The following is a 72,089-nucleotide window of genomic DNA, read 5'->3' as shown; positions in this document are numbered from 1 at the left end:
AGTTTCCGTGTAAAATCGCGGACAAGACTTAGTTTTGTTATAAATACAGGCTACATACAAAAATTTAATTTATTTTACCATATCTAAAGTTGCCGCCTCCGCAACCGGGCTTGGGACCGGCAACTCCGCCGTTGCCGGTCCCAAGCCCGGATGTGAAAGGAGGAGGGTTCGTGAGAAGAACCACTCACTGGTAAAAACCAGCGGTTTAGGCTACCAGAAGCCTTAGGTCTCCCTAAAAAGACTGGCCCTGTGAGCACGGTTGCAAAGATGGCAGCCCCGTCACCGTGATCGGGATGCTGTGGGCTAATCACCTGCACATTCTTAAAGTAACAGATTGTGAAACCCTCAAAGAGAAAGAAAGACCGATCCCCCTTATTACCGATGACCTTTAGCGCGAAATTACGGACACGGATTGGATGTTGGAATGTCAGAACCATGACTCAACCTGAAAGGCTTCCGCAGGTAGCCAAAATCATGCGGGACTACAGCATTCATATCCTAGGATTAAGCGAAACGAGATGGAACGGATTTGGTGAAATAACATCTGATTTTGACTCGACCCTTCTGTACAGTGGAAAAGAGGATGAGAACGCAACTCGGGAGTACGGCGTGGGGCTGCTTCTAAGCCGTAGCGCGAAGAACAGCCTTCTGTCCTGGAATCCGATATCGGAACGAATCATCACAGCTCGGTTCTCATCTAGAGTCAGAAAAATCACTGTGATCCAATGTTACGCCCCAACTAACTCGGCATTGCCGGATGAAAAGGAGAGTTTTTACGAGCAGCTGGAGTCGACCTTGAAGAGCACAAAGAAGCAGGATATAGTAATCCTGATGCTCCCATCCCATCACCTGAATGCCAAGATGGGCTCAGACAACGAGGACCGAGAGCATTACATGGGACGCGAAGGGGCCGCCGGAGTAATAAACGAAAACGGAGAACTCTTCGGCGACCTGTGCTCTTCACACGATCTGGTGATCGGAGGAACCCTGTTCAAGCACAAGGAGTGCCACAAAATCACTTGGATTTCTCCTGATGGTGTTACCCGAAACCAGATCGATCATATTGCGATAAGCAGAGCATGGAGAACATCGCTACTCGATGTTAGGAACCGTCGCGGCGCGGATGCGGATAGCGATCACCATCTTATTGTTGCTGATGTACGTCTCAGGATGGCAGCAGCTCGACGTAAGGTTGAGAAGGCATCCAAAAAGTTCAATTTGCAGATCCTGAGGAGCGAAGAGGGAAGAAAGGAGTTTAGTATTTGCCTTCGCAACCAATTTGAACTTTTGAAAGACCTGGAAGACGAGGACATGGACGAAGCTTGGGAGCGTATGCGTACTGCCTTCACTAAAGCCGGCGAAAAAGCCCTAGGCTATAAACACTCCAAACAAGAACCTTGGATGTCCCAGGAGCTGTGGTCTGCAATAGAGAAAAGGCAGAGTATAAAGCTAGACCTGCTGACCGCTAATAACTTTACCACCAAAAAGACCCTCGATGAAGAATACGCAGCCATACGTCTCCAAATTCGTAAATTGGCTAGACGCGACATACGACGCGCCGCCGACGAGCTAGCCGACCGGGCCAACGCAGCAGCCAAGGTATCAAACATGAGGGAGTTGTACGACGTCACTAAGCGTTTGTGCAACAAGTCACGTCCCTCCAAAAAGCCGCTGAAGGACGCCACGGGACAGCTGCTTTGTACTACAGAGGAGCAACTTAAACGATGGACCGAGCACTTCTCCAAGCTATTGACCCAATGCCAAACTCAACCGACGACTGTTCCGAACAGCCCAGGACCACTCCTGAATCTGCCAACGACTCCACCTACATACGCAGAAGTAGTCGCTGCCATCAAACAGCTCAAGGCAGGAAAGGCGCCAGGAGTGGACAACATCAACGTGGAGCTCTTTAAGGCGGACCCGGCTAGGTCAGCCGAGATACTCTGTCCCCTCTTGCAGCGCGTTTGGGAGACGGAGCGTGTCCCCTGTGAATGGAAGCAAGGTTTGCTCGTGAAGGTACCGAAGAAAGGTGACTTGTCAGTCAGCGATAACTGGAGAGGCATAACGCTCTTACCAACTGCTACTAAAGTACTGGCAAAAGTACTTCTCAACCGTATGGCCCCAGAGATTATGAAAACACTTCGGGAGGAGCAGGCCGGGTTCCGTTCTGGGCGTTCATGCACTGACCACACGAACACCTTGCGCGTACTCATCGAGTCGTGCGTGGAGTGGCGAGCCGAACTTTTCCTGGCTTTCGTCGACTTCGAAAAAGCCTTCGACTCCGTGAAGTGGAGCGCACTGTGGTCCAGCCTCAGGCGAAGAGAAATACCGAGCAAGTATATAGGTATAATCCAGTCCCTATATAATAGCAGTACTTGCAGAGTAGTGCACGACCAAGCCCTAGGGGAACCAATTTCGATGACTGCAGGAGTCAAACAGGGCTGCCTCCTGTCGCCGCTGCTCTTCGTCATCCTGCTCGACGACGTCATGCGGAAGGTAACCGAGACACCTAGAGGCATCGCATGGAGCGATGGCTCGCACCTGGAGGACCTCGAGTACGCGGACGACATAGTGTTGATCTCGTCTTCACTGCCCGATCTACAAATGAAGCTGAACTCATTACGAGAGGTAGCTCAAGATAAGGGGCTACGAATCAATACTGGGAAGACCGTCGAAATGCGTGTTCAGTCATGCGACAATCGCTCCATCACACTCAACGGTGCACCACTGGAAACTGTCACGAAATTTGTATATCTCGGCAGCACCGTGACCAACAGCGGGGGCTCTGATGACGACGTCGACGCGCGAATCAAAAAAGCGAAAGCCACATTTGCCCAATTAAAACCGGTCTGGGATTCGAACGTGCTCACCCGGCGGATCAAGATTTCCCTTTTCGATTCCTTAGTGAAGTCTGTCTTGCTCTTCGGCTGCGAGACATGGAAAGAGACAAAGGGTCTGACGCACAAGCTACAAGTGTTCGTCAACAAATGCCTTAGGTTCATCCTGCGCAGATTCTGGCCGAACACTATCAGCAACGAGGATCTTTGGAATCGATGCCACCAAATCCCGATCAAGCAAGAAATTGCTCAGCGGAAGTGGAAGTGGATATGACACACCCTCCGAAGACCAGAGGACAGCGCCGCCAGGGTCGCGTTCACGTGGAGGCCGCGCGGGAGTAGGAGGCGGGGCCGGCCGGCGCACACGTGGCAGCGGACTATCGACGCCGAGCTGCGAGCGGCCGGGCTTAGTTGGAGGGACGTGGAGCGAGAGGCACAGGACAGGAGCGGATGGAGACGTCTCACGAGGGCCCTTTGTACCACTGAGGTACCTTAGGACAGCAACATATCTAAAGTTATTCTGGAAGAGATCGCCACTTAACAATAAGACCGCCAATGTGCCTCCATTACTGCCTCTGTGTTCAAATTAATGTTTGAAGTTAATACTTACTCAGTGATATGCAATAAAGTATATTATATCTATCTATCTTCGAAACGTACAAAAGCGAATTAATGAAGAATGCAACAATAACAAAACAATCAAATACTACCTATTTTTAGGATTAGCAATGCAATTATCTGCGTCAGTGCACCCCAAAGCGCCCTCAAACAGAACACCCGGACACCGCTGAAAGACTGCACTCTAATAAAATGCAATTTCGCCCCGAATCCCTCGGAGACAACATTCCTTTTGTTTGGAAAATGGCTTACGTTTTCATGATGATCCATATAACTATAACGTTACTTTCAATATCTGTTTTTACTGGAAAAGTTTTACGAAAAGATTCATGTGGATGGAGATTTGTTTTAATTGACTCAGTAAAACTAACTATAATAACCTTTGATATAAAATTGGGCTATTGGTAGATTTCAATGAAGAGAATATATTCTGTTATTATTATATATTCTGTTAAAAAAAAAACACGAATTGAGGCTATTTATGGTAGTGAAATACAACATAGACAACTTAGTTACATATTTAGATTTTCATTCTCTTCCAACGAAAGCTTGCTGAATTTCTCGATAAAACGTATTCTGTGTCCTAGCTCGTAGTATGAACTCGAATCATGCTCATTTTCACTCAACATATTTAGCGTGGTGCAAAGTTACGGAAAAACAAAAAAAAAAGGTTGTAATCACTGTCAGACTTGGACCTAATAGAATTGGACCTATGAAAGTTTTTATTGTAAGTATAGATTATAAATATAAAAAAAAATCACAGGTATTACCAACTAGAAATAATAAATTACCCGTTTTTGTCACTTCATTCACTAACAGATTAATGAAATCGCATTACAAAGTTGTGTTAAGTTATTAATTTTATTATTATTTGTTTATATTTGTTAATAATTGCGAATTTTCAAGCGTTCTCGAGCGCTGGTTTTTTTACAAATTTAAATTATAAACTAAATCAAGAGACAGTTAATGAGAATTTCAAATGAGACATTAACATTATCTATTTTATTAATTTGTGTCGCACACATAAAAATATTTGAAAGAGAAAAAAATCCCAACCTAAATACTTATCGAATCCTTTATTTGTTGAAAACATCTTGCTGTCTAAAAGTAAGCAAGGTGTCAGTTATCGCCCCGGGTCACTGTAAGGGGTAACTTTTTATCCTCAAAAATGAATCCTTTCCCAAGAGATTGCGAAAAAGAGAAAAGTTTACTGTCGTCGTCCCCGCGAATTGAGTCCTGTAGGTACGAGGTGACTTTTCTATCTACACCAACATGTAAAGAAGATTTTGTTCGTTACTTTCTTTTAATTAAAAATAATAATTTAGAAATTATTCGATTTTGAAAATTGGCCAGAAGTAAAAAAAGCTACGATATGTTTAATCTTGCATATTTATGATTATGACTGGTAATGACAAGGGGCATAAAAAAGCAATGCAAAGGGTAAGTTTCTATTTGATGACCATGCGTTTTTGATGCTCGGAAAGTGGCAGGCGTCCATGACGAACGGTATGCTAACCGTAGAGTGAATCGTACGCTTGTTTGATATTTTACTATATTATAAGAAGTCCACAAAATTGTTTAAATTCTATTAAACATTTAAAATATCTTCATATAAAGATGTAGGAAAATATCTTTATATCGTCGATCATAACACTAGCTCTTTGGGCGGCGTTTGGCAGGCTTTGTGAAGTCTTCACTTCGAAGATTCCACTGTGCCTGAAGACAAAAGTATTCGAGCATTGCGTCCTGCCTGTTTTAACATACGGTGCCGAGAAGTGTACACTGACGAAGGGACCAGTCCACAAGTTTCAAGTCACCCAACGTGCAATGGACGGGCTATGCTTGGGGTATCTCTCAAATATAGGATCAGAAATGAGACTATCCTCGAGAGAACGAACGTAACCGACATAACCCACAGAATTAACAAGTTGAAGTGGGAGTGTGCTGGTCATTTGTTTCGCAGGATCGATGGCGAGCGGACATATTCAGGAGTGGAAATCGCGTATTGGCAAACGCAATGTGGTCCTCCGGCCCGCTGGACCGACGTTTTACCTGAGATTGCTGGTGAAGGTTGGATGAGAAAAGCGAAAAACCGGGATGTTTGGCGCAAACTTAGAGAAGCCTACTTCCAACAGTGAACAGTGATTGGTTGATGTGATGTGCGAAATCAGGTTGTAAAAATCCCAATGCTGGACAGATACCTCATTTCTAAGGAGAAGAGTTGCAACTTAACGCATTACGCTGCTCCAATGCGAGTCAGCGTATGATTTCTATGAGTAATTACGCTATCAGGTGTCTATGATTAGAACCGTTAGGTTTACGTACTCTTCGAAGCACGATACTCACACAAACAAATATTTGTGTAAGTACAAGCCTGTGACTGCTTGCGTAAAATCGACTGCTCGCGCCATTGCACTAAAACGTTCGTTATACGGAATTTATTATTATTTAATATAAAATATAACTATGTATTAATATTTATTTTTAATAATCGTAACGACATATTTCGACACTTCAAGACTTGGCCTATTCAAGGTTATCAATATTATAACACTGATTAAGTTGCTTACTATAAATACATTAAAATGCTTTTGTATGTAACGAATGTACGTAATACGTATGTAGTGTTTTAATTATTCATTTTATACCTACATTTTATAGGCATATATTTTTTATTATTCATTTTATACTTTATTGTAGATCGCACACCTCGAGAGAGTACAAATATTTCGTATAAATTCTACATATTGGTCAAAAAATATTTGAATTTTCTGATGTCCGACCAACTTGCCTTTACAAGCCAATAACGTCACTACTGACATCTTCTTCTTCTGATCATCTCTGACTATATTAAAAAAATATTATAACGCGAGAATTAAAGATATTTACATCTATTTCGTATATATATTTTACAATTTCATTGCAACTTAATAGTTTAACGAACGTTATCTTTACCGCACACCGTGACTTTAAATCTTCTGTGCAATTTTCACTTTGGAAGCTAGTAAACCAAATCAATCAATGATAATTACATCTTAATCATATCTTTAAAATCATATGATGGTGACAAAAAAAAAACAACAAAGAATCAAGTAATAAAAATGTTTAGGTGAATACGACACTTCAATTTGTACTATAATCATTCAAATGATGGATTAGCGCTAAAATTGATTGACCATTTGTTCGATTGACTTCACCTTCAATATCCAATTGTGTAGCTAAATGACAATTATTCAGAGTAGCTTTTAATTGTCACATAAAAGCTGATCATTAAATAATTTGTAAAATTTAGTCTAACTTTCTACTTGAAAGTAGAATAATCAACGTAACGTAATCAACTTCAATCGTTTTAATATTGCGTTAATGATGAAGAAATTTAACTATTAATTATATTAATTATACAAATAGGCTGTTATCTAAAACATATGCATTAAGTTGCCTACCTTAGGCATATACGACCGTGGTGCGTATATTAAAACAAATTTATATATTTGTATTTTGTAATAAACTCAATGATACCTTAGCTCAATTGAAAACTGCGAAAGGTAAGTATTGGTGTTTAAAAAAATAATAATTAATTAACTATAGTTTTACATATTTAACATATTCGTCGTAAGAATAAAAATCTCTACATTTTATTAACATTGACTTAACCGAATTATATTATATCACGAAATATTTAATACATCGCACTAAAAACACTGTTCAATACGTATGTATCTACTAAAAATATCACTTCACTGAATTTAAATATGATCAAGTTATGTACGGACATGACCTTGCATAAATTGTTTAAAATGAGTATAAACTCAAGTAGTAAAGTTCAAGGAGTAATATCACGAAGCAGTTAACTTCCTATACTATAAACAAGACACAAACTTTATGTTTACACCGCCTCCAACTATAAAAATAAAATATAAAACAACAATGATTAATATTCATCACCTCAGCCTATCGCAGTCCACTGCTGAACATAGGCCTCCACAAGTTTGCACCAAAAATGGCGTGAACTCGTGTGTGTTGGCCATAGTCACCACGCTGGGTAGGTGGGTTGGTGACCGCAGGGCTGGCTTTGTCGCACCGAAGACGCCGCTGCCCGTCTTCGGCCTGTGTATTTCAAAGCCAGCCATTGGATGGTTATCCCGCCATCAGTCGATTTTATAAGTTCTAAGGTAGTAGTGGAACTGTGTTATCTCTTAGTCGCCTCTTACGACACCCACGGGAAGAGGGGGTGGCTATATTCTTTACTGCCGTAGCAACAGAGCTTTATTATGATTAATATTATAGTTCTTTAATTTTAAAAAGAGCTTGATAAATGATAATGAATAGTAGTGCTATTAAATTTCGAAGAGCGAAGATACGAAGGTCAAATAGCAATCAATCTGATGTGAAAAAAGCCTACAAAATACCTAGAAAACGGGTAACGATAGATAACAAAAGCTTTGTTTTCTGACGTATTTAATAATATTGAGAGACATTTTCAATTTGCGTAAAATTGCTTCCTTTTGTGTACAGATGTGTTCAGTGTGATACTAACGTCACCGGTTCAGTTCTAATTTGCTGTGACGTTTCGCCGAGTTTCGCAAGCAAAGTTATATGTTGTATCCCCTGTTGAGAACATTGTCACTTTGTTCCTAAGATTTATGTTAATTGATAACAACACTGTACTTTTCTAAAAAATTATGAGTTTATTTAACGAGAGTTATTATTTATACATTGAAAACCGGGATGTCTGGTGCGAACTTGGGTAGGCCTATGTCCAGCAGCAGACTACAATAGGCTGAAAACTGACTGACTGACTGACTATGTAAAAGAAAATGTTGATAGACAATAAAATCGAAGCTTAATATATTAGTATCGGTAAATTCTAGCCCAATTACAACTGACATAATATTGTTACACACATAGATATTACTAGCTGTGCCCGCAACTTCGTCCGCGTGGAATTTAACAAAATTGTTATTGTTCAGTTTGCAGAGTTAAATAGATTTCTAAAATTAAATTAGCCTAAGTTACTCCTTATTACATCAACTATCTGTCAGTAAAAGTCCCATCAAAATCAACCCAGCCGTTTCAGAAATTAGCCGGAAAAAACAGACAGACAGACAAAATTTGTTAACAATGTTATTTGGGTATATGTAACGCGTATACCTATTATATGCAATGTATATGCATTAAGCAAAAAGCGGTTATTTTAATAATTATTACAAAAACACACTTCAATTTTATTTATTTGTATAGATTACGAATATATTACTACTCTATTATTTTTTTAAATTATCATCTACATACTGAGTAGGTCTGTTTGATAATTTAAAATAACTTTACCCAGAATATATTTGTAATGCAAGATGTCATTATCATGCTCTTTCAAATAGTTATTATATCTAAACCCGCATACTCGAAAATTCAAGTAAATCCACATACGCCATGGGCATATTTACAACTTCAATGAATACCAAAAAATTTACTCGGAATGATAAAAATAAAAAAGTATTTTTAAGAACGTCTCATTCAGGTACTCGCTCCATAGAGAAAGCATGAAAGCGTGGTATATGTAAAACAGTGGCACACCGCAGAGCCCTGCAAATTAAACGTTTTTTTAAAGAAAAAAGTACAAAGAACCATCCGCGGCGCAGCACACCTGAAACAATATTTGCTTTAGTTAATGGGCTTTTACGCATACCAAGAATGAACAGACGGCTGCATTAAAGCTCTTTATTATATATAATCCGCGAAACGCTGATGTAAATGTAATGCTTAACGAAACACTAAAATTATTTTATGTTAAACGTATTTTGCAAAAGGTTAAACTTTTTTAAATTATTCCTCAGTCTTTCCGATGGGCTTTGAACATCAGATAATATTACTTCGGTTGCTCGTAGCCGCAAAATTTCATTTGGAAATAGAAAACTTAGCTACTTCTGGATCATGCTGTTGTAACGTGATTGCAATTTGTCCACTTTTATTGTTTACTGTTCTAGATTCCTTGACTGATATTAGCCTTATTTATTGAGGTGTCAATAAAAGGAACATTTTGCTCAAATCTGAAGCAGCCCGATTAGGGAAGTACCTCACCATAACATCACTTTTGAGAAGATCTCAGTTAAATAATACCATTCTCAAGTAGTGACTATGGGCAAAGCACATGAGTTCACGCCATTTTTGGCTCGAACTAGTGTAGGCCTATGTCCAGTGGTGGACTGGGATAGGTTGATGTGATTCTCAAGTAGTGTTATATTCCTGTAGTGAAACGAGGCCTCTCGGAGGGTTGGGTTTAGGGTCAGCAACGCGCGCGATGCTGCTATTACAGATGTTCATAAGCTGCCGTATCCGCTTGTGTTCTATAAAAACATATTATAATTTTAAAAAGTTCCCCAATTTAAAAATAATGTAGTTAAAACAAACAAACTTTTCGTAATTGTAATATTGATATGTAAATATGGAACAAGGAAAAAACTATCAAGCTTCTGAAACTCTCCATGTTTCGAGATACGTATTTACCCAGTAGATAATGAGAAAGTCAAAGGCTAACATAACATGCGATTGTATCTAATGACTGGAATTAAGAGATTAATTTATCTCGTATGCTATCTTATTGACCCAGAAGTTATTGACGGCGTATGTCAAAGTGAATGGAACGATCAGTTTGATGGACCTTGTTTGTAGACTATGCTCAATTTAGTAATCGAATTCTTAGAGGATAAAATTTTCGTACTGTGTGGCTACGGTACTAAAGAATATAGCCACCCCCTCTCTTTTCGTGGGTGTCGTAAGAGGCGACTAAGGGATAACACAGTTCCGCTACCACCTTGGAACTTAAAAAGCCAACCGGTGGTGGGGTAACCATCCAACTGCTGGCTTTGAAATACAAAGGCCGAAGACGGGCAGCAGCGTCTTCGGTGCGACAAAATCAGTACTGCGGTCACCAACCCGTCTGCCCAGCGTGGTGACTATGGACAAAACACATGAGTTCACGTTATTTTTGGCGTAAACTTGTGGAGGCCTATGTCCAGCAGTGGACTGTATAAGCTGTAATGATGATGATAAAAATTTTCGAATAAAGAAACGGTTGGCCACGAAGTTTCATTGTCGCGCATTATTTAATAATACTTTCTGCAAAAGATAAAAAGCATACCTGTAGCATACTATTGACGAATAAATCTAGTTTATAAGGTAGCAAAATCTATTTTTTTAAGGTTGAAGGTACGATATAAGGTTGACCTCATTATGACTTTATTACTCAAACAAATGTTGTTTACATTTAAATTTTACTTGAAACCAAACTTACTATTACATTCCTGTAAATATGAATAAATAATTTGCTTCATAATCGATGTTTTAGTAGTATTAGCATTGTAATCATTAAAAGATCTACGGTACATAATATATCCTATTGAATCAGGTAGCCATAGTTTTCTTTTGTAACTTCTATTATTGTCAGGAAAAATGTCTTATTTCCTACAGCTATCATTAATAATTGTGTTTACTTGCAAACGGAAAAAAACCGACTTGAATTACATCGACAAACGAAAAACACCTATACCTATGCCTACCTACAAAGTAGGTAGACGAAAAAATTTTCAAGCAAATACCCATTAATAACGATAACTTCAAAAATACTTGTTAAATCTCGATAACATTTAAATAGAGCCACATTACGAGCAGTTTTTACAACAGGTTTCGATTTAAAAAAAAGAATCATCAAAATCGGTATACCAGACAATTGAGAGCCTCCTCCTGTTTTGAAGTCGGCTTAAAATGTAACAATAACAACCCGCTCCCTCATAATAAAAACATTGTATAGGTTTTGATGAAAATTAATGAAACTGGTAATTGTTAAATAACCTCACCACTATACATTTTCTCGCTCGTTATGAGTTTTGTATGCCTTTGAAGGTCTTGTAATATTAAGTCACTGACGATGTCTCAGACGAATAACGTAAGGGTGCAAAAGATCAGTTTCAAAGTCATTAGTGAAGTTTGATCCCCAAGACGTACGTAATAATAGTTGTAGGAAGTCCGGGAAAAGTTCTTTTATTAAAATCGACGCCGAATATCATACAAAGTATGGAAAAACTTGTGCGTATATTAAAATAATAAAGCGAAAGTTTGTTTGTAGGCGCTAACGTTTGTGTAGGCTATAAAACAGTTTGCTATCACAAATAATGGGTCAAAGTAAACTGAAACTGCATGAATTTTCTTGTTTATTAATATAAAATGTATATTTTGTTTGCTGATGTTCATTATTACTATTAATATCAATAATACTTCAGTCGGGAACTGTCTGTCGGTCTCATTATATGATGTTACGTCGAGATTTTAAAGAAGTTTTTTTCTTATATAACTTATATAACTAGGTCGGCAAACAAGCGTACGGCTCACCTGATGGTAAGCGATTACCGTAGCCTATAGACGCCTGCAATACTACAAGCATCACAAGCGCGTTGCCGACCCTACCCCTAATTTTCCCCCCAGGTGCTCTGAACACTGCTTGAAAGCGTTATTATTTATAGCTGTGTCCTTTCGTGAGGTCGAGGTACTTGCTCAGTCGGTATGCTCCAGATTTTGAGCAGGATACATCCTACTGTGCCTAACTCATTTAAAGCTTAAAGTGTTTTTTGTAAAAAATTGTAAAATCTCTAATTAAAAAAATAATAAAAAATATTTATCTTTACGTTAAGACTAAACATTTATAACGTTACGTTTGACAAATTCGCTAAACACCGCAAAACATCAAGAAGTGTACGATTTATTACAAAATAAACCGCGGAGCTGAATGAAAGCCATTAAAGTAGACGGCGAGTTAAAAAAAAATAAATAAAAAAAATAAAGCGAGATTCTCGACGAAACTCGTCAAACAATAAAGGTAACAAAGAATTCGGGCAACGCTCGCAGGATACTAATGCAGTATTATGGTCGCCGTTGTGAATTGCGTGTTTCTTACGAAATCTCTCTTCTTTCTTTAAGAAGTAGGTATAATAATACTGATAATCAGCTATTCCATTATTTTCAAAACGGTCGTTATATCTTTTGAACGTCTGCAAATTTGAAACTTCTTAAAATCCTTTCCCTTTTTTTCAATGTAAATTGAATTAAATAATTGAAGGTTATATCATTTATTGCTTCTCATAAGCTGTGCCAAGCGGCTTCACCCCCGTTATTGTTTATAGCCTTATATGGAAAATGGACTATCCAATACAAAAATAACTTCTCAACTCGAACAAATAGTTCCTGAAATTTGCGCGTTCAAACAAACAAATAAACGAATTGTTCAGCTTTATAATATTAGTATAAATATAAGTTATGTATTCAAGTGAATTTTGACGATGATCAAGACAATTACGGTATAAACTAAAATCCTATTGAGGATTCTTGCAGTATTATCCATTAGCCTCTCGAGATCAATTGAACTTTATTAGAATATACGAGTACAGATAATTTATACATTTACAATTGAAATAATACTATGTTGTTATCTGTATTTAGTATCTAAAACATTACATTTAAATATCACCCGCAGCTAGTACATATATGTATATAAAAAACAAAATTCGGCAAGAAAAATATAATATGCTCCTCATGAAAATGTTGTATACGAGAATGTAACATTTCTATTTCATTGTGTATTTTTATGTTACTGTTATCACATGATCGTCGGGACGTAAACGAAAGGATACTGCCGAATTCCATCCACGTTTCTCGAACTTAACACCCTTCGAATTCATTTGCGGGAAATACCAAGGGATGTGGTGTCAGCCGAAAAACTTCTCATTTACACTGGTGGAATGGAGAAATATTAGTTATAGGTGAACTTTATTCGCTATTTTATTAAAAATATTTTTATGTAGTTCTAATTTTTATTACGAAATTATAGATGGTATTATTTAAAGTATGTAATAGTAGGTATACGGACTAATAAAAACTGCAGTCTCTCGTTGGTAACTCCTTTTTTTTCTACCGAATTCTTAAGCTATTTTTTTTATGTCACTATGTCGGCAAACAAGCGTACGGCTCACCTGATGGTAAGCGATTACCGTAGCTTATAGACACCTTCAACACCAGAAGCATCGCAAGCGCGTTGCCGACCCAATCCCCAATCCCCCCAAGAGCTCTGGTCACCTTACTCACCAACAGGAACACAATACTGCTTGAAAACAGTATTATTTTACTGTGATCTTCTGTAAGGTCGAGGTACTACCCTAGTCGGGCTGCTCCATAATTTGAGTAGGAAATTCCTGCTGTGCCCTACCTCAGTTTTATACAGGAGCAAAAGAACCTGCAGGTGTAAGCGTTACACGTGCAGGTTCGATTCCCGTTATTATTAAACTTCAATTTATTATGTCTTGTACACCTTACCCAAAGTTTTGACTAAAAATTTCTCATTTGTACTTTAGTTTCTGTTGAAAATACTGCTACCTTCCCATGACCAACATAAAGCCCGTCACTCATCCCTCCTTTAACTCACAAAAGTAGTGCAATTAAGAAAAGAATCCTCAAGGACGACGACACAAACACTTTGTCTACTAATGAGATGTGTGAGCGTGGTCTACCATTCACAGCTCACATGCATCTAGTGTCCTTAACGTCTTCTTAAAACGACTTTTGTTTTACTCTTTCTCTTTATCTCAATGTTAAATATATGTTATTGTTTGTAGTTATTTGAGTGTTTTGGTTTAAAATTCGATTTCTTGTCTTAATGTGCACATGTGAAGTATGTAATTATAAAGAAGATGTACATGTTTTGAAAGAATATGTCCGGTACAAAATTTGTACTGGACATTTAATGGAGTAGATGAGATTTGATGTCCAAGTTAGGTCGAATTTATTGGAAGTCGGCTTGTTTAATCAGATGTTTCTTAACCGATATCCCAGTATGCCAAAACTGTACTAGAATTTGTATTTAGTAGTATTAAGATATATTAATAATTTAGTATTATAATTTATTTTATTTAAAAAATGTTCCAATTTGTTAGTGCTATATAGATAAGTTTAGTATTGGACTGTTATGTACATATGTATAAAAGTCCCTAAATAATAGTACCTAGATAAGAAATGTGCACATGTATAAATATCTAGTGTATTGCTAAAAGATTAGCTCTCTAGACATTGTACTTTATTTAATGTAACAAAGTTGTAATACTGACCTTTTTACGCGAGTTAATCTCGAGAGTTATTTATGTAATTCGTAAACTATTTTTTTTGCTTTATACAGCTTACTTATCGAGCTAGAAAACAACTTGGCATCTCGACGGAATGGGGCGGTAATCTTAAATTTCCACAAATCTAAAAATTATTCAATCTCATCGCGATTGTAACCACAAAGGATGTCTTGTATTTAAAGAAATATTAGTAGATTCGGTAATTCAAGCCTCATTCTAATCTACAACATTTTACCATTTACAAACATTATCATTATACTAGCGAAGATGACCCTGTGTATACTAGGTGCATATACGAATCGATACAAAACGTTTGCAGTTTTCGGGTTGGAATTGATTAGTTTCAACTGCTAAATTGCATGCCTTTGTGATTAAATGCCTTTGCCTAAATTAATTGCCATTAGAGTTTGCTGCCAGCTCATTAGTAACATCTAAAAAATTGAAACAATTATATATTTATACGAAGTTTAGTAGTTGCGCAGTTGGTATTTAAACATAAATCCATTTACCTCCTACGAAATTCTAATCGTGGGAGGCCTATACCTATACTTAATATTAACGCTTAATTAACGCTTACAACTTATAATATAATTAGATTTATATTTCGCTACCTCTATATGTGTTGACAATGGTATTTATTTGTACAACAACATCCAATTAAATTATTTTTTCATAGCCTAAATCATTAATACGTGTAATGGTTGCCAAGGCTTATAACAAAGTAGTTGCTTTTTATTTCCTTCACAATAATTTGAAATAATAGTGATAAATTTCATTCCAAAATTTAGTCAGACACTAATATTATCAAAAAATGAAATCAACAAGACATAAAACAACAAATATATGCTCTAATTATTATTCGTGCGAAATAAAGTTAATATTTGTTGATTGAATTAAGTACTCAATTTAATTAATTCCAGCAATATCATTTAAAGCTTACACTTTATTGTTATGGAGATCATTTGTTTTTATTACGTTTATTCTACAAACAGCTGTACACAGCTATTCTCTTTATTATGTGATTATTTTTAAACATATGAGCGTTCATGACCCGATTAAAATCAACAAACAATTACAAAATTGTAAAAAACAGTAGATGTTCTTCTTTCTGTTGTTGAGAACATATTTTTGTCATGTTACGTTTGAACTTAACTTTACATATAAAGATGTCGAATACAGTTAATAAGAATTGAACCTCCAACTATAATGAAGTAGATGTCCCACAAACCCCACAAACAACTTTATGATTACCCATAAATAAGTTTAAAGTTTGTAATGAAAAATATTTATTAGCCTTATAATATTCGGTACAAGGTCATGTAAATCCGATATTTGTGGGTTCAGTAACGCTGAGTTTTATGTTGAACGTGTGACTGAAATTGTAATGGTTGAGTCGAAAATTTTATACCTATTCGTAAATACTTAAAAGAGTAACTGTTCAGGTTATTGTTTGTTTATCTCAGCAGAATATACATTTCGAATTCGTTTTAGTTTTACAATAACTATAATTAATTATAATTCATTCGCATGCACCCAAAAATGCGCTTGGAACGTCGAATAATTATACAATTTTTGACTGATTGATGAGTTTGAATTTTTTGTTAATTGTTTTTACGTTAACGTTAATTTCAATTATTTGTGTAAATAAATATATACAAATATTGTTTTCTAATGTTTACGCAAATTGCACACATTGTACAACTTTTTCATATTTTATCGCCGTTTAATCAATCCTTCCGTGACCGTGGTTGCTGTAAAGTATCCGAAACGACAGGCATCTAAAAAACTTAATAAATCTCTTAAAAAATTATTTCATTATAATGTATACAAAATCTTATTCTTGAACTAAAGACACCGTTAAAATTGCTTTTATTGTTTGTTAACAGTTGTTAACCATTACAAATAGCTTCGTATTGAGTTGATTTAACGTCTATTGTCTATGATTTGTTCCAAATTATTTGATTATTCAAATTAAATGTTCCATACATTATATAGTTCTGTTATAAGAATCGTTTTGAACATTCTGGAATATTGAGAAGCGTGGGTTGAGTAACGAATTTTTGATTGATCCAATTTTTTTACGTGTGTTATTTTTTTATTTTATTTATAAAAACATACGCACATTGTAATATGTTTGTTATTAAAAATCTTCTCAATTAATAATGTTTCGTTTTCGTTTTGTATTATGTTCATAGCCTTAGCAGTTCTAGTTATAATTACGATGAATAACACGTGCTTCAAATTAGGGCTAATGATACTATAACATTACACGTATAAGTGATTTAACGATACTTGTAACAGAAGAAAATAGTTCTATCTTTGCATGATACTATCTATTGATATTGACTATCCATATATATTCCAGATATTGTATCTCATTGGAAATAAATTAGACATTTCGACCATTATAATACAGTTTAATTTTCTTTAGCATGTTTAAATATGTAATACACTTTATATTCCATTCACACTAAGCATGAACCGATGTTGTAATAAAGATTTTATCAGAAATCGTGCTCCATCCTGCTTTATTGTAATGGGTTTCGATTTGAGTTCGTCGCTAACAATTATTTTCTATAGCTTCTATGGATGAAGTTACAACTCGATATTGTATATAAAATAAACAGTGGTTGTATAGCTTCGGGTAATAAACGATAGTTTACTTAGCTATTAATTTTAGCTGTTTGCTTCAAATATGTACATTGAGAATGATAAGTTTAGAAAACTTTGCTTTAGCCTGTAATATGCCACTGCTGGGCTTAGCCTTCTTTTCCCATTTAGGAGAAGGATCAGAGATTAATCTGCGTTAACGCTGTTTCAATACGGGTTGACGGATATATTCTCTACTGTAAGTAACGATCGCTATCAGGGGTACATGATAACAACTGGGACCGACGGCTTATCGTGCTCTCCGAGGCACGGTGGAGGTACCCACAAGGACTGCACAAACACCCAGACCACGGTAAACATCTATATGACCAATACAAATGTTTGTCATGTGCGGGGATTAAACCCGCAACCGCCAGCGCAACAGCCACAAACCAGTGATGTGACCGTTGTGCCAACGCGTCGTCACAATTAATATCAAGTGTATATTATTGTGTGGTATTGTATTAATGATTTCTAAATTTAAAAAAGTAATTTTATTAGTCACAAAGAGGTCTACGTTTTATGGGGTCATTTAAGTATTACGTAAACAGCAAAGGGTTGTAGGGGATCTTTGTTTTGCTTATTTTGATAACATGGGTGCCGGGGGTCTTGATAGTTGTAACGTCAGCAATATTTATTTATTATTTCTGAATAGATTAAAAATATACGAATGTTTACGTAGGTATAGGGGGGAGGGGGTAGGGTTGTGCTGACTTTCGCTAACAAGGGAGAGGGAAGGGGTTAAAAATTACTCAAATTTTCCTTACGTAATACTTGAATGACCCCTAAAAACAAATTAATGTGAAAAAATACACTTGCCACATTGTCCGCGGGAGTCCCGGTTTCGGTTTTGGCTGAAAAACAAGTTTCGTTCGGACACTATTCGTTAAAACATCTTAATGTAGTTTCCAAGCTATTTTATATACTTATGTTGGGTTCTGAGTATTTGCTATCGATTTTTTGGTAGGCGCTTCACTTACAAAAGATTAGTTCGAAATATCGAAATCTTCATTTAATTATTAATTAATTACAATTATTAAAACGAATTATGTCCGAATACCCTGTATCTAGCTTATTTTCTACTTAGGCTTGAAGTGGCCGAAACGTAGGCTTAAATTTAAATTACACTTTCCGGCGAAAAGCCTGTCATTAATGCATATTTATGAGTGGGGGGAAAAATCTCGACACACAGTCATTAGTAAGGCATTACTTTGGGGGTGACTCGAGGGACGCTAGGTAGCGTAAAAACTGTGCGAGTGTATTTGGTGTATCTTCAAACAATTTTGTGATATTTTATTGATAAAAAAATAATAATAAGCGTATTTAAAATATTTCCGAAAATATTGCTTTACTCAATTTCAATAAAGAACCCTTTCACTGAGACAATGACATTTAGGATATACAATTGCAAGGTTTCATTAAAAATGTAACGTTTCCATAAAATTAATGTGTTTTGTAATATTTTTCACATTACAGTAACACATTTACAAAGCGTACATCATGATGTCACCTACAAAGACGTTGCCGCACCTCTTAATATCTCTTATAACTTGCGCCAGGCCTCTTTTGGCCGGGGGCATAATGGCCGCGTGCTTTTGACGGGGGCACGCCCTGCCTTACTTCGTTGTAAATGTATTAGATATTGTGCCTCTTTTTGTTATCAATGTTTTCCGAGTAATTTGGTACACTAAACAAGACCTGTTTCGTTAGCTGGTTATTGTTTAAACGAAAATACGGAAGCTTATTGTTACAATAAGAAAGCAGAGCCTTTATTTTTGTTCTCGGAGGTAGCTAGCTTATACTAATATTCATTGTTTGTTGTAAAAATTAATATTTTGTATCATTAGTTCCAATGAAATGTTTGCGTTGTAATTTATATTTAATATTGTGTACCAAGGTATCATAAGTAATGTGACCTGTACTCTTCATTTTCCACTGCTGTGAATAGTTCTTTATTTAATAGTAACGTTAAATCATACTTCGATGTGTATTTTTTGCTATAATAAATATACTTCATTTTTTTTTTGTTACAGGTAATTAAAGCTATAGACAGAAGACTGCGAAGTTTGGAAATAAGTAACTATAAAAGCTGCTTGGTTTTTTTTTTTTCTATTTAAAAATTTACATCCACGGGCTCGAAATGCCCATGCATTTTGTTAAACATGCATTATAATTATATTAATATCACAGGCAATTTGTCATACAAACTACAAATCGACAGTCCCGTGACTGCCTAGTAAAACTAGGACGTGGTCCGACGCTGTCGGTTTTTTCCCTTACAAATACTCATTGATCACTCATTATTCATTCATTCATAATTTCTGAACATTTTATTCATTTTCTTATTTATATCTATATCTACACTTATGTTCTACTTACAATATACGTACACTTAGCACGCCTGCCCCCAGCATCTTGAGCAGAGCCCTTGCCAACGACATATCTTGCTTGTAGATAGTTCTTTTAAGGTTGTGCTCCAAGATTGTTTTCATCGAGGCACCCAGCGCTCGGCTAACGAACCTGCCGATTGCGTCATCACTGTCGTCAGTGTAGTAGACACAGGTGTTAGTGTGTCTTGTCAACGCTACTACGGCATGAGGCACACTGTCGTGGATTTGTAGCCTCTCGGTCTTTGTCTGGACGATGATGACCTCGCCATAGGTTTGCCCTTGTGCTTAATGAATGGTCATGACGCGCGATTGCTCTCCAGTGCTGTATCCCTGGTCTATCAGGATTTTTTTTTCTCTTCTTGCGTATACACCAAGTATAGGGTGTCATTTTGAAGTTTTGAGCTGCTTGGTTTTATGTTATCCTAGTACTCTACATTTACTACATACGTTTATATGTACAAACAAATGTCAATGTCGACTATACTACTATTTATTCAGAATGCCATGATTTTCCTTGATATTTTTGCCAAGAGTAAATATTTATATTTCATATATTAAAGATTTATAAATCTGTCGAAAATTTTGATAAATAAAAGGCGAAGCTCTATTTGACCATTTACGTATAAATTGACGACTTATATTTTAACTAAAGCTTTTAACTAAATAAACAATACCTATATTTAATTTTAACTTTGACGTGTTAATTATTATGAATTGATTTTTATCATACCATTTATTTGAAGGTAATTTATTTAAAGATTTATATAGGACATATAAATACATAATAATAAATACATATTACTAATTAATACATATATAATACGGTTAAAAATCAAGTATACATTCGTAGTTTCACGCTTCATGCTTCAGCCTGTAATATCCCACTACTGGGCATAGGCCTCTTTCCCCATGTAGGAGAAGGATCAGAGCTTAATCCACCACGCTGCTCCAATGCGCGTTGGCGGATATATTCCCTACTATGAGTAACGATCGCTATCAGGTGTAGATGATAACAACCGGGACCGACGGCTTAACGTGCTCTCCGAGGCACGGTGAGGAGACCCACAAGGACTGCACTAATACCCAGACCACGGCAAACAACTGTATGGCCAATACAAATGTTTGTCATGTGCGGAGATCGAACCCGCAACCGCCAGCACAAGAGGCACAATCCATAGCTGTGACCGTTGCGCCAACGCGGCGTCATTCGTAGTTTAGAAAATGTAAAATTTCTAGAACTAATTTAATTTTCAAATTCAAATTTGCTTTTCTGAATTTACATAAATATTTGATTTTTCAAGTAAAATACTGAAAAGCAATTAGGTGTCCGCGGAACAGTTAAAAAACGCGGTCACGTGATCGTCCACGCAAATAATTATCTCCCCGCATTAAGGCTGATTAATGTCAGACTTTATTGAATTAAATGGTCGTTTACCCGTCTAATGGTTTTGTTGGTTTACGCTTATTCGTTGTAATTTTTGGTACCATTGATAAACAGTTTAAATTTAATGCAACTGAAACGAGGTCAGATTATTTATCACCTTTATATTTTAATACAAAAAAAGTATTATCGCGATGATTGTCACCTCATGGGACGTTCAATAACATTTTTAACCGATTTCAAAAAAGGAGGAGGTTACTCAATTCGACCGTATATATATAAATGTATGTTCGAGGATAAGTTCGTCGTTTATGAACCGATTTTTATGATTCTTTTTTTTTTATTGTAAAGGAGACATCCTAAGTCTGGTATCATGATAAGGAAACTAGGATCTGATGATGGGATCCCAGAGAAATCTAGAGAAGCCCTCGAAAATCCGCATAACTTTTTATTGGGTGTAGAGATTTTGATGATTTTTAATTTAATCGAAAGCCGATGTTTATTATGAGGTCACATTTAAATTTTATCGAGATGTTACAACTTTTGGAGTAATCTTTGATAATGCGTATTTACTTGATTATTTTTTCGTCTACTTACGTTGTATTACTTGTCGATGTAATTGAAGTCGGTTTTTTTCAATTGCCAGCAAACACAATTATACGTTATATATTCAGATTACAGATTGAGCAAATATTAATATTATAAACAATTTTTTGCTACGATAGAATACGATATTGCGTGAAAAGTTATGCGGTATAATAAATACAACGTCGATCATCGAAAAATAGTCAAGTATCGTAGTAAAGTCGTATGTAATGCATTATTAGATGTAACTCGAAGAATACTTGTCAAATCTCACTTAAATTTAAATGGTACCAAATGACACGCACCACCTTTCGATTTAAAAAAAAAATGATCGAAATCGATTCATCATGTCAAAAGTTCTGAGGTAAGATAGGTACATAAAAATAAATAACAATCGAATTAAGAAAATCCTTCTTTTTCGGAAGTCGCTTAAAAAAACATTATTTATAAACATGAACACGTAAATCTACGAGGGAGAGCTAGTTAACTTAATATGTGGAGGAGAAATCGATGATCACTCAGTAGGCTGCTGGCGAAGGATGTTGTTATTTTTAAAGAGACTTCAAGCGTCAATGGAACTTTTTATCTGAATTCCACCTCACCGAGCGGGATAAGCTCGAACCGTGCAGGTAGTGTAGGGTTGGTGATATTTATGAACGATTATAAGTAATATATTTTTATTTGATAATTTTTTTCCAAAATTTAATAAAGTTAGTATTATATAGGTAGTAATTTTATTTCGTTAAAACTATTTAATGGAATAAGTTATTTAGAGAATTTTGTCCTTTCTAAGATTTTAGTATCATAGAGTCATATAATGCAATTATTAATTCCATGTTGGAAACAAAATTACTTTTACGTGTTACATTATATGTAATGGAATAGCACGCACCAACAAAAGCAATTCACCTGGACTCTTTTTTTTTGTTCGTTATTCTCAGGACAAGGTAAAAAAAAAGAAAAGAAAAAAAAAGAAAAAAAACAAGAAAAAGAAAAAAAAAAAAGAAAATATGTCAAAAATTGGTATAAAATAACAATGTTAGTACGCAGTTACCTGGTTTGAAGTTAGATGGTAGTAAATTAAATAGAAAGTATCAAATATTTTTATATTAATTCATTACTACGACAATCATACAAAAACAGGAATTTTCAAATTAAATACGCATCGAAAGGAAACAAATGTGAAATATAATTATATCCCTTGTGTTGTATTGTGTGGAAAATTGTTAAGGTCCGAGTTTAAACGCTAAATTGGCTTCATTTTATTAATAATTATAATATTTATGTAAACTATACCCGTGCGAATGGTTCGAATGAAATAAGTATAATAATTATCACTTTATAAAATTACAAAAAAAAAGTATTTATACGTGAGTTGATTTGCAATTGAACAATCATGTTGACATTTTTTCAAAATTAAAGCCGTCATATATATATTTTTAATAATTAATTAATTTACAAAATCAATCATCATTATTACAGCCTATACAGTCCACTGCTGGACATAGGCCTCCACAAGTTTACGCCAAAAATAACGTGAGCTCATGTGTTTTGCCCATAGTCACCACGCTGGGCAGGCGGGTTGGTGACCGCAGTACTGGCTTTGTCGCACCGAAGACGCTGCTGCCCGTCTTCGACCTGTGTATTTCAAAGCCAGCAGTTGGATGGTTATTCCGCCATCGGTCGGCTTCTTAAGTTCCAAGGTGGTTGTGGAACCTTGTTATCCCTTAGTCGCCTCTTACGACACCCACGAGAAGAGAGGGGGTCGCTAAATTCTTTAGTGCGGTAGCCACACAGCACACAATCAATAGCAATAATAATTTTTTTAGTTTTGGATGCCGGTAGAGCAAGCAATTATCTATAAAATGATATATAATTTATGTGGAGTAATTGTACGGTTTCTTTCTAAAAAGGGAGGCAAACATCTTAACCTTAGCGTATTAAATATACCTATATGATAGTGTACTGTTTCCAGTTATTTACTTTTTCTAAACTGACATTAATTATGTCAAAAAATTTGTATAAGTATTTATATTTTTAGTATTTGTAATTTTGTATAGTAGGATATATTTATGTTTTTATGGGAGAAAACAACTGCGGAAGTGGTCACAGGTTCGGTTTCTGCTCATGTCAAAAACAAATATGGGCCTAAGTTTGAAAATGAGATTCAGAAATTTGTCTTGGTTAGTACATTTGGGTCGTACCTTTGCTTGTTTCCGGAACTCTGACACAGAATCTAAACCCTAGTCGAGTGTGATGCCTTGATTTTTTTAAACGTTATAATAATTATTATTTGAGTTAAATAAAGTTAAATAAAATTTGTCCAGTTTTATTATGTATGTATCGCTAGATGATGTAAATAATTATTTTACTTTCGTCAGCCCTGTATAACTCCGGTGTGGAACCCTTGCTTAAGAATTACGTATCTTTACACGAACGTATTTTGGGAAAATTCGTCTAATACTTTTGGAGATCAAGTTATGCGATTCTTACCTTTTTCGTTTGCGAATTTGAAGGTAATTTATTTTTCTTGTCTTAACTTAGTGTAATAAACGAATGATGAAGTCACCAGTATTATATGAAATGTACCTTTTAAAGCAGATTAGTACTATACGATTATTAAAGAAGGTTTTATAGGCTATATAATCATAGCGTCATAGTAACAAAGTGAAAAGGAAACTAAATTTTAAATGTTGGTACAAATGCGCCTAATGTTCATCAATGTTAACATGAGGACATAGAGTATTGGATCGCATATACACCGTGTTGTTAATCTGGCGTCCTGTCATATAGAGGTACAGCATACCATAGCCGAAATTATACTTGAACAAAAATGAAGCAGTAGTAAATGCAGCTCATTACTACATTAATTTATAATCGACAAATTTGAAAAGAAAATGTTTCGAAGACATGAAAAAATTAGCTATAAAAAACCAACTTAACTGTAAAACTCAGGTGACTCGGTCATTGATTGACTAACGTACACACGACGGTAATTTTATTAAAAATAAATAATTTTATTGTTTGTATGAAAGCGTCATAGCAAGTAAGTTGCTTTTTAAGTTATAAAATCGATTTTGATATTGCAGTTAAATGTAAGGACGCCAGTTTAATAAAATGTTGTATATTGCAACATTAAAATATTCGAATCTACTAATAGTATAAGAAAATAAAGCGAAATATTAGTATATTGGCTATCTTGACTATATAGTCAATAAGTTTTTATTTATTTCTAATAATATGAACTCTTTTTTATTTCACGGCTCTTAGATTGTAGAAGTCAATTTACTGAAAATTAATGCGGATTTTTTGCGGATGTGGATATGAAGTAAATCATGACGTGAAAAGAAAGCTACGCAACAACCCTAATTCCTACCTAGTTTCTATTCTATTTAGTTTCTATAGTTTGTAAATAAGTTTTTGTGATTTTTTTTACTTCATTAGTTAATTTTTAAGCCAGCCCCTACTGTTGATTGTCCGTGTGGCAATAGCTATTTAACATCAAGTGGTGGTGTCTAGTCGTTGGCTACTTGATAGAAAAAATATATTTTGCATGTATGTATAGTAAAAGTTTAATAATATTTATGTAGCGTATTGTGCAGTGTGACTCCGTAACACAGTCAATGAACCTCACAGGATTTTCATCCTAATGTAAAGTGTTAAAAAAAAATAGAATTGACTGCAAAAATTATCGTCACACAGAAACGAACTTTTTATTACCTCCATGTCAAGTATAAAAGAAAACATTTACAGAAAAAAAGTCTATAATAAAATCTCCACCAGAACTCTTGCGCGAAATATTCACGATGCCAAATATGTCATTTGAATTAGACGGTCGCAATATAAAAGCGTATAGTGAAGCAATTTATCGATATCGGTAACATAAAATATTCTCTGCCTTTGATACGCACATCACGTTCTCGATCATCGGGAACCATTGATACTGCCTCGCAAATTTATACCAAAGATACAGTAGGGTGACTGCGGTAGCTCCGAGCTAAGTGATGTCAGTTGCGTACTTTGAATTTATATTACACATATTATACATCTTTAAAAATATTGCCAACAATATGTACACTTATTGCAAGTGACCGTTTGTCGCATGTGATCAAACATGACAATTTTTTGTGCAGATAACAGACGTTTTTTTATGGTCTGGGCGTTTGTTTTTTTTTGTGACGGGATTCTCGATAGGGATGTCAAATATTAAGCGCTGAAATTATCATCTACTGAAGTCGTTGATTGTGAGGCGTTTATGTTTATAAAAGTTGATTTAAACAAAGAACAATAGCTTTTAACAAGAAACCCAATATTTTGCAAAATAACACGAAAATGAAATATAATTCAACTAATAAAGCGAAACTATATAACGTCTTATGCCAGGTAAGATGAATTTTTCACCCTTATACATTATTATGTGTTACAAATTTCCTCATGATACTTTTGCCTTGCGACAAACGCAATTAATTGCTTTCTCAGACGTGAGAAAATATTAATGGGAATAATATAGATCCTACCGTGATCCTAGCCCAAAGTTTTTGTTGTTACATTAAGCTAACTTATCAAATACGTCGATGACTATTCTGTTAAAAATTTATTCAACATGGATGAGAAATTAAGAACTAAAATATGTATTTTAATTATTATTAACTATGAATTTATTTAGTAAAATTTTTATTTAAATTATTTTAGTTTTTTTTTGGTTGTATTTAATTTAATCTGATATGATTTCATTCTTCAATATATCTTCATTTTTTGATTTTACATGCAATACAATAATGAGATTATTAATGAAATAATGATTTTAACTATTAATATTAATTAATTAATATAATGTTTAAATCTACATTATTATTTCAAATCTCTAAAATTTATTTTTAATTTGATTTTCTTAATAAATAAATAAAAAACAATAACCTAACGAATAGCTTTTATATTCTTAAAAAGAATCATTCCTAGATTACAATTCAAATTATACATGGTTACAGCAAAAATATTTAGAATATGGTCGACATTAAAGGATACAATGATGCGTTTAGAGTCACTATAGAGGACAGAAACGAAATAAAGCTTGCCATAACTTTGCTTTTTAATTAAGGGTTAGAGAACCACATAAATTACTTTACCCGGAGATTGCACTTCTCACTGTGGTATCACATTTGTTGCATGTTTTATCCTATACCTACGTCCATATAATTGTTTTAAAGCATTCAAAGTAGTGATCAGTAGACCGAGTTATTATTACTAGTACTGGTAGCGGCCCAAGTAACCAATAAAACATAAATTCATTAACAAAATAACGTATACAGTGGCGTACTTGCAATTTAATTAATGCCGGATCCTACACGTCACATCTCGTTTCACCATCGTGTAATTGTGGTCCGCGGGAGGAGTGCTCTTAGGATACGTAATTAACAAGCCATTCACCGGTTTCCGCTATTAATTCGATTTTCCGATTATTTTGATTACACTGAGCGTTAATTGAATTCATTGCTTTAGTTACTGTTGCGTTATAGCCGATTAAAAATATTTTTCATTAAAAAGAATGAGTTTGGAAACAAAAAGTTCTTATATGACGTTCATAATAATACTTTACTATTTTTCATTTATTATTGTATAATAGCCATCATTTTTATTCGTGTAACATTGAATGGCGTATCAACGTATTTAGAGCTTTATATTATATTTATATTATTATTATTTTTTTATTCATTTAACCATATTTTACCTCCTCAAATATAAAATACTGGGTCAATCTTTGCTAATGATTCTATAGCAACGAAAACTTAACATTTTATTTTTTTAAATTTTCTGTGTTTATTGTAAATACGAAATGATGAATTATTTAAAAAAAAATGATAGCGATCACTGTATGATACTTCCGTATCAATGGTTAACGAATCCGTGTCACGTAGGAAACAGAAATATTAGACAATGCCTAGTTCGTTAGCTACGGTTATATCGGAAGGAATTGAGCGCAGGGAGTGCCATACACGTTAAATAAAATACAGTTTGAAGATTTTCTTTTTACGATTGTTACGTTATTTTTACTATTATCAATTTTACGAATTTGTATCATATTCTAAAGAACTTTTTCTATACGGGACAACGGACACAAGTCGCTGTCTACTTATATAGGGCGCTAAAAATAATACAGCCCATTTAAAGGTAAAAATTATAAAAAAATGTAATATATATTATTTTATCGTTCGTTGTGTTTGCTCGTAAACGACAAAACTGATTTCTATTTATATCAACAAATAATACAACGTAGACAGGCGAGAAAATAATAAAGTAAATACGCATTATTAGCGACTACTCTAAGAATTTAAAAGTACTCGTCAGATCTCGTTCAAATAGGACGTAAATTGACACCACAAGCACCAGCTTTAGAATATAAAAAGAGTCATTAAAATCGATAAACGAAGTAAAAAGTTATAAGGTAACATACAAAAATGTTATCGAAAGGAGAACCTTCTCCTTTTTTAAGTCGGTTAAGCAATAATATACCTATATTTAATTGAAAAAGAAAGACTGTCAACATTGACTGTCAGTTACATGCTTGCTAATAAAATACTAAAAACTGCCTTGTTTATTTCTTTATATATTTTTTTTAATTTAAATAACACTTAAAAAATTCACTTTGTTACTCCGGAATATTCTGAAATCGATGTAGTTAGTACAAGCCCTTGTCGGGCTTTAATCCAATAAAAAGGCAGTTGTAACTGTTGATTTAAAACAGAAATTATAAAGACATCGCGAACTAATAAAAGATACAAATTTAAATTTATAAATTCTAATAAAAAGAATATCACATATTATGAATTGTATGATCGCAAGCAAAAAAAACCGACTTCAATTACTTCGATAAGTAATACAACGTTTTTTTTTATATGTATGTTCGGGGATAACTCCGTCGTTTATAGACCGATTTCGATAATTCTTTTTTTGTTGGAAAGGTGATATCCCTAGTTTGGTACCATGATAAGGAAATCAGGATCTGATGATGGGATCCCAGAGAAATCGCCGGAAACTCTCGAAAATCCGCATAACTATTTACTGGGTGTACCGATTTTGATGATTTTTAAATTAATCGAAAGCCAATTTTTATCATGTGGTCGTATTTAAATTTCATCGAGATCTGATTACAACTTTTGGAGTAATCTTTGATAATACGTATTTACTTTACATTTTTTTTTGTCTACCTACGTTGTATTATTTGTCGATATAATTGAAGTCGGTTTTTCTTTGTTTGCCTGCAAACACAATTATTGTGATCTGTTGACTACTTTTTGAGTAATCTTTGATGACGCGTATTTACTTGACCATTTTTTTGTCTACCTACGTTGTATTACTTGTTGATGTAATTGAAGTCAGTTTTTTTTTTCGTTTGCCAGCAAACACAATTATTGAAAGTAACATAGCTTAGTCGAATCACTCCTAAAAAGTCGAGATATGCTGAGTTAATGAATAGAGTAGTGTACGATCGCGACGTTGAAATCCTCACCAATACGGCTGGAAATGAAAACTCTTTAAGATTCAAATTAATGATATTTATAACCTAGAAGAAATTCTACAACGCCCACATCCTCCTTCTTATGCTTACGCTTCAGTCTGTAATATCCCACTACTGGACATAGGCCCTTTCCCATGTATGAAAAAAATCAGAGCTTAAACCACCACGCTGCTCCAATGCGGGTTGGTGGATGTATTCCCTACTATGAGTAACGATCGCTATCAGGTGTACATGATAGCAACCGGGACCGACGGCTTAACGTGCTCTCCGAGGCACTGTGGGGAAACCCACAAGGACTGCACAAACACACAGACCACGGCAAACACCTGTATGGCCAATACAAATGTGCGGAGACCGAACCCGCACCCGCCAGCGTAACAGGTATAAACCAGTGCTGTGACCGTTGCGCCAACGCGTGGCCTAATCCTTCTTCTTATTAGAAGAAATTCTAACTCTTCAATGAGAAAGGTGATTTTTGCCTTTAGGTAGGTAGGTGTCCTAAAGGTATTGTTAATCACGCATAAAAGAGTAAAATACGAATAAAACTAAACAATCACTATTTTTATATCACATATCGTATATTAGTCGGAAGCTAAGAGTATTTTATGAAAAAACAAATATACCCCGTTGTCGTGTAATAAAATTCGCAACAAAAGCCCAACAGCCGTCTGACTTAATTTTTAACGCATTGCTGCAGAGGAAACGCCGCACTCGGACGCGTTCAAATAAATACGAACATGTGAATACACCTCCTGTACCGTTTGTTCCGTAACAACCGTAAATTCAACTCTATTTTCAGTCATTTCAAATAAATTTAAATGATTTTCAAGTCGACACTTCTGAGTTCCGATTGTGAAGTAGATATATGTAATATTTTGTTTGAATTTTGGTTTCATTACTGATCGCTAGTGAAATGTTAACTTTTAGCGGTGCCCGTGACTTCGTCCGCGTGAAATTTTGACAAAAAAGTTATTATTCAGCTTGCAGACTTATAAAATAAATAAGTTTCTAAAATAAAAGTAGCCTAAGCTACTCTTTATTACATCAGCTATCTGCAGTGAAAGTCCCGTCAAAATAGGTGCAGCCGCTTCAGAGATTTGTCGGAACAAACAGACAGACAGACAAAAATTTGTTAAAAATATTGTTTTTGTATACTTTGTGTATACATCCATATGCATTAAGTAAAAAGCGGTTATTTTAACATTACAAACAGACACTCCAATTTTATTTATTTGTATATATAATGTACAATTTACGTTATTTTCGCGAATTAACGTATAGAATTTTTCTTAAAACGTTCGAAGCGCTGACGCCCGATTCTTCGACGCTTTGCACTAAAGACTTCCTCTTAATACGACTTCCTTCATTAGGGTCTACGCGCCTCACTGAACGTCGGTATTTATCCGTTTAATGTCCCCGATAGCGGCTACGAGCATTTTAACACGACCACGTAATAAGAGCTATGTAACACTTTTAATTAACCCTCTTCGCTTAAAATATTCTTTACAGGGCACCCCCAGAGATCTTTATAAGCTGGTGCTTCATAACCTTCTGTTGACACTCTTTATTGCTCCATTATGACGCTGCTACGCGCTAATGGCAATTGTTGTTTAAATATTTGTTGCTTTTCGTGCTTTAATTCGGCCAGTATTAAATTTCACATAACTTTTTTATTACCTTGCTTTTTTTCTATTTTTATCTTTTAAATCAATTAAATATATAATTGCTAATATTATAAAATGTAAAGTTATGTTTGATTGTATTCATCATATTATCATTTAACACTTTTTTTTTTATCTAAGTATTTTAATTAAGATTTATTACTAGAACTTTTTCATGAATAGCTAAAGCCAAGTATCCACTTAGACAGATGGAACTGAAGATAAGCTGTTTTTCTCGAGAACTTAATGCAGCCTTACGAATAGACATTACTAAGTTCTTCTATAACACTGAGCTTGACGTGGTCATTAAAAAGGCTCAAAATTAATTATAATGACGAGTATTCTACACCATTGATGCATGGTATAATTATGCGCTTTTTACCAATTCACTTACTTTCGTAACTATGTAAGTAATTAAGTAAGTAGATGGATATATCTACCTATCAACGAGTTCGGTTTAACACACTTTGTGTGTGTGTCTGTGTGTGTGTGTGTGTGTGTGTGTGTGTGTTTGTGTGCGTGTGTGTGTATGTGTGTCTGCGTGCGTGCGGACTTGCGTGCGTGAACAATCATGTCACTATCATTGTGTCTGTTTGCAATTTTGTAATTAAACGTAATTGGTTTATGTGACCGTAAAATATCAGTTTCCGTCCGAGAAACACGTGGTTTCTTTCATCACTATATTGTGCGATTAAACTCAACAGCAGCTAAATTTGACATTTTGATGCAAACATTTTTTATTATGTTAATTTTGGAAGACATAGTTGTTACAGATTTTGTCTATAAATTATTGGAAACACTGTGAATGTGCCTCAAAAGCTGTTACATCGTGTAATACAAGCCTCACATAAACCGCGCGCAAAAATGATTTGAAACTTTAAATCATTAGCTAAAAATTCAAAATAATAGTGTCAGTATTTAACTATTTAACCCAACAAATGAAATGTTTACCTTGATTTAGTGAAAGTAAAAATAGTAGAATAAATAAAGTAATAAATTAATGAGTTATTTGTCTAGACGATATTCGATATACTTTAGGACAGACGGACGCACGTGCCCGTTTTAAGTAATGTAACTTGGACAACATCTGAACAAAGCTGTAACATAAATCAAAACATCTTATGGTCCTAGATATAATACCATTTTATTCGGCACAGGAAAACGAAAAATGTAATAAATATATACACATGTTTTTTAATTTTTATTACTGTAAGGTTAAGATAGTAACCTAATTGAAATAATAATATATAGCGTGTTGTCTATTGACAATTAAATAAATGATATAAGTCGTAATTTCTTCTACAAGATTAGAATAAAAGAAATATCCGCAGAAAATCTATTCAATCGCTTTTATCCGTTATACGTCCGGTATGCCAATCGAATCCGTTAAACTTAAAGATATCTAATACAATATTCTCAAAATGAGTTCTATTTGAACATTTTAAGCGTTTCCTCCTGTATTCGTTCTATTTCCATTTGAACGGACCTGCTTTGCTTCTGCAAAAAAATATACAGCTTTGTGAATGCAGGAATTGACACAATATTGTCCTTTGAGAGATGGTTCAGAGGATAGGCGGTAGCAAATAAAATAGCAATGGGAATTCGAAATGGTCGTTAACAGTTTCCAGTTAACTTTGGAACATTGGAGAAGTCTGCAGTATGATATACTAGTTTGGCTGAAAACACGTGAATGGTCTTTTGATTCATGGATGTCACATGGATTGTATTCCGTAAGATTTAATTGTTTAGAGATCAGAATAGATTTTTCTAAATAAAATATTATTTTTTAATCGCCCAAATTTATGCAAGTGACGTAATATTTAATGATTAAGAGTCGTTTAAAGTCGGCCTTATATATTGACCTAATGATACCAAACAATATCGATATGTCCTAGTATATAACTATACGAATTAATTGCAAGATTTAAAATTTTTGATACTAACAATAGTAAGTCGGCATGCAAGAGTATCGCAATAATATTTGGCAAAATATTATTGAAATACTCTTGCATGTCGATTATTATTATTATTATCTCGTTAGTAATTTTATCAGAACGAGGCACAAAACTATCGTACCTGCTGATATTTTGTTATTAACCGACGTCAAAAAAGGAGGTTTGTCAATTCGCCCTATATATATTTTTTATGTGTGTTCGCGGATAACTTCGTCGTTTACTAATTGATTTTGATGATGAACCAAGATCTGATGATGGTATCCCAGAGAAATCGAAGGGAAACTTCGAAAATCGTAGTGTGAGTATCGTTGCGCCAATGGGTCGTGTACTAGCAAACTTCGTCGTTTACTAGAAAACACAGTTACTAGGAAATAAATGTTTTTGACTATAACAAGTTAGTTTTGATTAGCTTTATTTTACAATCGGGACGTCTCAACAATATATTTATAAAAATGTTAGATTACCTACCAACAAAAGACAAGTAATACATAAAGTTTAAAATCATCTTGATTCTTGGTTTAAAGTCATCTTGGTGCTTGATGCCATTCCCAAGGATGTTGAAATTTACAATTACCTATCTGTGGTCTGAAAAGAATACCACGTAACTAACAAAAAAAAACATACCTATGAATAAGTATACACAATAATTATATTGCTTCGAGTGTGTTAAAGAAAATGGATCGATCTATGTATACCAGATTCGTTTAAAACTAAAAATTGGATTTCAATAGGTAAGAGTTATGACCAACGAAAAAGTATACAAGTCATTTAGGTGTATTCAATATCGAACTTTGATATTCCCTACGAAAGGAAAGGGTCAGCGGATAGGCATAAATCACTGAGCAGATTTAAATAAATGATAACGGCCCTCATCCTATAACTCATTTATTTGTAAACTACCTACTAACCGACGACTTCACATGTCTACAATCAAATCTAAAATAGCTAACAGAAGCACTAGACAACATTAGAATATCAATCGTTACTATTATTAATTATTTCAATTTCTTTTTGTCTACTTATCTCATACAATCAGAGTACCTTGTTGATATCGGTAAAGGAAAACATCATTAATTCATTGTTGCAACTAGCAAAGTCGAATAATAAAAGTTGATTTTTTTGTCATCTAACATTGATTATATTTAGTTGTATTTTTATTTGTATTTAAATTAATTTGGATTATGATTTTAGCCAATGTTAAAATATTTTAAATGGACGTCAGTTAAATACTTAGTACCTGGATGACTTAGCTCGGTATTTTTAGTAAACCGTGTTTTTTGAAATCATATTTAAATACGATTACATATTGATAAAATAGGAATAATACTTTCCGATTTTGCCGACATAATAATAAAAAATATGAGCTGGTTATTTAAATAAAAAAATCTTGAGCGCAATTATGAAAAAAAGGAAAAAAATAATCGATCTCCAAGACATGGGGATTTGAACCGTGGTCTTCTCGGTCGACTCCGGCCGGCTGATTTGCCACCTGAGCCATTACCACTTTATTGACAATTGCGAAATTTACCTTCGTATTCTAACAATATTGCAATTATTTTTTAATTGCCTAAAAACAGGAATAAAACGACATCTTCTAAAAATGAATCCTAGCAATATCGATTTATCGTCTCCGAAGTCTCCTGTATACTAAATTTCATAAAAATCGTTGGAGTCATTTCCGAGACTCAGATTATATATACAAGAATTGCTTGTTTAATAGTATTAGATAAATACGTTCATTTGATTGCCCTTTATCTACACCAATCATAGAATTAAATAAAATGTAACAGAAAATATCATTGTATTTTTAACAAGATTTGAGTTATTTACTTTCTTTAATTCCCTCACTTTAAAGGTTTTAAATATATAAAATACGATACGTTTCCTTTGGAAGTGTCAACCTATAACTACTAGCTTTACTTCATTACTCTTTGCTATAAAATGAATTCATTCTTTTATATTTTTTGTTTTTAAAATCCAGTCAGATATTGAAAGAACAAATAAGAAAAATAGTAAAGGGCGTCTGGGGCAATGTATATTAGTGCTAGACAATAGCTCGGGTACAGTCTGAGGTAGTTTGGCTCGAGTTAACTATGATAATGTTGCTTGAATGCTTAACTGTGTCTCCGCGAGTCGACGCTAGGGTGTTAAAGAGATAAATTTTTGGGTAAATCCCATATATACTTACATAGTCCTGTCAAATTAGGCCGAAAAATTAGAGTGAAGGTTAATTAATAACAGTCATTTCAGGATTTTTTAGGCAACTCATTTTTAATATATCATCTGATATACTACATTTATTATAAAGTATGTTTCATTCTATTATCAGCTCGGTGAAGATCGACTGAGGTTCGGATCTTCTATCATGATGGAATCGAATAGTGTAATGTATTTTAGCCTATGTCCAGCAGTGGACTGTATAGGCTGTAATGATGATGTAATGATGAATGTATTTTAGAGCTTGACTACAATTCTGATTCGGTCTTAAATCGTTTGGCTTGAGATAACTGATAATATCGATAGAAACATTAACTATATCAGTGAGTCAATGGTAGGTTGCTAGAGAAACACATTGTTTTGTATGCAATGAGGTTTTTACTAAGAGCCTGCCGTTTAAAACTTAACAGACACCCATATGCGTATGTTCATCATATTTGTTTATTTACTAATGTAAAAGAATTACTTGGAATAAAAGTGTTCCTAAAACACTAAATAAACAGAAATATCTTTATTGGGCAATAATTTAACTTGATATAATAGGTATCATATATTTTACAGAGATGTGTTAACCTAGTTACGAACAATAAATCACACGTAGTCTTATTATTACGCTCCTAATGAAATTATACTAGGTTTGCCACTGATCATTTAGTATTCTAAACCGCATGATCATAGAATATCATTCAGAATCGATACAATATTTTTTTTACATACATTTATTTTAACGATTCTTATCCAATTCTTCCAGAATGTAGTCGTACAACAACTCCTTAGAATCAGGTGCCAGGACGAAGTCATTGTGGTTATAAGTTTCACGCGCTATTTTACGAACTTTGGCGTTTGGTATCACACTAGCCATACTCAAAACGTCCCGTTCATCTAAAAGATCATCGTTGACTGTGTAATGCATTGTGGTATTTATTGTGATCTTGCTTAGATCATATTCGGGAGCGGACAAAGATCCATACTTAATCAGATTCTTAAGAGGCCCATAGTTCCATCTTTTAAATGATTTGGTTCTTATGTTCTGGCCAAAATGAGCGTACTGTTTCATCGATGCTGGTGCTAAAATTTCAAGTTGTTTGTGAATTGAAACCTGAAAATTTTTTGAATTTTAGAATCATACAAAGAAATCGTCAAAAAATTGATTTTTATACTTTTAAAGTTATGTTCTACTTAAAATGTATTTTTTATATGTATGTATGTACCTACAATTACATCTATAAGAATCCTCAGAAGGCTAAGCACTGGATTAGTTCTATACACTTCTTCGTCAAAATTGTTGGGATTTCTTGGTCCCAGAACTTCTAGTATACCTTGATCTACGGCAAGTGACTATATAAAAAAAGAACAAAACAAATGTATTAGTTTGGTAAAACAAATGGTTAACCATTAAATATATAAGTGTTGAAAGTTTATTCTTACGTAAATTATGTCAGTACTAAAGGCGAGTGCATTCAAGAGTCTGTTTGGGAAGTGCTCCATATAACCGACACCAGCCAGTAAATGAGCCGATTTTATTTTATCGTTGTATTCTGGTCGCATGTAGCTCATAACGAAAAAGACAGTTCCTCCTTGAGAGTGTCCAATATAGTGAAGCTGTGACTGTCCAGTAGTTTTCAAAATGTAATCAATCATGTCTGATATATCGTTCAAAGCGATGTCCTCATAGGAATAGTTGAAAAAGTCTTCTGCGTCTTCGTCTGGGTCTAATGTAACGTGTCTGCGGGAGTTGAGACCGCCTCTTGCGTTACCCATCCAAACGTCGTAGCCCGCTTCCGCGAGGAGGTAAGCTTTGGATTTAATGGGAAGCCGAGTTATTTAATGATAAAAATTAATCAGAAAAAAATTAACGTTAGATAAGATATTCTATATATAGAAATCATATATTTATCACTGGATTTTTATTCAAACTAATGTGTACTCTGTTTCAAGTTTATTGTTGATAATAAAAACAGTTTTTTTTTACTTAAAATTATATTTACCTAAGGCACGTCTGGGACCCAAATATATATAGGACAAGGAAGAGCCTTGTAAGCCATGCATCAAAAATACCACTGGTTTGGGATTCTCTTTATCATTTTCACTTATTTGAAAACGTCGGAAAGGAATTCTATGTACTTCTAAAATGTACCCATCACTAGTCGTCACATCGTGCGCTTCTGAATAGTAACCATCTATAGCTGTTCTCTTTTGCTGTAATAAAAATAATTTAACTAATTTAATAAGTTATTTTATTTATTTATTTTTGTGTTAAATTGTTTATTATTATTATAATTATTATCTTAAAAATATAATTATTACTTGATATTATTAGTTAAAGAAAATTTCCTAATTTTTTCTACGAATCATATAGAAAGCACCGAAAAAATTTCAATCTTATACTTTTTATTTCAAAATTCGGTACCGTTCCTTTAGGAGAAAAAAAAGAAAGTAATAATGTGTAACTGCGAACGAAGTCTTACGTAGAGCTAGTGTACCTATACTAATATTTTAAATAGTCGATATCTGTCTGTACGTATAAAATATTTAAGAAATGGTTTAATTTGAGAAAAAATTAGTTTATGTATTTAAAACCTGATATACCTGTATCTATATTTGATCTTAGCTCATCGATTGAGTCTTGGAATGATCATTTTGATTACGCAATTGCGAATTCCACTATTAAATATCATAGTACAAAAGTTAAAAATAAGGAACATTGAAATGATGTAGACATTGTGTTTGTAATACAATAGCAATCAACAATAGTAGTTGATGAATACAGTATTTATACATTGACACAGGTGAGTCAGGGACACTGTGACGCGTTAAATTAATTCAAGATAAGTGTTAATCGTGTTTTGATACGTAGTTAAAAATTGCTTGAATCTTAATTTTCTTACTTTATAAGCAATTAAAATAAGGTTCTTTAATTTTTCTTTTCGTGGTCAGAAAGGAGAGTTTACACTTCTACCGCTTCTGTACTCCGTTGTACACGGGTTGATGAATAATTTACTTAGCTAGAATATCTATTGTCAGTTTGGAATGAAAATCCCGTGTTTGAAAAACAGAAATGATACTCAACATTCGTAGCCATTGAAAACATTTTTATGAATACAAAAAAGCTGTTATGAGCGAAGGTCGAACCTACGACTTATTGAACTTATTTTTTTGACTTAATGAATTATTAACTGAACTTATTTTAGCGTTTGACGGTACAATGAAATCAGGATAGTTACAATTTTTTTTTTAAGCTAAGCGGAACGTAGACCCATATTCTTTAAGCAAAACGGTAACTAAAATTTGATATATATACTAGCTGACCCTGCAAACGTTGTTTTGCCATATATGTTACTTACTCCCTGAATCCCCCCCCCCCTCATAACTTAGGGATATGAAAAATATATGTTAGCCGATTCTCAGACCTACCCGATATGGACACAAAATTTCATATAAAAATCAGTCCAGCCGTTTCGAAGGAGTATTTTAACTAACATTGTGACATGAAAATTTTATATATAAGATAATATGTGTAGCCTTTCTGCTAGCGTTATCGATAATTTTCGTTCTAAAAGATATCGTGATTCAACAGAAAAATGCTGCTAGCATTCTTGCCGACAAAGTACGTAATGTTAGGTATTACGCAGTGGTCCTTTTATAAGTCCTCTACGAACGTTCTTGCCTTTTCGTACATGACAGGGCCATTACACTGGACCCGCATTAAAGAGATCTTGAAATATTTTAATGTCTTGCTCGAAATTTGGAGTAGCCTGACTGGGAATGTACCTCTGCTTACAGAATAACGTTTATTTATCCAGTATGTATATTAATTATATTTTTTTTTTAAATTTAACGATCGGTTCGAAACTTCACACTTTTAAGCACATTGACTTACACCTCTATTGTAATCTAATACTATTAAACGAGCAATTCTACAAGAATTGCTCGTATATAATCTGAATCTTGGAAACGGCTCCAACGATTTTCATGAAATTTAGTATGCAGGGGATTTCGGGGGAGATAAATAAATCTAGCTAGGATTCATTTTTAGAAAATATCGTTTTATCCTAATTTTTAGACAATGAAAACATGGCTACAATATCGTTAGAATACGCAAGTACATTTCGCACTTGTCAATAAAGTTGTAATAGTATTGCTTAGTTGCGTAGTATAGATTGACCGAAAAGACCACGATTCAAATCCTCAAAGTTCCAGATCGATTATTATTTTTTCTTTTATTTTCTGATTGCACCCGTTATTTTTAATTTAAATAGCCAGTTCTTATTTTTTATTATTATGTCGGTTAAATCGAAAAATATTATTCATATTTTATCATTATTAATTTTTTTTTTTTTTTGATTTTTTATGTTCATTTATATTTTTTATTATTGTCATTATTAAATATGATTTCTAAAAAACACGATATACTAAAAATACCGAGCTAAACTTGGTCACCCAGGTACTGTAATTAAAACTTCATAACCAATAGTCCAAAGAAAAAAACTACAGTATTCCGTATTTTTTTCGAAGATTAATGTCCGTTTAAGTACACATTTTGACTCAAAAACCATGCTATTTCGATCTAAGTTCGATTAAATAGACAATTTATTTACACGTGAAAGGAATAAAATCAGTGTATCGTGTACTTACTATATTGAACTCCTGCTGCGCGGTAAGTCCATTTAAGGCACAAATAAGTATGGTCACGGACGTTAGTGTCTTCAACATTGCTATAGAATTTATGACAAACTTTCATACTTTTCGCATTCTTTTATAATGCAAAAATTATCTTTTATCTACGGATTAACATTTGACGAGATATACTCGTCTCGTATACAAATGCAGTCGTAAAATTTAATATGATAATTAAAAATGATAATGATTTTATTTATTTATTTTTATGTATTGTTCATTTATTAAGGATGCTAACCATCTCGAGTAGAAATTTTTTCGTCTTCCTTACAAGGACCGGACCGGGCATGCCTGATCAGGACTAGATAAGGCATGTAACGCAGATGATTGGTCTGGACCTGATCAGGATGAGATAAGCTTTCCTGATCGGGTCCAGATCAGGAAATCTCATCTCATCCTGATCAGCCGGTTCGGTCCGGTCCTTTTAAAAAACACGAACGTATATTCTTGAAAAAAATGTTTAACAAAAAAAAAGCGAATTGATATTATATATATGTTACTTAACATAATTATTATGATATTTATTTCCGTTTATTTTTTCCAATGTATTATTTATTTATGTTTTTACTTTAAATATTAATTATTATTATTTATTTTTATCTTATTAATTAATTATTAATATTAATTAAATTTTATCTATTAACTTCTAATAATTAACTACTAATTAACTATTTCCTATTACTTACGACTGCTCCACTGTGTAGAAATGGACTCCCTGCTAGTCTGTCCTGATAACTGTATATATACTAAGTGCGCTTAAAAACATTAATAGCGTAATTCAGGCTCAGTTCACGTAATTTCTTTCAGGCTATCCTGATATGGGGTCCTGATCCAGTATGTCTTACCATACTTGATTACATTTTACATCAGGCTATCCTGATCTGGACTAGACCGAGTGCTGATCTAGTATGCCTTACCATACTTGATTATATTTTACATCAGGCTATCCTTGTCTGGACTAGACCTGGTCCTGATAGAGCTTACCGGATCTGGCATGCCTCATTCTATCCTGATCCGGTCCAGATACATGATCTGGTTGAGCCTGACCTTTTTTTCTAGTCGGGATAATGATGATGTTATGCCCTACATACTCATATAACACTGCACGCAGCAGGCACAGGCAGGCACTGCTTTCATTGTTTCAAAATTTGAAACTGTTTAAGTCGAGCGTTATTGTTAGGGATAATCGTATCAGCCTCGTAGCGGCGTGGTTTGTGCCATAGTTTTAGTGGAGATTTCTAGCCTTATCACATAAATTTTACAGAAAATATGCCACACTGCGCTATAATATTAATCCGTCACACAGATATGTTTCCCTTATAGGCTTCCTACGTGAAGAAGGTAAAACATGTGAAAGAGTTTTACGAGCTTTATTGCAAATATTTTCGATATGCTTATTAAAACTTATTTATTTGTAGGCACAAACGCTAACACACAAGGCTAAGTGGTCTAAGTCACTTCGTAATAGTAAAAAGTCTTTCTAATTGTAGACACACACGTTTAGTTCATCAGCTAACTGCTACAGAAGTCGCTGATTAACTCAAAGATGAATTCAAAGCAACATCTGGTAACTTGATAAATGCACCAATTTTTTTTTATATGTGCGTTTCAAATTATTATCTTGGTTTTGAAATATACGTGGTATGTATAGTGCCCACACTCGAGTTTTATAAATAACGTAGTATACAATAGTATATATTGGCCTGTATTTTGTTAAATGGCATTCTTTCGCTTTTTTCTTCCACAAAGTTAAAAAGGTCCTTGAGACAAGAAATGGATTTAAAATTAGAGCAAAAGGATAAACAGGTCATTAAGTTACAAATAAAGGCTGAAAATAGTCTATCTTTTTGGACCCATTATTTTTAATACATAATAAATATAATAATATTTTTAATACATAATAAATGAAATCTGTGCTATCTAGGTAACTCGGAAGAATTGTAGATTGTGTTTAAGACTACGATTCAGTCTGTAAAATTCTACTACTGGGCATAGGCCTCTTTTCCCATATAGGAGAAGGATCGGAGCTTAATCCACCACGCTGTTCCACTGTGGGTTGGCGGATATATTTCTTACTATGAGTAGATCGCTATCAGGTAAAAAATGATAACGACCGGGTCCGACAGCTTAACGTGCTCTACGCGGCATGGTGGGGAGACCCACGCGAACAGATAGCCAAACTAAATTCTATAAACGCAAATATCCACTCCGAGCGAGAGGCGAACTCGCGACCGCCGGTGTCTATACGCCGCCGACACGGCCCCCGCACCAGAGCGATCGTCGGTTAAGATATCTTATGAGCAGAATTATTGTTGTTTCGCTAAGCCTTTCTGTTTTAATGTCTTTTTTATATATAAAACTGGGTCTACAAACAAGCGTACCTTTAGACACCTGCAACAATACAAGCCTCATAAGCGTGTTGACGACCCTAAGTCTACTCCCCCTTAGGAGCTCTGGTCACCTTACTCACCACAGGTGATGCTCCAGATTTTGAGTAGTTTATTTTCTGCTGGGCCCTACCTCAGTCAATCTAGTCCAGAGATTTTAAGATATTAGCTATTATTATAACTTCAAGATATTAGCCATTTTTATTTTTCGAACCTAACAATGGCCCCGACAAGTACAAAAGAGCTTAAAGCTGTTCTCACAGGTTTCTCAAGCCTGTATATAAGCAGGAAAGTTTGATAAAAAAATTAAGTTCTGAATCACTGACTTATATGTTATTCAAACTCTTTTTTAATTCTGGTTTTCAGTACTGGATCCTAGAGAGATAATGGCCCTCAATTTAAAGTGCGTTCATTTATAAACTACTTCGTAAGATTTGATTTCTGGACCTTAAAATTAAGACCAATAAAAATATAGACCCAGAATATTTGACTTCTAAAATAACTTTTATATGATTGGAAAAGAGTTTAAGAAATAGATAATATTAATTACACGGTGGTCGAGTTCATGGGAACCCCGTGTATTTGATGAGGTAAATCCTTGTAAAATTTATTTTATTGTAATGACCCTCGATAAAATACAAGATCAAATTGCTAATGCGTCATAGGGACAAAACTCAAACTAGGGCAAGAAAGTTAAACTGGGATGTACACGTAAGTGTGAAACGTGTAAGAAGTAGCAAAAGCAAAATCTAGATAAAAGTAAATAATATGAAACAAAAATACGCAATAAATTTTACTATACCCACAATATCTATCTATATTTCATTGAAATAATTAAATACATTTATAAACGGCTAATTATATATATCTTATTGTTACACCCACCATGATTTTAAGAATGATTTTGATAACCTTAATATTCGAAATAATATAATTTTAGAATGTCGTCAGAATCGTTACAAGTACGTTTTTGACATTTCACATTTATAGACGAGTTATTTAATTTTTCTAAAATATAATTACAGCTAGCTATATATCTAGCTCACAAAGTTTTAGAGCCAGACAATCATGGGATACAGTCTGAAATCGTTTGGCTCGAGGTAACTTATAATATCGGTTGTAAGTTTTTTCTATATCTAAGGTGCTAGGGTAATAGGGTGAGATGCACATGGTTGTGCGTGCCCTAAGGTTTTTAGAACTGACTTAAAACTTAGCGCAAGAAACTAGTCTTGACTTGTCCGTTACCGCAATCGGCAGTGACTCTGCTTTCTGCTTTAGAGTTTGGGTGTAATATTTATAGGTGTAAAATTAAAATTTTGTATTTGAATCGGCTGTTACCTGCAATAGAGGTTGCAAAACAGACAACCATGTTCGTATGTTCATCATATTTGTTTTTTATTATTGTAGTGAAATTACATAGAAGAGAAATATTTTTAAAACGCTTTTAGTTAAGAGAAATATCTTTATTGGCCAATAAATTAACTCAATATAATACGCAGCATATATTTAGCGGAGATGTGTAAACATAGTTATGTACAATAAATCACATGCAATCTTATTATTTACACTCTTCATGAGATTATTCTAAGATTGCCATTGATCATTTAATATTCTAAACCATAATTATGATCATAGAATATCATTCAGAATCGTTACAATAATTTTCTTTGATATTCATTTATTTTAACGATTCTTATCCAATTCTTCCAGAATGTAGTCGTAGAGCAACTCCTTAGAATCAGGTGCCAGGACGAAGTCATTGTGGTTATAAGTTTCACGCGTTATTTTACGAGCTTTGGCGTTTGGTATCACACTAGCCATACTCAGAACATCCCTTTCATCTAAAAGGTGATCGTTGACTGTATAATGCATAGTGATATTAACGCTGATTTTGCTTAAATCATATTCGGGAGCGGATAAAGATCCATACCTAATAAAATTTTCAAGAGGATCGTAGCTAAATCTTCTAAATGATTTCGCTCTTATGTTCTGACCAAAATGAGCGTACTGTTTCAGTGATGCTGGTGTTACCATTTCAAGTTGTTTGTGAATTGAAACCTGGAAATTTTAATTATGTTATTAAAACTATCTTGTTACGTCAAATGAATCAGTCTAAGAATTTGATTTCTTTTAAGCTTTAAAAAATTTAAATATGGCACATTTGTGTACATACAATGACATCTATAACAGTCAGCAGAAGACTGTATGCTGGACTTTTGTTGTATTCTTCTTCATTCAGACTGTTAGCGTCTCTTGGTCCCAGAACTTCTACAATACCTTGCTCTAAGGCGACGGACTATAAAAATATTAATATTAGTGAGACAAAACAAACGATAAATCATGATAATAATAACAATAATTTTTAGTCTTAGAAATTTAGTCGTTCTTACATAAAGCAAGTTAGTGCCGAAAGCGATTGCATTCAAAATCTTGTTAGGAAAGTGCTCCATATAACCAACACCAGCCAGTAAATGAGCCGATTTAATTTTGGTGTTGAATTCGGGTCGCAATGAGTTCAAAACAAAAAATGCAGTTCCGCCTTGAGAATGTCCAACATAGTGAAGCTGCGATTGTCTTGTAACTTTCAAAATGTAGTCAATCGTGCTTGCTACATCCTTCAAAGCGATGTCCTCATAGGAGTAGTTGAAGAATCTTTCTGCATTTGTATCTGGGTTTAAGAAAATGTGTCTGCGAGAATTGAGACCGCCTCTTGCGTTACCCATCCAAACGTCGTAGCCAGCTTCCGCAAGAAGGTAAGCTGTGGATAAAAACGGATGTTGAGATATTTAATGATAAAAAGTAACCAGTAATAATCCAATGTCCAATCCAATGTGTGTTTAAAAGTTTATTTTTGGGATTTTAATACAACAGAAATATTTGGCTACTTTTTCGTAAGTCTCAAAATTTGTAAACAATTTATATGTATTAAGAATTATATTTACCTAAGGCACGTTCTGGACCCAAATATATATAGGACAATGAGGAGCCTTGTAAGCCGTGCATCAAGAATACCACTGGTTTGGGATTCTTTGAATCATTTTCCTTTATTCGAAAACGACGGAAAGGAATTCTATGTACTTCTAAAATGTACCCATCTCTTGTAATCACGTTATGTGATTCAGAATAGTAACCATCTATAGCTGTTCTCAGTCTCTGTAAATGAAATAATTAAACTGATTTCTTAAATTGTTATTTTACTTCCTATTTTTAACAATTCCATTTTAATGTTAGATGTTTTGTTTACGGAACTATATTGTTTAGTTCATTCATTGGGCTATTAAGATAAGAGTAGAAGTAGCGTAGGCGTGAGTGTTTGAAAAGTCAATACGATTAATACCTTTCTGCTTCTAATACATGTTTTATTTTTTATTTTAACTAGCTCTGCCTACGACTTCGTCCGCGTGGAATTTAACAAGAAAGGTATTCGCAGAGTTATAAAATAAATAAGTTTTTAAAATAAAAGTAGCCTAAGTTACTTCTTATTACATCAGCTATCTACCAATAAAAGTAGCGTCAAAATCGGTCCAGACTTTTCAACAGACACATATACAAAAATTGTAAAAAATGTTATTTTGTTACATGTATCGTGTGTCATATGCATTTAGTAAAAAGCGGTTATTTTAATATTAGAAACAGACCCTTCAATTTTTTTTATTTGTATAGATTACACTCATTTGGAAACTGAACTTAAAGCGTTAAATTGAATTTTAATACTTAAATGATAATCATTTTTTTAACCGATTTCCAAAAAAGGAGGAGGTTCTCAATTCGACTGTATTTTTTTTTTTTTTTTTTTTTTTGATAGGTGCGAAGCGAAAATTGTCTAAATTTTATTTTTCCTACTTTTACTTATTGAGCAAAAAGGAGTTTTTTAAATCTGTCTTCTCGTGGTTTTGAAAGGAGAGTTAGGCTTATTCCATCACACTGCCTGTTCGTGGGTTGAGCGATAATTCTAGAATAGCTATCATAATCGGCTTATGGTATCAATCGGGGCGAATGTTATTTGACATACCATATCGGTGAAATCATAGAAATTAATCTAACACCTGTTAATTTTTAAAAGACTTCACAAAAGGTTATCGATTCCACTAATTTTTTTTCACGTGTATTACTTTATAACTTTTTGCTTAGTGTACCGATTTAAATAAATTTTTATTCGAAAGCTGAATTATTGATGTTTAAAGAAAATTCTCACTAAGACATTATTATCAATTACATGAGAACTGAAATAAAGGCTGGTACTTGTCGTGTGGTCTCATTTTAATTTGAGTGAGATGTGACCTATATATTTGTACACTATACAGTTACACTCAATAATGCGTATTTAATTGGATAATTTATTCGGCTATATCCGTTGTTTTACTGATTGATATAAATTGATGTCGGTTTTTTTTTTTCATTACCAAGCAAACACAATTATTAAATAATAATAATATGAATAATAATAATAATAATAATATAGTAACATGAAAATCCTTTGTATGGAGTATAATGGTGGTTCTAACAAAAGCCTACGACTAAGATTTCTGAGTATTTGTCCCTAGCAGTAATTTAGAAGACATATAAAATATTATATTATTATTATTATTATAGTTTGTTCATAAGTTGTGAATTGTAAATATGTATAATTTTTGATAAGATTTTGTTCATATTTAAGAAGTCTTTATATTTTTTGATACCTTTGAAACATATAATTTTGTACTGATAAATTGGATTGTGGTAATAAATTATATCTGCATTAATTGTATAAAATTAGTAATGTAATGTTGAAATCATTGGGTTTTTATTGAAAAAGTATATGGTTCAATTATGTCGATATAGAATTAACTCCATATAATACGATAATTCTAATATTTTGTTTTATATCATTTCCTTGAATTTCCGTAACTTATTTCCTACTTTAGAGAGATAACACACACTGTAATAATGCTTCAATATATTTGTTTCGAATTTACTTAATGAAGTTATATCTTCTTTTAGCAGTAATTATTATTTATTACTGAATTTTACAGTATAATTTATAATCGCATTTTTGTTAACATATAATTACGAAACAAAATATTTTCGCATCTTATGATAAGAATGCTGACAAAAGTACTTCCCCTTTCAGTTGCACGTTGATAGAAAACAAATCCGCTCCTGTCACCTGTTAAGCCTATTAGAGCTGCGGATTGCAATTTCACGAAAACGTGGATATGCAGATCCCGCAAATTCAAAAATTAGTGCTAAATCTTTTGGGTAATACGCCAATAAAACAAAATAAAGCCTCTGTAGTTGGAAACATCTAGAAGTGTATGAAAGTGACATTTTTTAAAATACACCTATAGCCAGAGCATTTGTAACTGGCATGAAAATTGTTCTCCTATTAAGGGAAGAATTAGAGAAAGAGTTTTAACAAGAGAAAGAAATGTTAAAAAAGACATCGACAGGAAAGTGAGATTTTTTTTTTTGTGAGTGTTTCAATTCCACGGAAACGAATGAGATGCGGGATTGCAATCCCTATATGAGACGTATAAGTAAAAATGTTAGACTTTAGGGCCACTCCTCACAAAAATATATTTTAATGCGCATTTTAAGAATTTAATAATTTTAGAATAGATTTGAAATTTAACGTTTTTTTTCCACATTGACTCTAAGAGTTCACAATCCAATTAAGAGCTGTTAAAAACTTACCGTGTATCTAACACTCCAAAGTAAAAACCATTGTAAACAACTCTGTAGTGATTAAAAAAATATTTCCACGTAAATTAAAACTATCGATATTAGATCACTTAAGGCAATTTATTGCACGTGAAAGGAATAATGAAAGGAATCACTTAAGGCCATACTATCCAACTAGGCCGCAACAACTTCGAGAAGGAGGCCGATAGGAGGATTTGGTTGGGCTGGGCGGCGTTTGGCAGACTCCGTCGAGTCTTCACTTCGAAGATTCCGCAATGCTTGAAGACAAAAGTTTTCGAGCAATGCGTCCTGCCTGTGTTAACATACGGAGCCGAGACGTGGACACTAACGAAGAGACTGGTCCACAAGCTTAAAGTCGCTCAACGAGCAATGGAACGGGCTATGCGTGGGGTCTCTCTCAAAGACAGGGTTAGAAATGAGACTATCCGCGAGAGAACGAAAGTAACCGACATAGCCCACAGAATTAGCAAGTTGAAGTGGAAGTGGGCTGGTCATCTGTGTCGCAGGACCGATGGCCGTTGGAGTAGACGGATCCTAGAGTAGAGACCGCGTCTTGGCAAACGCACTGTGGGACGTCCTCCAGCCCGTGGGACCGACGATCTACGTAAGATTGCCGGTGTAGGCTGGATGAGGATTACGGAAGACCGGGATGTGTGGCGCGAACTTGGGGAGGCCTATGTCCAGCAGTGGAGTGCGATAGGCTGAAGTGTGTGTGTGTGTGTGTGTGTGTGTGTGTGTGTGTGTGTGTGTGGGTGTGTGTGTGTGTGTGTGTAAAAGGAATAAAATCAGTGTGCTGTGTACTTACTATATTGAACTCCTGTTGCGCGGTAAGTCCATTTAAGGCAAAAATAAGTATGATCACGGACGTTAGTGTCTTCAACATCGCTATAGAATTTATGACAAAATTTGGTACTTTTATCTACTTTTATAATGTAAAAAATATTCTTATCTATAGATTAATATTTGACGAGATATACGTGTATTATATAAATTGACACCGTATTAATTTTAAAATGATAATTAATAATAACAATGGTTTTGTTTATTTATAATTTGGTTATAAAATATAGGTAACATACCCATGTGATGAGATATAAGCGGTGCTGCTTTTATTGTTTCAACATTTAATACTCAAGTATATCGTTAGAATTAGGGATAGGGTGATTTGTGCTTAATACTTTAACTTTTGTGTAAATTCTAGGCTTTTACATCAATATTACAGAAAAGGCTTCACACTGCACATACCGTTTACAATATTCACCGTTATACAAATATCCGTTATAAAAATGTTAGCATATTTTCGTTTGAGACTTTCTCGAAAGAAATGTAAAAAAAAATCTATGAGCTTGGCAGCTTGGAGCTTGTATCCTGTAACATTTAGCAGTTATTTCCGCAAGTAAGAGTTTAGTACCAACGAAAAAATGTTGAAGTCATTTAGATGTGTTCAGTTTTGAGCATTGATATTGGGTCCGAAAGGAAGGGATTAGCGGATAGGAATAAATCACCGCGTAAACTTAAATTAATGATAATGAGCATCATCTTAAAGATTTGTAAATAGCTTATCAAACTTTGATTTTAAGAAGAGAATGAGGTATTTTAAGAAACATTTGATGATACAAATATTAAAAACAAATTAACTAGATATTATATTGATGGTATATTTCACTGAAATAAGTGTAAACAGTTATAAACGACAAATTGCATACGATCTCATTGGTATCCACTTTAGTATTTTATTTTTAGAATGCCTAGTTATTGAAATATTACATTTATTTTGATGAGTTATTAAGTTCTTCAATAATGTAGTCGTAGAGCAACTCCTTAGCGTCAGGAGCTACAACGAAATCAGTGTGGGTAAAAGATTCACGTGCTATTTTACGATTTCTTGCGTTTGGCATCACACTGCTCATTTTAATAACATCCCGTTCATCTAAAAGATCATCACTGACTGTATAATGCATGGTGGTGTTAATGGTGATCTTGCTTATGTCATAGGATGGTGCCCTGAGAGATCCGTATGTACGCATATTTCCGATAGGACCGTAATCCCATCTTTTGAATGTCTTGGCTCGTATGTTTTGACCGAAATGAGCATACTGTTTTATTGATGCTGGTGCTAACATTTCACTCTCTCCAAATAATGAAGTCTGAAAATATTATAAAATATGATTTAAACACATTGTTGCGTAGAAAGAAGCAAATTGTGTAAGATTTTGTTTTTTGTGCTTAAAAAATTACGCTATACTCAAAGGGGTCATTAACATGAGTGTACATACAATAGCGTCCAGAAGAGTATCCAAAAGTCCTTTCTCAGTAGTGTCAGCTATTTCTGGAGAAGGTTCATTCGTTTCGGCCGGACCCAAAACTTCTACTATACCATGAGTTACAGCAAATGACTATAATAATAAAAACAATAATATTGATGAAACCAAACAAATCATTTGGTAAATTAAAAAAAAAATGTCATAAAAGTTGAGTTATTCTTACATAAATTAGGTTAGTGCTGATAGCGAGTGCTCTTAAAAGCCTGTTAGGGAAGTGCTCCATATAACCGACACCAGCTAGTAAATGAGCCGATTTTATTTTTTGGTTGTATTCAGTTCGGATTGAGTTCATAACCAAAAAAACAGTTCCGCCTTGAGAGTGTCCAATATAGTGAAGCTGCGGTTGTCCAGTAACTTTCAAAATGTAATCAATCATTTCTGGTACGTCCTTCGTGCCGATGTCTTCAAAGGAATAATCGAAAAATGCGTTTCTTTCTACATCGGGGTTTAATTGAACGTGTCTGCGGGAGTTGAGACCGCCTCTTGCGTTACCCATCCAAACATCGTACCCAGCTTCCGCGAGGAGGTAAGCTGTGGATGAAAAAGTCGAATTATTAAAGCTTGATATTAAGTAATAAAAATTTATCAGCATTGACTCAATGTCAGATAAGACATTATTAGTATCGTAAATCTATCGTTGGGCTTTGTTTTTCGACTAGTATATAAATAGTGATCCGTTTAAAGATTATTTTTATTTATTCGTTTTAAGTAATAATTTAATTTTATTATTTTATTTTATTTACATTAATATATATATATATATATATATATTAATGTAAAACTACAAACGCATGTATGTACATTGGTACATAATAAAATTTTATGAAAATACTAGCGAGCAATACTAGCGTTTTCCGTATGAAGAGGCATTCTGCGTTCCCAGGCGTAGAACACGTCACACTCCACTTTTAAACGTGCCTCTACGCCGCAATAACTACGCATCTAACACTGTTATGGCTAGGTGGCCCCGAACATATAACGCAAAGTTCAGCGAGGTCGACTTATTTTGCTCAAGCAAGTTATGTTTTAAGAAGAAGGTGACAGATATCATCATTAATAGTGTTTGTTAGCAAACAAAAAAGGAGGCAACCAAAAAAGGCGATGCAGCATGGGTGTACGAACGGATTTGACAGGCGCACTGGTCGCCACTACGATTTTCGTGTATATATATATATATATATATATATATATATATATATTTCTATACATATGTGTGTGTATGTGTATACGTATATGTATACGTGTATGTGTATACGTATGTGTGTATGTATATGTGTATGTGTGTGTATGTGCGTGTATATATGTATTTACAGTCAAAATGAGTTGCCTCCTCCTTTTTTGAAGTCGGTTAGAACCACAAATTTTTGACCGCAACATTCTCGTAACAACTTCGCCTCTGGTACAACTGCATAAGACGCCGCGAGATCTTGATTTGGCTTGATGTGCTGCCGTTTGTTCACTGTTTCTCCCACTTGATTTGTTATGCGTGGTGTACGGGTCTATCTGACTAACTACAATATTGACTAGCTTTTTTGTTTAGTTCACAGAATTACAAAAAAAGAAAGAAAGAAAGAAAAATCAAAAATAAAAGTTGCATAAGCCTTATGACATCGGATATTTTCCAGTGAAAGTCTCGTCATGATCGATCCAGCCGTTTCAGAGATTGGCCGAACAAACAGACAGACAGACAAAAAATTGCAATCTACACGCACTAGGTGAAAAGCGGTTGTTTTAATATTACAAGAGAACGCTTCAATTTTTTTTTTTTATTTTTTTTTTTTTTATATATTTGTATAGATAGGCTTAAGCTGATAGTATCCTGAATTTCTTAGTTTATTATTTCATTTTGGCGTGGTAAGTTTGATTTTTACAGTGTTATTTGGTAATTTAAGGGAAACATGTTATTGGCAATACTGCATAGCATATACATAGCTGTAAGGTACATTGTTTATAAAGCTGTTGGTTTTCTAAATAAAGAATAATAAAAATGTGTTTGCTGGCAAACGAAAAAAAAACTGACTTCAATTACATCGACAAGTAATACAACGTAGGTAGACGAAAAAATAGTCAAGTAAGTATGCATTATCAAAGATTACTCCAAAAGTTGTAATCAGATCTCGACGAAATTTAAATGTGACCACATGATAAACATAAACACATACACACACATACATAGCCAGCAAACACAATTATAAATTATGTTTACCTAAGGCGAGGTCTGGACCCAAGAATATGTAGCTGACAGAGTTACTTTGTAAACCATGCATCAAGAAAACCACTGGTTTGGGAGTCTTTGGGGCATTCTCTTCATTTTCAAAACGTCGGAAAGGAATTCTTTGTAAATCTAAAATGTACCCATCACTAGTCGTCACAGCGTGCGATTCAGAATAGTAACCATCTTGACCTGTTCTCTCTGCCTGTAATATAAATTTATTTGCTAATTTTATTACGAAGATATACATATAGAATGACACACATTTTTTTTGTAACATATCAGAATAGAGCGTACATTTAATTTACTTGCAAAAAACGTTATGGTTTGGTTTCCTCCAGTTATATCCTCCACGTAGAATTATTAAAAATTTGCACTGGGAATTAAAGGTTTGTTGTAGTTTCGCGTTGTCGATGGTTGAAAAACTACTTATCCTGTCATATGCACTAGCTCAAAAAAATAGGATAATAATATTAGAGGATATCCTCTTGTTAGTTTAACTAGATATGAAATGCCTTTGCATAGTCAACATTTTTTTTCAGGAAAAAATAAAATTTATTTTGTACTTACTATGTGGTACTGCAGCTGCGCAGCAAGTCCATTAAAGGCACAAATCAATAGGGTAACTGATGTAATTAGTTTCAACATCGCTATAACTTTATGACAAAACTTGGGGCATCTCTACTTTTATAATGAAAAATTTATCTTTATCTACATAGATTAACGGTTAAGATAAACTTATATTGTATAAAACCTGTTGTTAGAATTTCTTATTTTCGTTTATTTTTTTTAAATATAGTGATAATGATTTTTATTGCATGATATAATGAAATTTACGAGGTGTTGTAAAGTCAAAGACATGGTGTGTGATAGAAAAGTATCGAAACTCATTTGCGTGAGCGACAACCCACAGGTCAAACGCCGAATCAGTTCTGCAATAACAATTTGTCATTCTCTCCTATTCTTCTTTATAGATGATTAATAATATTAATTTTAACTTTGTCGTGTAAGTAAAATATTGTGATAGTAAAGTTATTTCGCCTTTTTTAAATAATCAATATCTCAATTTTCATAATAGTCACGTTTTCTCTTTTTCATTTCGATTCTACCCAATGGATCTTCGATTAACATCAACATAATTTTTTCTCTTATACTATTAACTGCGTCTTCACCACTAAAAATTTCATGCTAGTGTTATTAATTATCCACTGTAGTGAAGGTATCGTTGATTCAATTTTTTTTTATATTTATAACTTTGAAAATATATTATTGATGATAAAGATTATCATAATGAAGATTTTCATATCGCTTCAGCCTGTAATATCGTACTGCTGGACATAGGCTTCTTTCCCCACGTAGGGGAAATATCTGAGCTGTCCCATTTATAGTTTTATTAGAGTACCGCAGGAAATATCTTGCTCAAAATTTAAAGCAGCGCGACGGGGGAAGTAGTTCAACTTTAAAGATCACAGCAAAAAAAGCTGGTGCTACTTCTTTCAGAGGGTTGTGTTCCTGTGGTGAGTAAGGTAGCTAGAGCTCCTGGGAAGATTCGGAGGTATAGTCGGCAACGCGATTTCTATACTCCTGGTGTTACAGGCGTCCATAGGCTACGGTATCCACTTATGATCGGGCGAACCGTACGTGGCGTGTGGCACATTTGTAGTATATAAAAAATTCTTCGCTTAAATAATACAATACTTTTGTTTTATGGTTTAATTAACTATCAATAAATAATAATAATAATAAATTCATTGGTGACTATAACTTTGACATAAATTTTGTTTGAGAATACAATTTTAGATTTACAACGAACACTTTATAAAAATTGTGAAGGGACATCAAAAACAAGTAATTCCGTGACGGTCATCTAGTTCCGTTATAATATTCTTGAATAAATAATAATAATACGTTTGTTTCAAATGATCTTCCATACAATGATAAACATTATTCAAAATAGAGAAGAAACAAAGCAAAACAGAAATAAACATTAAAAAAAACCATATCACAAAAGAAATTGAAGTCAAAGTACATCTAATATATAAAATTCTCGTGTCGCGGTGTTTGCAGTTAAACTCCTACGAAACGGCTTGACCGATTCTCCTGAAATTTTGTGTGCATATCGGGTAGCTCTGAGAATTGAACAACATCTATTTTTCATACCTCTAAGTTTTAGGGGGGGGGGGGATTAAGGGGGTTAATAAGATATATGGCAAAACAACGTTTGCGAGGTCAGCTAGTAATTATACAGGACTTTAAACATTAAATTAAATATATTTTTCAATTTCAATAATTTGGAAATGCTATAACCATCAGTCAAATTGGCAAAACTGAGAGCCATAAACCAATCAGTCAAATTAAATAATAATTAAACAAACAAAAAATGACAATACTTTCAAGATTATTAAAAATATTTTAGAGACCATTTATTAATTATGTAAAGGTGCTGAGAGGAGAGTGGATTGGAAAAATCTCTACATACCATTACTTGGGGGAGGGGAGGGGTCTAACTGATTGTTTCGTAATATATTCCAACTTGATATATTAGAAATCGCGCGTTCTAGTGGTTTGACAGGTATCGTATTTCAATTTGCAGGGATCAAAAATCTTTTATTTACGAATAGGGGGGTAGTTTTAAAAATATTATGTACCTTTACATGGGGCTAGAGAGATCAAAAAGTGTCAAAATTATCTTACGTAATTAATGACTGGCCAAACAAAGTTAAATACCCAGATAAAAATAAAATATAAAACATGTCACTTAAAAAACTTCATTACAATTCTAAGGTGAAAAGGGCATTCACTCGTTCAATTTTCATTACCATCTCGAATTTCAATTTCAAGTCCAATTACCTTTTCGGCTTGATCGACGTTTTACCTCCATTAACTTTAAGAAAGACGTAATATTTTACAAGGGAAAAGAAATCAGTTCGAGATTCAAGGATTCATTTATTCAAATCTTTATTCGCTCATATTTTCTTTGGAACCTCTCGTACTTATTAGGTATTGTTTGAAATTGCTCCTATAATTTTTTTCTTTTATTGTCATACAATAATTTTTGCTGGAATTAAATATGTAAACTGGTAAACCAGCGTATTTGTTTTACTCAAGTAAATCTTGATCACATTTTACATTAGATAATTATTAATTATATTATCAGTTATTATTACGAATTGATATGGATAAAACACACACATAAGATCGAGCAGATATTATGCTAATATTAAGCTAATATACAGCGTAACAAACTTTCATCCATCCGTCTTCGCACATTCTTCTGTACCTATATGTTCGAGATTATTTGGAGCTTAACAAATATAAAATACCAATTGAATAACTATATTGACGCTGCGTTCGCGCAATGGGCACAACCATGGATTGTAAAAGTTGCGCTGGCGGTTGCGGGTTCGATCCTCGCACATAAACATTTGTATTGGCCATACAGGTGTTTGCCATGGTCTGGGTGTTTGTGCAGTCCTTGTGGATCTTCTGACCGTGTCTCGGAGAGCACGTTAAGCCGTCGGTCCCGGTTGTTATCATGTACACCTGATAGCGATCGTTACTCATAGTAGGGAATATATCCGCCAACCCGCATTGGAGCAGCGTGGTGGATTAAGCTCTGATCCTTCTCCTACACGGGGAAAGAGGCCTATGCCCAGTAGTGGAATATTACAGGCTGAAGCGATAAGGAAAAGTTAACTTATTATTACAGCAAATACACCAAACGGAACAAGAAACATATTTGAAATACAACTCCAAAATAGTAACGTAAATAAAGAACCATTAAAAAGTGATTTAAAAAAAATTATGTTATGGCTCATAATGCAAGTAAACAAAAAAAGTCTAATCAACTTAACAATCTAAAGTCATCAGTAAAATAGCGCGCAAAGTCTCGTAAAATAATAACAACATATATTAAACTAGATACGAATCGATATAATTGCTACAACAACTTTTTTTCCATAAACATCACACACTCAACAACCCTCGATATGATGTAATCCTGTGTCGGAGGTCCGAAACACACAACGCTAATATTACGACATAATATTGTTTAACCTACATTAAACCTTACATTTAAAGAAATGTGAAAAGTTTGGAAAAATATTGTATGACCTATAAAAAAAATTAAAATTATGTATTAGTTGTATGTAAAATGCTGTTTTACTTCTATAAACATTTGGAATCTGCGCCCTCTAACACAATAGCCAGCTATCTATAATAATTACTGTAATATGTTCGCTAAACCGTCGTCATTAGAATTGGAACATTAATATCGCTCGCGGTAATTTAAGGTAGATGAACTTTTTTTATTAGCAGATAAATATTTGTTGAATCTTAATCCGCCATAGATTACTTGGCGGGTTATGATTCGTTTTCTTTTTGCATAGATTACACGATTTAATACTTAAAATAAATAAATTGTCAAATTTATAATACGAGTAGATCAGTATAAACCTATGTCTCTTAATTCGCCACCTATAAACCGTTAGTATAATTATTAATTCTTACAAAATACGTGATAAAAGTGTAACTTATGTATTTATTTACTATGAATTGGAACGAGTAAAATTTATTACTTACACTAAATAACACATCGTTAAAAGCCGGCAAAAAAAATGGAAACAATTGAAAAATAATAGTTTTATAGTCGTCACAAAATAAGAGACCCGTTTGTACATATGTCATCGGGACGTAAATAGCGAAGTAACCATACAACTCGGTATTCGATACTCACGATAAATCGATTCAAGTTTGTATGAGTATTTAATCGATTTATGTAATGTAGTTCCTTTTTATTAAAATTTTGATCAGAAATTTAACTTAAACTTTAATATTGTAGGTAATTTGAAATAATAACATTGTACAAAAGGTCAATTTGTCTTTATTTTATATTTTTATAACGTTTTCTAATGTTTACACGAACTTTAATCATTATAATGAAACATTTTTTTCGGATTTTATCGCGGTTTATTAGCCAAATAAAATTTTATTTACGACGATTTTTTTTAAAATTAAAATCGAATGAAGCTGGTGATATTCAGTAATTAATTAGTTACATCACTGTTTGTTGCACGTTAAAAAAAAATGTAAATGTTTTTGAGACGTTTCGTAATAATTAGAAATTGCATGCTATTATAAAATAAACGCGAAAAGAATACTCCCAATATATTCTATCATATTATTTAACGTGTCAAAAAATGTACGTATGTTTTAAAAACACTATGTTATTAATAATTCTTTTATTTTTGCTTACAGTTTCGTACCAAGTTACGTTCTAGGGCATTTGTCAAATTTAATGTCCAAACGGGCCTCTTATTTTGTAAAGACTATAGTTTAATGAATGAACGAATTCTCAAGCACAAAATAATAATTATAATCACAGATAATACGTACTTTAACAATACATAATAAAACTCATACTTAGCCATTATCAGTACTGATATATTTTATCCATGTTAAAATTTTTATAATAAAACTTGAAAAGGAAAGGTATAATATAAAAATTATACACGATTAAGATGAAAAAAGAGAAAAAACCTTAATGAGCCTCAGTCAATATATAAATTGTTCTTGTATTATATTAATTACTAGACGTCTCCCGCGATTTCATCTGCTTTAAATTGAAGAAAAAAACTAATAAAATTATAACCATGCTCGGTAAATGGAATATCTAAAACAAAAAGAATGTTTCCATTCGACCCAGTAGTTATTGAGATTAACGCGTTAAAACAAACAAACAAACTATGATAAAACAACTATGATAGCTTTATAATATTAGTATAAATTTAATAAATACTAAGTTTGTTTACATTTACTTACATTTTAACGTTATGATACTTTTTAACTAACTTTTGAAAAAAAGGAGAAGGTTCTCAATTCGACTGTATTTTTTATGGCTGACTTTGTGACACCCGTGACTGACACCCGTGCGAAGCCGGGGCGGGTCGCTAGTAATAAATATAAAAGCAGTAAAAGATTTTAAATTAACATGGTTATTTCAATTACTAAATTTATTTAAAACGGGATATACGAGAAAGTCTTATGAACAAGACATTCGTAGGTAATGTCGAAATATCGAGCTCCAAAAAATGAAAATAAAGAACATGGTAAATATCCCGTTTTAAGCAGTTTTAGTAAAAAGCAGTCAAAGCTTTTATATCACGCTCATAGAGTTGTATCGTCGTCTATTGATTACAAATTGTTTCTTTTTTATGTTTTTTTAATCGCTTATATCTCTATCATTCATTCGTGTATTATTTCGTAAATCATCGTATTTAGCTAATCCCTACTTCCGCCGATTTTGTGGAAAATTAAATTAATCATCTTTCAAGTTTTATTTTTAACAGAATACCACCGAATAATTTTTATATTTTTACAATGTACCAAATGTAATATGTTGTTACTAATTAACGTCCCTCGAGATTTACAAGTGAACAAAATTGTAAAATATATAGGAATACGTAAAAATATTAACCAAAGTAATGCGCTTCTTGTGGAAAGTTTTACATAAAGAATTCTCCTAGCGTTCGTTTACTATATAATATTAGTAGCTATGTCATACAAATATATTTATGATATATTTTTGAATTAAGTTTGCACTCTTTAAAGGTTCTGTTGTCAAAGACTACTTCTATAATAATAAACAAAAGAGTATATACGCGTGCGTGTGTCTAATACATGGTGTGTGTAATGTTTTTTTATTGATTTCATGTATTTTTTATGCATAATTAAAAAAAATAGACTTCTGCACTCTTTCTCTATATAAATTATAAGTGTGCTAAATTTCATATTCCTCCGTCAGCGCAATTTTCGCAAAAAGGAGTACAAAGTTTTTGCTTCACGTACTAATATATAGATAACACAAACATTGGCAAAAATAGAGAAGATATAGATTATCTTCAAAGGATGTAATCGAATAAGCGTTTTCTGATAACAAAAAAAAATATTTTATCTGAGTGTTTGTCTAATGATAACCTATCCAAAATCTATTTTATTAAGTATCTAAATCTATTTTATTAAAATATATAAACATGTACGAACTTTTTTTGTATTATGTCGTCAATAACGAAGTTGATCTAAAAAAAACTACAAAGCGTGTCGCCACACGGTTAAAAATTAAAAAAAAAAGATTATTTTAAGTAATTTTGGTAAACTCTACAAAGTATAAACTGAATGTTTTAAGGTAAACATAAAAATCTTTAACTTTTCAGTAGTTGAATAAATATTACTGTACTGATCCTTTTCTTCTGTAATACCCAACATACCATACCTCCTATCTATCTAAATTACGTTGTATCCACATCAACCATTACAATAATTCGTTCAACAGAATAACAAATTATATTAAGATAGGAAGCATTTTAGTATTTAGTTTGATTCAACGACTCAAAGGTCTTTCTAAAAGTCCACTCGGACTAAAGTTGTTTTCGTGACAACTCTAGACGACACCCGAATATCACACCGTACATCGTACAACATTGTATACACCTGACACTTTTGAATTCGGTGTAAAACGTTTCTAAATGAATAACTTTTAAAAGCGACCAAGTGCTAAGTGGCGCACGAAACAAAGTTTGAGTGTAACAGTGGAACTTTCAGCACGTGTAGAGAAAAGAGGAAAATGGCAATTCGTAGCGAATAGTTCAATAACGTTTAAAAACTCTGAAGCGGAGTCTCTGTATTAATTGGACCGCGAATCGAGTGAAAAGGTTTTAATGGAATTATTTTATTATTTTATAAGATTTCAATACTAAAAAGTTATAGCATTCAATGTCTGATATTCTGTCAGAAGAAAAAGTTAAAGCAAAAGGTAAAAAAAGAGGAAAATGTCCGAAGGAGAGAAATCATCTGCTTTTTAACCGACTTCCAAAAAAGGAGGAGGTTCTCAATTCGACTGTATTTTTTTTTTTTTTTTTTTTTTTTTTTTTTTTTTTTTTATGTATGTTACATCAGAACTTTTGACCAGGTAGACCGATTTCGACAAATTTTGTTTTAATCGAAAGGTGGTGTGTGCCGATTGGTCCCATTTAAATTTATTTGAGATCTAACAACTACTTTTCGAATTATATCTAATAATGCGTTTTTACTTGACGCTTTTTTCGTCGACCTACGTTGTATTATACCACATAACTTTCTACTGGGTGTACCGATTTTGATAATTCTTTTTTTTGTTGGAAAGGGGATATCCCTAGTTTGGTACCATGATAAGAAAACCAGGATCTGATGATGGGATCCCAGAGAAATCGAGGGAAACTCTTGAAAATCCGCAATAACTTTTTACTGGGTGTATCGATTTTGATAATTTTTACTTTAATCGAAAGCTGATGTTTATCATGTGGTCACATATAAATTTTATCGAGATCTGATAACTACTTTTTGAGTAATCTTTGATAACGCGTATTTACTAGACATTATTTTCGTCACCTTACGTTGTATTATACCTCATAACTTTTTACTGGGTGCACTGATTTTGATCTTTTTTGTATAAATCAAAAGCTAATACTTGTCATGTCGTCCGTTTTAAATATGATTGAGATATAATGAGCAATTTTTGAGTAATCTTTGATGACACGTATTTACATGACGATGTTAAGACGACTGCGGTCATGTTCAATACTGTGCCACAACGCCATCTATCAAAATTTTGTGAAATTACGTCGTTCACTATCGATCAAATTACAATATTCCACTAGAGTAGAGAGTAGCAGTTTATTCGTTATAAATATATTTGAGCTTTTAATTTTTGAGTTATCGCTAATACTGGGTATTTACTTGGCTATTTTACGTCGACCAACGTTATATTAACCTCATTACTATTTTACTGGGTGGACCGATATCGATGATTCTTTTTTTACTCGATAGGTGGTGCTTGTCATGTGGTCCCATTTAAATATAATTGAGATTTGACTCGAACTTTTTGAGCTATATCTGATATGGCATATTTACTTGACTGTTTTTGGAGTTTTCTCCTTAAGAATCGATTTTCATTTAAGGCCCCGGAATGAAAAAATTGAACAGTAAAATCTACTGAACGAATGACCTTATTAGAGATGGCTTTCAGACGTTTTCTAATAACGCAATTAGGTTCCGATAGATGGCGTTATAGATCCATTTATTTACAATTTGATATAGTAATAATATATTTCTTAGACTAGTAAGCCTTTTTGTGCCTATTTAGACAGTTGATCTGAAGGGGTAAACTCCAGTAGTGCATCGGAGCTGTGTGAAAACATGAATAGTACATATTTTTAATAAAAAAGACATAAACCGTAATTCAATATAAATCCGCTTCAACTAAAAAACCCGCCGTAATAAGCGATGTCAGCGCTTCGCGCGAATCGACGACGGGCCTTTTATGAAATTTCTGCCTACAATCGCTAACAAAATGTTAGAAATAACAGTAGAACATTATATAATTGCACAATTTTATAATGTCGCGTTATATGGAATACGAACAAAGTATTACTATTTTTTCGTCGATCTACGTTGTATTACTCTTCGATGTAATTGAAGTCGGTTTTTTTTTCGTTTGCGAGCAAACACAATTATTTATTTCCTGTCCCTGTTGTTGTAACAAGCTTTACAAAATAGAACACCTTTAAATCGTTGTGTGGATTAAAAAATAATGAGGTATTGGAATTGAATATATATTGAAATCGAAAACCTATGAATTAATTTAAAAAAAAAAGAGTAAGAAAATTATTGGGTGTTAATTTCAAAATTTAACCTCTGTGCTTTTCGAGTTTGATAATTTTCCTTGTTAAATAGAATTCACCTGATTGTTTCTTAAATTTAAGTTAAAAAACTTCACTTAAGAATTCTTCTTTGTTTATCGCTTTGTGTTGTTTACACTGGTACACTGGTACGATTTTTTACATTTTATTATAGTCAACGCGCTTATCTTACGTACCGCTCATGTATAGTGATATGTATGCCATGTGGGCGCCTAACCACCGGCGGTTTACGGGATAGATTCTCGATATCCCGATAATATAGATCGGGACGGATATTTTTATTTGTAAAATATTTGTTTCCGGTTTGGATACTGTCCTTGCGGGTCTCCCTACCATGCTCCGGAAAGCACGGTAAGCTGTCAGTCCCGGTTGTTATCATATACACTCGTTACTCATAGTAGGGAATATATCCGCCAATCTGCACTGAAGCAACGTGGTAGATAAAAAGAAGCCTATGCCCAGCATCCCACATGCTAGAGGCTGAAGACATACATAATATATTGTTATAATATGTTTTGTTGCGATTTGCAATCGTTTTGTGAACGTGACACTATATCATGGTTAATTACAAGTCATATAATCAGTTTTCATGTAAAGTACATAATAATATTAATAACCTATTCTTTATAATTGATGCTAAACCCAGCCTGCGGTCACCAACCCGCCTGCCCAGCGTGATGACTATGGGCAACACACATGAGTTCACTCCATTTTTGGCGCGAACTTGTGGAGGCCTATGTCCATCAGTGGACTATATTAGGCTGAAGTGATGATAATGATGGTGATATAATGGATCAATTAATAATACTTTTATTGTGAATAATCTATTTAATGTTACATATCATTGATCATCATATCAGCAACTGAGGTAGGGCACAGCAGGAATTTCTTGCTCAAAATATAGAGCAGCCCGACTGGGGAAGACCACAGCTAAATAATACTGTTTTCAAGCAGTATTGTGTTCCCGTTGGTGAGTAAGGTGACCAGAGCTCCTGGGGGGGATTGGGGGGGATCGGCAACGCGCTTTCGATGCTTCTGGTATTGTAGGCGTCTATAAGCTACGGTAATCTCTTACCATCAGGTGATCCGTACGCTTGTTTGCCGACCTAGTGATATATATATAAAAAAAAAAAAACATTGTATAGGTTATTCCGTTCGTCGATCGTTTGTGGCTGTATGCTTAAAGATTAATTTATATCGCTCATTTTTATCTCTCATTACATTAATATTACTTTACAATCACTACATTTTTTCTTTAAATTTCATAAAACTTATGCAATAACTAGTTGCCTTATATTGAGATTTATGCTATGTAGAGTTTGAATATTTTTTATTACCTGTAATTTAATGTATAATATTTTTTCTGTTTCAGGTAAGTTGCGGTACCACTACGAGCACATTTATTATACCTACTATACATTATGCAGACGTTAAGTAAGTTACAGAAATAATATAACGGAATTGACTTCGCTGCTTCGATAAAGATGAAATTGATAGCTATTATTTCACAACATGTAGTGACAGAACATTTGTTACCGTGCTAGTAATGAATTGTTATTATATTATAGAAACTTTGAAAAAGCGACCCTTCTCATGATACCATTTAAAATAGAATGTGTAAATGAAAACGAAATATAAGTCACGGAATCAATATGGAGTCTCTCGAGTCCCAAAGCCTAAAATTTTTACAATTAGCACGCTCGTCTTAATTCTTAATGATTGTTATAATTGAAATAAATTAAAATGTTCAAACAACAATTATATAAAATAAATTAATGAAATAAACGAATATAGAACGAATTATAGTACATTTTTTATTAGTTTCTTTTCTTTGCTCATCTTTGTCTATATTTTTATGGAATAGTAACAATGCGCGAGAATGTTGTATATGTAATGTAGCTCCTCTGATGGAGGGCTTGTAGATATATGTTCGATTCTGAATTTCTTTGAAAGATGTTCTACGCAAGGCTTACGACGGCGTGGTTTTCCCGAATGCATCTTTTTCAACGGTTGCCGATTCTACGACATGTGATCAGCCCACTCTACCTATTCAACTTATATAGTCTTTGGTCTATCTTGATGAATTCTGTTCTATGATATTCTGTCCTATGATAACAACTGATCCATCTCAGCTGTCAGAAATTGTAGATGTCGATAAAATATTTAACAATACGAATCCTATACGAACAATATACAAATATTTTGTCACCATAAACCATTCCATCCCTAATTCTATGTAGGTGCTTCACATCATTTTTCATTTTCAATTTCAATTTATTCATACTTTTCTATACACCGCAAATATATTGTTGATTATTTCAAGATAGTTCATTTTTTCTGGACAAACCTAACTTAACAATTTTTTTTAAGGAACATTCTTTTTTAAAATCTGTTCCATAGTCTGAGATTAGCGAAGTTCAAACAAAGAACCACAAACAATATTAATACAGAATGTATTCAAATCAATAACCTCTTTTGGATATAAATTGATACGTCAATCCGATTAGCTAAAAATATGTTCTGGACATAAGAAAGATACATTAGAACTCTATGAAATGTTATTATATATTCTGTCAACAAACTTAAGAAGACTATCGAAACATCTACTTAAAAACTACCAGTTTTTATGAAAAGGAGTCTGCTCGCTTAGGAGATCCATCATCCAACATCTGATGTTAAATTGTTATTACCGCCCATAGACATTTGCAACATTAAGGGTATTGTGAGTGCTTTATCGTCCTTTAGAGAAAAGTATGTGCGGAGCAGTACGCCATAAGTACCTCAGCCTTACAGAAGATCACAGCTAAATAATACTGCTTTCAAACAAGGTTGTATTCCAGTGGTGAGTTAGGTGACCTGAGCTCTTGTGGCATAGCATGTTGGGCCGGGATTACGCTTACGATGCTCCTGGTGTTACAGGCGCCTGATCCATTTATGTTATTCACTACTATGAGTGTGTTTCAGAAGACATAATAATAATTAAAATCGTGTTTAGTAACTTTAGATATCGTATAATCTCGTTTAAATTAATTATTTAATAATTGCTGTTTTTCGATAATTACATAAGCGTATCTGTGAGCTTAATTAATTTTTATCATATAATTTTGCAAGTCACAGTAGAATAAATAATAATTCCTAATGTGATAGAAAGTTATTCTTAATTAATTGACCATAAATCGATGGTGTTTGAGGAAGGTTTAGTAGAAATAAAATTACGTGACGGATTTTTAAAAGTTCATGGAAAATAAAATAATAAAATTGCATATTTGAATTAACTTTCCACTCATCCTTGTTTCATATCAAGCGTAAAAAGGCCACAGGTGTCTACATAATATAACGTTTCAGGCTTTGCCAAGCTTTTAAACAGATTGTACCGACATTATTTGCTTTAGTCGATTTAAATATTTTCATTTATTTTGGTGATATTTTTTACTGCACATAAAATCAGTTTCAATGACTGAATAGAAAAAGTGTTCTATTGTGTGTAACGACCGCTCTCATATCTCTATAATAATAAGAGATCGACGGCTTTGCGCGTTGTCCTAAGAACGTTTGATATCTAGATTTGATACCTGGATTAACGTAATTTCTATATAACTTGTAAATTTGTTTAATTGAAAGTTGTGCAATTGTTTTATATTAGCCATCACTTACTGTACAAGCTTTAGCTTTTTATGTAGGAACCGTATGTGAAAACTTTTAAAGGGTGTATTTGTTTTTTTTAAATGTAATTAGCTTTAAACTAAGTCTCTGTAAACTGTCTGTTTTCCAAATAAATCAAAGAAAATAAATGAATAAAATAGATAACCTTGACAAGAGACAAACGTTTGTGCTAATAGAAATATCAGCTCCGATAGATCATTAGATCTTACTGCTTAGCAGCGATGTCTTCTAGACAGACAACGTAACTGCAATAACGTGATCTTTCTCAGTAAGGATTATATTAAAATAAGACTAGATGTGATTAAGAACTAAACTTTAATAGACATCGTTTAAATTTTTAATAAGTAATTGGATACTACACTTCAACCTGTAAAATCCGATTGCTAGCCATAGGTCTCTTTCTATGTATAGGAGAAAGATCTTTGCTTAATCCTCCACGCTGCCCAGTGCAGGTTGGCGGATATATTCCGTACTATGAGTAACGATCGCTAACAGATGTACATGATAACAACCGGGACCGACGACTTGACGTGCTTTTCGAGGCACGGTGGGGAGACCCACAAGGACTGCACAAACACCCAGACCACAGACAACATCTGAATGGCTAATACAAATATTAGTCATGTGCAGGGATTGAATTCGCAACCGTTAGCGCAACAGCCACAAATTAGTGGTGTTACCGTTGCGCAAATGCGTTGTCTTTTGGATGCTGCTTCTTACTAATCCCATTTTTGGAACTAAATGTTTTATAATCAACTGATGAGTTTTACTTGGTATTTCTAGTATATCTATATTTACTAGGCAGTAATAGGACTGCCGATCTAAATATTATAATATAAGTATGTATGTAATCAATCGTCTGTAGGTTAAACTTTAACAATGCGTGATGTTTCACCAAAAGCAATGCTGAGCCTGCGGATGTTTCATAATAATCAAATCGTTAATTAGTTAATTAATCGCCTGTCCTCCGAATGTATGTTATTGTCATATAATACAATCGTAACTTTACGGGGCTAGTGTAAAATTATTCATATATTGAATAAATAGCAATACCCGTGCGAATAATTCGCACTAAATAAGTATAGTAATTGTCAATCATGTTGACATTGTTTTAATATTAAATCTGTCATAATATACTCGTATATAATATTTAATTTTAATAATTAATTAATTCACAAAAATAAAAACAATAATAAAACTTTTAGTTGTGGATGCCGGTAGAGCAAGCAATTGTCTACAAAATGATATATAATTTATGAGGAGTAATTGTGAGTTTTTTTCTAAAAAGGGAGGCAAACATCTTATTTTTTTTTTATGTCACTAGGTCGGCATACAAGCGTACGGCTCACCTGATGGTAAGTGATTACCGTAGCCTATAGACGCCTGCAACACCAGAACCATCGCAAGCGGGTTGCCGACCCAATTCCCAATCCCCCCCCCCCCTCCCGGAGCTCTGGTTACCTTACTCACCAACAGGAACACAGTACTGTTGTGTACATTTTCAAAAAATGAATCTAAAACCCAATCTTCAATACTTTGCAAAATTTTCGAATCTATTATTCCACAACTCGAATCTTATCCATATTGTCTGTAACCATCCTTGATAAGTAGAATATCTAAAGAGTAAAACATTTTTAATATTGATTCCTCAGTTTATGAAAGTATATTCAAACCTTACGATTTCTCATTAACTCCTTATATATATTAATATTAATTAACATAGATAAACAAATGTAACAAAGTAAGCATACTTTCTTTGTTGCTTATCTGCTAAAAGACTTGTTTTTTTTTTGTATCTGGGAACATTTTCACAATATCGTGGTATGAAATTGGGTGCAAAGAACTTTCAGTTTTATGAATATGTCAGACTTGTTTTGTTGTCTGAAGTACAGGTTGTAAAAAGATATGAACGTCGGTCGTTGTTTACGAAATGTGAAAGTACCCTAAAATATTCAGAGCGTCTAGTCATAACGCTCTTGAATACACGAATGTTTTAACAATTTTATTACTGCTGTAAATTTACTTAATAAAACGAAATTGTATGTAGAATATTAAATTTATATTAGAGAAAAACACTCTTTCGTGGACTTGCGAGTCTGGTAAAGAAATAGTACAGTGAATAGATAGATATATTAGAACATGCGGATCGAAATCAACTGCTTATGGCTTAATGCTCGACTAGAGCGACAAACTTCTGAAAATGAAAAAAAAAAATTGTAAGACCGTGATTGTTATTTTTGTTATTTGTGTACAATTTTTTTTTTTTTGTACTTCCTTATTTTCTCTTCAACTGCTTTAAAAGAAAAGTATAGTTGAGATTTGTGTCATTAATTTATTCGAATGTATTAAATTTTACATCATATATTCAAAGTAAACGTATTATCCGGTTAGGTCCAAAAGTTATCTTTTAAATATGAATATATTTGTATCACGCTTCAGCCTGTAATATCCCACTACTGGGCATAGGATATTACAGGCTGAAGCGCGGGTATAAGCCTCTTTCCCCGTGTAGGAGAAGGATCAGAGCTTAATCCACCACACTGCTCCAGTGCGGATTATTCGTATCAATAGAACGCAATTAGTTGCGAAAATAAAAAATAAAGGCCTCTATACATTATCGTGTACGTTGTTTGAGCTAACGTAATTTAAATTTATTGATGATAACATTTTGGATAGCATCGATGCCACAGCAATGACAAATTAATTTTCGGTCCACGCTCTTTTCAGTTCATATCCCGTCAATAGGGACCGTAATTTACAATACCGTAATATTGTGGGCGATGAATAGCAAAATGTATCACTGTATTTATAATATGAAATAAAATACAAATGTTTTGTACGGTTATTGTTTATATCACATACGCGTTCGGATTTTAATCTTAATAATCTTTTTTTCTTCGTTCTTGTAAAATTTCATATCAAAGTATTTAATGAGATTAGATAAAAAAGGTTTCTTGTTCTACTAATGTTTATTGTTTTCAGGCTTTGAACTTGGTGAACGATAATTCTAAACTATGTCTTAATGATTATTATACTTAACTACATACCTACTGGCTTTGCATCGATTTGAGATATGGTATTATTACTCCAATTTTATCAATAGTTTTGTTTTATAGACCATAATGTTTAACTTAATAATACTTAACTAAATAAAAACAAATACTTAATAAACCGGTTTTCTAATTTAGTCATTTTTATCTAATATATAAAATTCTCGTGTCGCGGTGTTTGTAGTTAAACTCCTCCGAAACGGCTTGACCGATTAGGTCTGAGAATCGAACAACATCTATTTTTCATCCCCCTTAATGTTAAGGGTACTCCACCCCTATTTTTTTTAGATTAATTATTTATTTTTTATTTTATTATGATTTGGCGTTAAAAAATACATACAACCCTAAATTTTCACCTTTTTTAGCGATTGTTTAACGGCAAGACAACGTTTGCCGAGTCAGCTAGTGACATATATTATTTAAGCGTTTTTAATAATAAAACAAAAATGTAGTTTCTTGTACCTAAATCATTATTACATATAATAAAAATGTAAATATTTATATGTTGGTGCACGCTAATCTCATAGAAGGCTTATCCGATTTAGATGGGATTTTCATTAAAATATATTGTTGAATCACGTTGAACATGTAAATACCCAAACGGCGGTGTTTACAATTAAGAATAAACCAAAAGATATAGCCAAAAAATGTTATCCAAAGTCACTATTCCACGCGAACGAAGTCGTTGACTCAGCTAGAAGATATTAAATATAATATTATTAAATTAATATTATAAAATAACAATATTGTTGATTTTGTTACTATCTGTATAGAGACAGAATAATTGCTTGAAGGTCATAAATTTTGTTCAGTGATCTAAACGTAATATAATACCAAAATTATTGGTTTGGAAAACAGCGTTTTGATAGCTCAAAAATTCTCATTCTCATTATTCAGAAATCATTTAAATATTTATTTATTTTGCAAATTATTTATTTTTTCGATTAAATTATTTTAATTATCGTTTTAGTCTGTTTTTGATTAATTTTAATTACTTATTATGAAACGATTCAATTTATTCTTTACATCCTCACTACCACAAATTGCTTACAGTTTTAAGACGTTGATGTGCTCTGAACATTTAAATAATGTTTAGTTCATGAATATGCTTTAAATTGACACAGGGTGCGTAGAAGACCTCTAATCTATACTGATTATATAAAGGAAATGAGTTTAAGTTTTAATCTCAGGAACTACTCTTTCAAATTGAATTTTTTTAAATGTTGAATTGATAATTCATTTACGGAAGAAGGCTATGTAATATAATATTTTGGTAAATGTTTTCTGAAACCGCGACAGAACACACATTTTTCACCACATAAATTAATCTTTAATATAAATAACCCAAACTTAAAAAAAAATATTTAGTGCTCAATCATATTCATCTCAGAATTACATTTTGCTGTCGTCGGATTATGATAATAAAGTATGCAATTCTCAACGTGATTGTATTTAAAATGCATGATTTATACAATATATATACAATAGTAAATACAATATATATATTTACTATATTATGAAATTTAAGAATTTGTTTGTTCATAACGCACTAATCAAAGGGTGGAGTAACTGGAATGATCTAAGAAAAAAATCCGTTTGATAATAATTGGGGTCTAATATTTAGGATCAATAAAAGTTTCTAAAGTTGCAGTGAAGTACCAATGCATGTTTAAAACGAATAAAAAAATAAGGAATAACAAAAGCACGGGCATTATAAGCCTGTGGACATATCACTTATATAAAAAAGTCATAAAACAACGCTGCAACTCGTGGAATATAAACAGTAAGAATTAGCGTAGGTGAAATCGCGTCGGACGTCTAGTGATACAATGTTAAGACTACTAATTCCTACTTAATCGCAATACGCAACAGTGCCTACGGACCAATACATAAATCAATCCGGCATTAAGCGTTCAAATATGGATTATATAATTACCAATTAAACAACATTCAAGTAAATACTGCTTATACTGCCGTTGATTTGATTATTTGTAAATTATATGTTGAATCAATAAAGAGTTATTATATTTTGAATACGATAATACTTTAAGATGATCGGGCTGATTTTATAATAAAATATTGAGCGGCGTATTTTTAATAAGGTTTTATTTTACGCGAAAATTATTTTTGTCTGTGATACTCATGAATAGAAACTAAACATGTACTAAAATTGTTGAAATTTTCATAGGATAATTAATAGGTAAATTTTACTATATAGTACTATTCGAATATTTTCGGTAATAATCGGTAATATTTCGGTAGTATTCGGTAATAGGTACTATTCGAATTTCGACTTTTCGATAACAAAAAAAAAACATTAATAATACAAGTCATTCTCAAGTGATAATCTCTTACATATGGTATAATTACATATTATGATATACAATTTTTCGTTATCATATCACATGCCTATTGCTTTATGAAATTGCATGATATATAGTCCTGCATGCATAGAGTTAAAAAGGTTGTTCATACAATTTCTTATTCATACAAATTTATGTAAGATTATAAAAACGTTAGGCAAAAATTGACCACTCGTTGGCGCAGTTTGTAGTGGCCCTGCTTTCCGCTCCGCGGTTTGAGGGTTCTATTCCCGCCTGAGTCTGGGTGTAATAATTGTATTTGTATATTTATATATGCAATATTTCTATGTATATTTATAAAAAAAAAAAAGGTATATTAGCCGGCTGTTACCAATAACAAAAGTTTTGAGTTGTTTACCATACGTCATACGAACAGACGACCATGTGTGTATAAGATATTTATTTATTTATTATTTACTCCTTCATAGTATCAAGATATTCAGAAGAGATTGTTTAAGGCGTTTTTCACTTCAGTTCAGTCATGTATAGTAAACGGTCTTTGTCTTGTATCTAGTATATATTCTTTAACTACAAACGTCTTAAGTATTCTTGTAACGTTTTGAGATTTTGATATAAGAATTATTATTTTAGGTAGCGGGTTTATTTTTTCGTTGAAATATTATATAATGACAAAAGATAGGTACCTAATGAAATTTAAAAAACTCTTCTTCATCAAGTTAAAATGTCTTTCAATAGTGCCAAATGAGCACAGATGATTACGCCAATGTCACGTAGAAACTATTATATAAAGTAGTAATATAATATAAAGTACTAGCTGACCCGGCAAACGTTGTTTTGCCATATATTTTTTTAACCTTCTCAATCCCTCCCGCCACCCTTATAACTTAGGGGAATGAAAAATAGATGTTGGCCAATTCTCTGACCTACCCGATATACACACAAAATTTCATAATATTTTATTAACCCTCTTAACCCTCCCCCCCTTATAACTTAGGGGTATGAAAAATAATGTTGTTCGATTCTCAAACCTACCCGATATGTACACAAAATTTCATGAGAATCAGT

At 33.4% G+C, this 72,089-nt stretch overlaps 3 protein-coding genes across 3 annotated transcripts; all 3 read right to left on the bottom strand.

The window, feature by feature from the left end:
* Nucleotides 1-35,695: 35,695 nt before the first annotated feature.
* Nucleotides 35,696-39,684, bottom strand: LOC123655202 (lipase 3-like). Its single transcript, XM_045591062.1, has 5 exons — nucleotides 39,607-39,684; nucleotides 36,960-37,170; nucleotides 36,400-36,767; nucleotides 36,187-36,309; nucleotides 35,696-36,070 (listed from the first exon to the last, which is right to left on the bottom strand). The coding sequence occupies exons 1-5, from the start codon at nucleotides 39,682-39,684 to the stop codon at nucleotides 35,696-35,698; spliced, it is 1,155 nt and encodes a 384-aa protein (XP_045447018.1).
* Nucleotides 39,685-43,718: 4,034 nt separating this feature from the next.
* LOC123655112 (lipase 3-like) lies at nucleotides 43,719-48,600 on the bottom strand. The gene is made up of 5 exons (XM_045590978.1): nucleotides 48,523-48,600; nucleotides 44,978-45,188; nucleotides 44,426-44,793; nucleotides 44,209-44,331; nucleotides 43,719-44,093 (listed from the first exon to the last, which is right to left on the bottom strand). Exons 1-5 carry the CDS (start codon nucleotides 48,598-48,600, stop codon nucleotides 43,719-43,721), a joined length of 1,155 nt encoding a protein of 384 aa, XP_045446934.1.
* Nucleotides 48,601-49,437: 837 nt separating this feature from the next.
* On the bottom strand, nucleotides 49,438-55,134 carry LOC123655012 (lipase 3-like). Its single transcript, XM_045590893.1, has 6 exons — nucleotides 55,129-55,134; nucleotides 54,762-54,810; nucleotides 52,248-52,454; nucleotides 50,205-50,572; nucleotides 49,994-50,113; nucleotides 49,438-49,864 (listed from the first exon to the last, which is right to left on the bottom strand). Exons 1-6 carry the CDS (start codon nucleotides 55,132-55,134, stop codon nucleotides 49,487-49,489), a joined length of 1,128 nt encoding a protein of 375 aa, XP_045446849.1. The 3' UTR covers nucleotides 49,438-49,486.
* Between the last annotated feature and the right edge of the window lie 16,955 nt (nucleotides 55,135-72,089).

Source organism: Melitaea cinxia, chromosome 1, assembly GCF_905220565.1.
Source record: "Melitaea cinxia chromosome 1, ilMelCinx1.1, whole genome shotgun sequence".
NCBI lineage: Eukaryota > Metazoa > Arthropoda > Insecta > Lepidoptera > Nymphalidae > Melitaea > Melitaea cinxia.
The sequence above is the reverse complement of the archived record's forward strand: the minus strand, read 5'-3'. Positions and strand labels throughout refer to the sequence as shown.

What these genes read in the sequence shown, in the direction of transcription:
- LOC123655202 (XM_045591062.1), bottom strand. Translation starts at nt 39,684, where the DNA reads ATGTTGAAGACACTAACGTCCGTGACCATACTTATTTGTGCCTTAAAT. An exon ending in CGCAGCAGGAGTTCAATATA is followed by an intron (nt 37,171 to 39,606) that starts GTAAGTACACGA and finishes TTTTTATTACAG; the next exon opens with CAAAAGAGAACAGCTATAGA. An exon ending in TTAGTACTGACATAATTTAC is followed by an intron (nt 36,310 to 36,399) that starts GTAAGAATAAAC and finishes TTTTTTATATAG; the next exon opens with TCACTTGCCGTAGATCAAGG.
- LOC123655112 (XM_045590978.1), bottom strand. Translation starts at nt 48,600, where the DNA reads ATGTTGAAGACACTAACGTCCGTGATCATACTTATTTTTGCCTTAAAT. An exon ending in CGCAACAGGAGTTCAATATA is followed by an intron (nt 45,189 to 48,522) that starts GTAAGTACACAG and finishes TTTCATTTACAG; the next exon opens with AGACTGAGAACAGCTATAGA. An exon ending in TCGGCACTAACTTGCTTTAT is followed by an intron (nt 44,332 to 44,425) that starts GTAAGAACGACT and finishes ATATTTTTATAG; the next exon opens with TCCGTCGCCTTAGAGCAAGG.
- LOC123655012 (XM_045590893.1), bottom strand. An exon ending in TCAGCACTAACCTAATTTAT is followed by an intron (nt 50,114 to 50,204) that starts GTAAGAATAACT and finishes TTATTATTATAG; the next exon opens with TCATTTGCTGTAACTCATGG. An exon ending in ATACTCTTCTGGACGCTATT is followed by an intron (nt 49,865 to 49,993) that starts GTATGTACACTC and finishes TAATATTTTCAG; the next exon opens with ACTTCATTATTTGGAGAGAG.